Source organism: Oryctolagus cuniculus, chromosome 19 (genome assembly GCF_051225735.1).
Source record: "Oryctolagus cuniculus isolate XC-2025 breed Fujian yellow rabbit chromosome 19, ASM5122573v1, whole genome shotgun sequence".
In the NCBI taxonomy this organism is placed as follows: Eukaryota; Metazoa; Chordata; class Mammalia; order Lagomorpha; family Leporidae; genus Oryctolagus; species Oryctolagus cuniculus.
In genome coordinates this window covers 11,385,857-11,453,399 of record NC_142885.1, presented here as the reverse complement: position 1 = coordinate 11,453,399, position 67,543 = coordinate 11,385,857, and the positions used below count along the sequence as shown (strand labels likewise).

At 61.5% G+C, this 67,543-nt stretch overlaps 3 protein-coding genes and 1 long non-coding RNA gene across 9 annotated transcripts in view; 2 read left to right on the top strand and 2 right to left on the bottom strand.

The window, feature by feature from the left end:
• The window catches only part of RHBDD2 (rhomboid domain containing 2), a 9,259-nt gene extending 8,445 nt beyond the window's left edge, over positions 1-814 (top strand). The window contains exon 4 of the mRNA XM_002711907.6: positions 1-814. This exon is cut by the window's left edge and continues 60 nt beyond it. Coding sequence (XP_002711953.1) covers positions 1-298 — 298 coding nt within the window. The 3' untranslated portion in view covers positions 299-814.
• Positions 815-29,201: 28,387 nt separating this feature from the next.
• On the bottom strand, positions 29,202-31,680 carry LOC138847005 (uncharacterized). Its single transcript, XR_011384571.2, has 3 exons — positions 31,595-31,680; positions 30,342-30,489; positions 29,202-29,389 (listed from the first exon to the last, which is right to left on the bottom strand). It is a non-coding gene; the product is annotated as an uncharacterized LOC138847005 (long non-coding RNA).
• Positions 31,681-49,744: 18,064 nt separating this feature from the next.
• POR (cytochrome p450 oxidoreductase) lies at positions 49,745-63,990 on the top strand (the record flags this gene model as incomplete). Its single annotated transcript, NM_001160290.1, is given in 15 exon segments — positions 49,745-49,936; positions 58,624-58,675; positions 59,971-60,099; positions 60,179-60,328; positions 60,416-60,540; positions 60,753-60,842; positions 60,956-61,054; positions 61,641-61,757; positions 61,841-61,959; positions 62,401-62,582; positions 62,693-62,842; positions 62,924-63,194; positions 63,302-63,447; positions 63,547-63,632; positions 63,721-63,990. Coding segments are annotated over 15 exon segments (2,040 nt in total). The 3' UTR covers positions 63,866-63,990.
• Positions 63,720-67,543, bottom strand: part of TMEM120A (transmembrane protein 120A) — a 5,033-nt gene continuing 1,209 nt past the window's right edge. The window contains exons 2-12 of one of the 6 annotated variants that reach the window (XM_089321105.1): positions 67,236-67,354; positions 67,003-67,119; positions 65,774-65,833; positions 65,553-65,648; positions 65,389-65,478; positions 65,110-65,175; positions 64,954-65,015; positions 64,695-64,842; positions 64,513-64,577; positions 64,312-64,380; positions 63,720-64,172 (exon numbers count right to left, since the gene is read on the bottom strand). In XM_089321105.1, the coding sequence (XP_089177231.1) occupies positions 63,862-64,172; positions 64,312-64,380; positions 64,513-64,577; positions 64,695-64,842; positions 64,954-65,015; positions 65,110-65,175; positions 65,389-65,478; positions 65,553-65,648; positions 65,774-65,833; positions 67,003-67,119; positions 67,236-67,354 (1,203 nt within the window). In that variant the 3' untranslated portion in view covers positions 63,720-63,861. Of the gene's footprint in view, positions 64,248-64,311; positions 64,381-64,512; positions 64,578-64,694; positions 64,843-64,953; positions 65,016-65,109; positions 65,176-65,388; positions 65,479-65,552; positions 65,649-65,773; positions 65,834-66,241; positions 66,496-67,002; positions 67,120-67,235; positions 67,355-67,543 lie in introns of those variants that run through there. The other 5 variants (XM_089321104.1, XM_051847681.3, XM_051847680.3 and 2 more) reach the window with 5 other exon arrangements.

Here is a 67,543-nt window from a genome sequence, read left to right as displayed (position 1 = left end):
CCACCCTGTCACCCAGATGCAGCACGCCGGCAGCCAGAAGCCAGCCTCCTGGCCAGCGTGCGCCCCAGGGCACACACCCAGCCCGCCTCCGTACCAGCCTGCGTCTGGCCTGTGCTATGTGCAGAACCACTTTGGTCCAAGCCCTAGCTCCTCTGCTGTCTACCCGGCCTCCGTGGGTGCCTCCTTGGGGGTCCAGTCCCCTGCCCCCGGCAGCTGCCCCGGCTCAGTGCACTCTGGAGCCCTGGGCACTCCAGGGGCCGCAGGCGCCAAGGAGTCCTCAAGGGTCCCAGTGCCCTGAGGGAGCCTCGGCCGCCCCCAGGAGGCCATGGGGGCAGACATTTCTTTGCGATTATTTATTGAGTGTGTCTGTGCCAGGCTGTGTTGAGTACCTGGATCAGTGTCCCCACCTCGGTCTCCTCTGTGCCCCGACAGCTTTGTGAAGCAGGGTTTATTGTCGCAGTGTACAGAGGCAGAAGGAAGCCTTCTGTGTCGTGTGGCCCTGTGGTGGCAGCACTAGGGTTCCTAGCTGAGGCCCAGGGCCCCCAGGGGACACGTGGGAGATGAGGGAGCAGGCGGTGGCTGCCGGTGGCTCTTCCAGCTCTTCCCTCCCTCCCTCCCTCCCTCCCTGTGGTTCACAGTGCTCTTGGTTCTGTGGTGTCCTTGTCTGTGTCCCTGCCCTGAGGGAGCTCCTGGCAGTGTGCTGGGCAGCCCTGTGTGGTGTGTCGCCCCCGGGGTCACCCCGGCCCACATGAACACAGCCGCTTACTGATGGGTCATGGCGTCGCTTACTTTTGAATAAAGAAACAGCATCTCACCTGCCTGTGGCCTGTGCCTTCTCTCTGATCTGGGAAGACAGAGGAGACTGGCATGCGGGCAGGGGTGCAGGAGATGGGCAGGGTCAGGCCAGGGCCACCAGCCCATGCCCTGTGCATCAAGGCCGGGGAGCGTCTAACACGGGAAGTGAATGGCAGAGGCATGGGGAGGGCTGGGAGGCGAGCCGGAAGTTTGGGCAACCAACCTGGAGGTGGACAGGGGTGCAGGACACCGCTGCCGCTGGGGAGGCGGGGGTGTTGGCAGAGCTCAAGAACCAGGGCTGTGGCCCAGGAAGTGACATAGGCACTGGTGGCAGGAGGTTTCTGGTGACCGTCTGGGGGCTTCTCACAGCGAGCCCCTGCCGTGGGTGCTGCCAGTGGCCTAAGCCTTATGGCCTGCCTTTACGCCAGGAGCTGATGTCCACCCTGGCGGGCTGGCTGGGATGTCCTAGGTGTTCAGGAGTGGATACGACAGAGCTCCAGACCCACCCAGTGTGGCGAGGGTGGGCCAGTGATGCCCACACTCAGGTGGCCTGTGAGACGGGAACAGGAAGGAGCCTGCACTGGGGTAAGGGGTGGGAAGTGCAGTTTGCTGAGGTCACAGAGCAGGTGAGACAGGGCCCCGCCTGGGGCATCTGACTCCAGCCACACCCAGCTGCCCCTTCCCCGGAGTACCCTCCGGGAACGCAAGGGACTGTTGGTAGATGGTTCCCCTTGGCTCCGGTCTCAGGCCTGGGCCGGAAGCAGGTACATGGGGCAGGCACGGACACACTCCTGCTTCCTCTGGCTTTCCTTAGAGGACTATGTGACCAGAGTTGGCAGGGGCCCCAGACCTCCAGGGCGGCCGAAGGGCAGAGGTCATTCAGCCCAACCGTCTCCCACCCCTCCTTGTGCTGGTGGGGCTCCAGGGAGGCAGAGCTGACCCAGCCCTGCTGCACCTGCTGCTCCGAGATGGGCTCACCTTAGGTCTCTTGGTTCCCCTGGACTTTGCCTTACTCTGGCCCCGGCACGTGGGCAGCCTGGAGCCAGGTCTCACCCCCAGCTGCAATTCGGAGGACTTGGAAGGGTTCCCAACCTCCCCCCTACCATTTCCTGTGGTTCTGCCCACCGGCGCATCCCCTGCCCACAAACCTTTGCTGGGCCCCGCCTCAGGCAGGGGCTGGAGATTGGCCATGAAGGTGAGCGCTCTACCACCCAGGAAGTGTTTGTGCAGCGAACCAATGGAGAGGCCATCGCATCCCAAGAGCTGCCGCCCGGCGCACTAGAGAATGGTGACGAGGAGGAGCAACCCACCAGGAGCTCAGAGGAGGCCCCGGCCCTGCGGGAGCTGGGACCCCATAGCACCACCCACTGTGGGGCTGGGGTGGGGGCAGGCAGCGGGGAGAGCCCTCTTCTCCCCGTGGCCCTCCCTGGCTTCCGGTCTTTCTGCCTCCCTGGCCCTCATCCCCCTGCTGCCACTACACCCTGTACACCTGTTGCTCTCGCTCTGTCACCTGTCAGGACGGTGGCGGGTCTGGCTCATGTGCTCGACAGCAAGCCAGAAACCGTCCAGTCAGGTCCCCAGGCAAGGCAGGACGCCCTGATGGCCAGAGCAGCTTTCAGATTTGGTGTTTCCCCGCATCGTCAGCTGGGGGCAGCAGAGATGCAGAGTCGGGCCTGGCTCTCGGATTCCCTGGGGCGGGTGGCTCCGAGGGTCCAGGAGGGAGGAGGCTGGTGGCACTTGGTCCCAGGAGGACAGCCGCCTGTCGGTCCACTCATTCTTTCCATCTGATGAGCACTCTTGAGCGACCCCTGAGTCCCAGGACCGTGCTAGGCCCTGGGGCACTGAAGATAAACAGAACCAGGCCCTGCCTGCCATGGACAGAGAGAAATGTGTGTACAGAGGGGAGTGGAAGGCCTCCGGGAGAATCAGAGGAAGCAGACAGGAAGCCAGGGGCACAGGTGAGGGACCTAGGAGACACGTGCAGCGGCACACCGGGAGCCGTGGAGCTGGGTGGGACGGGCAGGAAGGGAAGCCGTGGATCGCAAGTCCTCTCACTTGCCTGCTCCAAGCTCTGTGAGTAGGACAGAGGGCTCGGAGGGGGGTTGTAGGCAGCACAGTCCCTGGAGGACAAGGCCCTTGCAAGCGAGGAATGCGGAGGAGAGGCCTGGCCTTGGAGCTGGGTGCTGGACCCTCGAGTGGGAAGGGCAGGCAGCTGGAGCGGGAAGCACTTGGAAGCCAGAGGCCCCTCCCCATGTGTGATACAGCCCTCCTGCTTGTCAACCCAAACTCCCTTTCCTGGGATTCGTGTTTCATCCAGGGCCTGGAACTAACACATTAATAATCCGGGGCAGGTGCTGTGGCGTAATGGGTTAAACCTGCACATGGACGCTGGTTTGAGACCCGGCTGCTCCACTTCCAGTCCACTCCCTGCTAATGCACTTGGGAAAGCAGCGGAAGATGGTCCAAGTGCTTGGGCCCCTGAGACCTGGGTGAAGCTCCTGGCTCCTGGCTTCAGTCTGGCCCAGCCCTGGCCAGTCTAGCTCCATTCTGGCTATCTGGGGAGTGAACCAGCAGATGGAAGATATCTCTCTCTCCCTCTTTCTCTCTGAGTTTCAAATGAATAAAATCAGTCTTTTTAAAAAAAGTAATCCACTCGCCCACTTCACTTGGGCCCCCAGGACCCACAGGGGCGCCTCCCCTGGCCTGAACTCTGTCCTACTGCTCTGTGCCTCTCACAGCTTCAGGAGTGGTTCCCCAAGCTGGGCCCAAAACCAGGTTCCTGGGGGACCCTCACACCCCTCCAGGATAGACAGTAGACGCCCTAGGATGCTGCTCCATAGCCCTGCCTCAAGCTCCCTCCTCCCCACCTTGGCCAAGAGCCCCAGGCTGCCTCCTGGACATATGTCCTGCTTCTCCCAGGAACCAGGCTTCCCGCTCCTCCCCTGCCCCCAGTGGCGGGAGCCCAGGTAGGCTTTGGCTTCCTGAGATGGGAAAATCAGAGCCCCCTGCCCCTGGAGGTCACTGGGACAGCTCCAGCCCTCCCAGGGGCCCAGGGCAGGTGACGGACAGCACACAGGGCCCACAAGAGCCCGTGCACACACACAGACATGTGCAGACATGTGACGTGAACATCTGGCCCTTCTCCCACACGTTAGTCCATGCATGTTCAAACAAGAGGCCGCTCACCCATGGCACACAGACGTGCCGTATGTACCTTCATATGCCATCCTGATGTCATCCCTTGTCCCAGGGTGACCCCAGCCTCCTTCCTCGGTCCCCTCTCCCACCAAGTACACTGTGCGGCTGGCGCTGTTCCAGAAATGACCCGACAGCTGGCGGGGGTGGGGCCTTGTGTCGCCTGTAGTGAGCCCAGCAGCCACCTGCCAATCACCTGCCCCTGAAGTTCCCCCACGGCGGGGTGGCTCCCACAAAGCACGCTGCTCAAAACTGAGGCAGGTGTTCAACGCAGTGGCTGAGACGTGGCTTGGCACCTGCATTCCAGTCCCTGCTCCCTGCCGACAGGCACCCTGGGAGGCAGCGAGCGATGGCTCAGGTGTTTGGTCCCTGCCACCCCCGTGGGGGACCAGGATGGAGTTCTTGGCTCCCAGCTTGGGCCTGGCCCAGCGCCAACCGCTGTAGACATTTGGGGGTGGGTGGGAGATCTCTCTGTCTCTGTGTTTCTGCTTTTCAAATTAAATGAACAATTAAAAGGAAAAAAAAAATTGAGGGGGCACTGGAAGAAAATCCTCAGAGCAACCATCCTGAACACACAAACCCGAGTCCCAGGGAGAGGAAGCCACTTGGCTAAGGTCACACAGTGAATCTCAGGTCTCCTGACCCCGGTTGCTGGGCCCAGGACTGTTACGGCTTGGAAAATAATGTGGGTGTCCCCAGAAGTCTGGATCCCTAGAGCTTTATGTTGATAGATTAAGGGAGCTGAGTGTTCCAGGGAGTGGACAGCTTGGATCCCAGGAGACCCAGGCCCTACCTGGTGGCAGGGACCCAAATGACTTGAGCCCTCACCTCTTGCCTCCCCAGCTGTGCACACTTGGCAGGAAGCTGACTCGGAAGCAGAGGAGCTGGGACTTGAACCAGGCACTCACACATATAATGGGGGCTTCGCCGAACGCCCACCCAGGGAGGCGAAGGAGTCCAAGGCCTTGAGCGAGGCAGGAGGAAGGGGCTGGTATATTCTCAGAGCGGCACGGAGCGGTGCACACAGGCAGCCTGGGTGTGGTGCTCTGAGCCCAGATGAACTGTCCACCTGGCCCACAGGGAACTCACAGCCAAGGGCTGCTGAGCCTGGGAGTCTGGGCCATGGCCACACCCTCCCTCCCTCTTTCATTCATTCATTCACTCATTCATTCCCTCATCAAATAATTACTGAGCACCTGCCCCTTCCTGGTCTTACCCCAGGGACTGGGAACGCCAGGATGACCAAGGCCTGCTCCCAGCATCAGCTGAGGGGGAGCAGAAGCCCAAGGAATCCCAAGAGGCACCAGCTCTGGGAGCGGCCGACCCTGCAGGACCCAGGCAAGGTCTCTCGGGAGAGGTGAGCCCTGAACCTGGCTTTGGGGCCTGACCAGGAGAGGGGCGTCCCAGGAGACAGCGTGTGTGCCCACACAGATGTGCCCAGCCTGGCAGGGATGAAGGACACGGAGAGGCCCCCAGGCCAGGGTGGCACCTGGAGCCTGAGGCTGGTGCAGGCCATGGTCGCCGTCTCCGCTTGTTTTCCTGTGCATGGACAGGAGGCTGAGTGCCACGGCTGAGCTTCTGGGGCACGAATGGCGAGGGAGAGCTGGCCCGAGAGGGGAGCTGGGCTTTCTCAGCATCGCCTGGCTGGCCACGTGATGGCCGCTCCTGGGCCCTGCGCCCAGCTGGCGGCATTCCTGTGGCCGGCCGGGATGGGAACAAACCCTCGAACCTCCTGTTTGTTCTCGGGTCAGCCTCCTCTCCCAGGTGGGGCCCATCTTTTGTTAACACCAGAGCTGCAGGTGGTAGGAAAGTTACCAGCCATGCAAAGTGGGGATGGGGGGAGAATGCAGCCCACCAGCCTCACAGCCATCCCCACTCTGCCCTCCTGGGGGCGTGAGCAGACAGAGACTCCCCCAGGGCTGGGCCGGGGGCAGGGAAGCTCTGTGCCCTCCTGGCTACACTGCTGCAGATGGCACCCATGAGCCTGCACCGCTCCGTGCTGGCACTGCACGCTGGCGGGTGTCCACACTGTGAATCAGTGCCCTCTTTCTTTCCTCGGAGCTGAGAGGAGAGGAGGTGGGGAGGACCCCTGTACCCAGGTCACTCCCCCTCCCCATTAGCCTTCCTCCCCTGGGAGACCACAGAAGGCACCAAGGAGCCAGTGGCAGCTGGAACTGTGTGTGTTCTGGGTGGGAGCAGGTGGACGAGCCTGAGGTCATGGGGCACCTGCAGACAGGAAGTGATGTACAGTAGATGACTCCCCTCTGCGGGCTGGCCTGGGCACAGTCACCCCTGGTGCCCTGAGATCCCTCCTGATAACCCCCCTCCCCCCCCCCCCAGGTCTCACCCCGCGCCCTGATGTCCTCCCAGTCCTGTTGAAAGGAGCCTGGCCCCTCCCTTCCCTCCTGGGGGCTTCAGCACCTGGGAGAGGCTTGGCTTTCCTGAGAACCTGAGGCTGGCCAGGTCAGGTTGCAGAGGCGAGGGAGAGGGAGCTGGAGTCAGGTTGCCTCGCCCCGCCCGCCCAGCCTGGGAGGCTCTGGGCCTGTAGCCGGTGTTAGGTAACAGGGGTGACCCTGGCCTGCCCCAGCCCCACCCCTGCCCAGTCCTGGAAGGAAGAGCCTCTGTAGCCAGGCACGTGCGTCCTGAGGCTCAGGGAAGGAGGGGACTAGGTCTTGGCCTTGGCCAGTAAAGGCAGTCTTGCGGAGCGCCCCAGTCTTCAGCCTGCGGCCTCTGCCCTGCTCTTGGCTCCACCCCCTCCACTGGTCCACACACGGGGAAGGGGCTCAGAGAAGCCGAAGGCTCACCCACCAGAGTCTTCTCAGAGCTCTCTGTGTGTGCACAGGTGTGTGTTATGAGCTCACGCATGCGGGTGTGTGTGCAAGGGTTCATGCCACGTGGGTGCCACGGCCGCCATGCTTGTGTGCCTGTGCCTTGTACAGTGTGTCTGTGCACGTGGGTGTGCGTGAATGCGTGCTGTATGTTCAGGTGTGCAGTGTGCGTGTGTGCTGTGTCCCGGGAGGACTGGATTCCTGAGAGCTGACACTGAGAGCCTTCGTCTCTCTCACTCCTCCTCCAGGAGCCCCTTCCCTGCATGGTGCCCCCTCCCCTTCCCTCTCGGGGAGCCGCCCTTCCGGGAGCCCCTCCCCACTTATGTGCACCCTTGAGACCTCTGATCCTGGCCCCCTCCTCCTTCCTCCTCCTCCTCCTCCCAGCCGAAGCCAGGAACCTGAGCCTGGATCTCCATCCAGGTCTCCCCCATGGCTGCAGGGGCCCAAGCACCTGGGCATCGTCCTCTGCCCTCCCAGGCGCATCAGCAGGGAGCTGGATGGGAAGTGGAGCAGCTGGGACTCGAACCGGTGCTGACACGGGATGCCAGCATCTCAAGCAAAGGCCTACCCCGCACTGCACTACGATGCCTGCCCCTGGCCTCTGCTTCTCTGTCCTGGGGCCCAGGCATGGGCCAGGGACCACAGTGACCTCCCCAGGGAACAGCTCCCAGTGCTTCTGAGGATGAACCCCTTGCCAGGGGGCCCACCCACAGGCCCAGGGCAGCTGTTGGCCGAGGGGGTCCCCCGAGTGTGACCGGGACATCCATTTGAGCGGGCAGACAGGCAGTGCTGCAGAATGGGAGAATGGAAACCATGGGGTCTAGGAATGTGACCTTGACCTCCCAGTTTGTCCTAAGAGCCCAGTTGTCTATTGAGCAACCTAGTGTCACGTGTTGTCTCCATTTATAGCTCCTATGGATTTGCTCGTTAGGGGTGAAGGAGTCCACGGGAACTCTTGCCCTGAGCATTGCAAGGGTCAGGGATTGGCCTGCCCGTGAGCACATGTGTGTCTCTGTGTGCATGTGTGTGTGCTTTGTATGCATTGTGTATGCTCACATGTGCGTGTCTCCATGTGCTTGTGTGTGGATGTGTGGACACATGCGTACATGTATGTGCACGTATGTCTGTGTGTATGCCTGTGTGTGCTGTGTATGCTTGTGTATGAATGTGTGCGCATGATGTACGTGTCTAAGCTGTATATGCCTGTTTATGAATGTGTGCGTATGCATTGTGCATGTATGCCTGTGTCTGTATGGACATGCATGAGTGTGAATGTGTGCACATATATGTGCGTTCCTGCATGTGTGCATGCACATTAATGTATTTGGCATGTATACATGTATGTGTCGCGTATGGGAGTGCTTGCGCGTGACTTGCATCTTGTGTGCATGTATGTAGATGTGCATGCATGTGTGTGCGTGTGTGTGCTGTGTGTTTGTGTGTCCCTGTGCATGTGTGTGTGTGCATGTGTGTGCCGTGTGTTTGTGTGTCCCTGTGCATGCGTGTGGGTGTGTTGGTGCACGCGTGTGTCTTTGGCTGAGAGGAGGAGGCAGACGTGAGGAAGGCTGCTGGGGTGCGGTCGTGAGGCCCGGGTGCTCCACTCCGTGGTATCAGCAGGACATCCTCTTCCCCGGGGACCTCCAGCAAGGCCCCCGGGCCCCTGGCCTCAGTTTGCTCAGCTGAGAAGTGGGGCTCGTGCTGCCCACCTGAGGGCTTTCCCTGGGGCCTGACGGGGCTGTCCTGGGGGAGGGCGGGGACCCTCATGAGGAGAGGGGGCAGGGGTGCTGTGGAGGGCTCCCTGTCCTGGCCGGGCTGGCGTCCCTGCCTCTCCTGCACTACTGTCAGAGAGACGCGGGTGGGGCATGGAGATCACTGGGCCACGGCTCCCTGCAGCTCTTCCTCCTTGCCCAGTGCACACAGGGGTCAGGGCCGGTGGGGATGAGGTGGGGCCGTGCTGCTGTCCAGCTCAGGGCTTTGGACTCGGCCCTCACCCCCTTCCCTGCTGGAAGTGCTGGGTGTGGCCCCCTGCCCAGGAGGTGTCCTGGAGTCCCCAGGGGTGCCGGTGACCACGTGAACACTGGCCTCACACCCCTGCCCGGCACACCCCATCCCACCCTTCCCAGCTGTGGCTGCTGGCTGGTGGTTAATCTCATGTGTCACCTATACCCAGATGCTGGGTTGAACGTTGTTCTAGATGTTTCTGTGACAGTGTTTTTCAGTTGAGATCAATGTTTAAATCCAGTTACTGGCCAGCACCACAGCTCACTAGGCTAATCCTCCGCCTGTGGCACCGACACACCGGGTTCTAGTCCCGGTCAGGGTGTCGGATTCTGTCCCGGTTGCCCCTCTTCCAGGCCAGCTCTCTGCTGTGGCCCGGGAGTGCAGTGCAGGATGGCCCAAGTGCTTGGGCCCTGCAGCCCATGGGAGACCAGGAGAAGCACCTGGCTCCTGCCATCGGATCAGCACAGTGCGCCGGCCGTGGCAGCCATTGGAGGGTGAACCAACGGCAAAGGAAGACCTTTCTCTCTGTCTCTCTCTCTCACTGTCTAATTCTACCTGTTTAAAAACAAACAAACAAACAAACAACAACAAGATGTTAGAGCTCATGCCATCCACTGGTTCACTCCCTAAATGTCTGCAACAGCCAGGACTGGGCCAGGCTGCAGCCAGGAGCCCAGAACTGAATCTGGGTCTCCCATGTGGGTGGCAAGAACCCTTGTAACTGAGCCATCACTGCCACCTCCCAGGGTGCGCGTCAGCAGGAAGCCGGAGCCAAGACTCAAACCCAGGGCCTTTGACAGGGGAGGCAGGCAGAGCACCTGCTTCTACCTGGGCTTTGTGTGAGACAGTGTGGGTGGGCTGCATTTGTTTTTCTAAAAAAGATTCATTTTTATTTATTTGAAAGGCAGAGTTAGAGAGAGAGGGAGAGACAGAGAACCATCCACTAGTTCACTCCTCAAAAAGCCACAACAGCCAGGGCTGGGCCAATCTGAAGCCAGGAGCCAGGAGCTTCTTCCAGTCTCCCATGTTGGTGCAGGGATCCAAGCGCTTGGGCCATCTTCTGCTGCTTTCCCAGGCCATAGCAGGGAGCTGGATTGGAAATGGACCAGCCAGGTCTTGAACCAGTGCCCATATGGGATGCCAGTGTTGCAGGTGGCGCCTTAGCCTGCTATGCCACAGTGCCAGCTCCAGGGAGGGGGTGTGTGTAAGTGTATTTAATCAATTAAAGATCCTCACAGGAAAAGGCCATGAGGAAATTCTGCCAGCAGCTGCCTTTGGACTTGAACTTGAACTCTTCCCTAGACCTACCCCCAAGCCTGTGTTTACATGTACAAGGGGTCTTCCAAAAATTCATGGATAATTTGGATGAAAACAGAAGTTCATTTGGGTACAAAAAAATTTGTTTTACATCCACGCCTAGTGTTTTCAAAGCACCCATTTTCCATGAGCTTCTATAAGACCCCTCGTGCACACTCTCCCTATTGGCTGTCTCCCTGGGGAGCCCCGACTGATGCCATGGCCAACGTGGTGGCTGGAGGAGGGGGACACAGCCCACTCCCCTCCCAGGCTCCCACCCCATGCACCTGTCCATCAGTGCACCCAGGGGTGACCAGAGCCGGCTGACAGCCTGGTGTGGACAGAGGCAGTAACCCAACAGCCACACAAATGAATGTCTAAGTGCCAAGCATGGTGAAGGCATTATGGGGGTTGGGGGAGGGCAGAGGGGCAGGAGGCAGGAGAGGAAGCATCTCCAAGGACCCTGGCTGGCCATGCAAGGGAGCCAGCTGTGCAGGGTCACAGACTTCAGAAACCGAGTGCGAGGGGTAGGACAGAAGATCAAGATGTTCCCAGGTGAGAACAGCAACTTCCCAGTGTGGCCCCCCAGGCCCTGCTACCCTCTGAGCACAGCCACCCACGTCGCCGTCCCCGCCATCCTGCCTGCCCTGGCCCCTGCTCCCCCTGGAAAACGCCCAATCACGCATCAAACCTCGGCTCAAAAGCTGCCTCCTCCCTGAAGCCTGCCCTGGCCACTGACTCTCAGAGCCGGCTACTGTGTCTTGACGGCGGACATAGCTGGGCCATGACCCTTGTCCATCTTGATAAAAAGAACTCTGGCCGGCACCGTGGCTCATTAGGCTAATCCTCCACCTCTGGCGCCGGCACACCGGGTTCTAGTCCCGGTTGGGGCGCCGGATTCTGTCCCGGTTGCTCCTCTTCCAGTCCAGCTCTCTGCTGTGGCCCGGGAGGGCAGTGGAGGATGACCCAGGTCCTTGGGCCCTGCACCCACATGGGAGACCAGGAGGAAGCACCTGGCTCCTGGCTTTGGATCGGCCGCAATGCGCTGGCCGTAGCGGCCATTTTGGGGGTGAACCAACGGAAAAAGGAAGACCTTTCTCTCCCTCTCTCTCTCACTGTCTAAATCTGCCTGTCAAAAAAAAAAAAAAAAAAACACTCTAGTTTTCTTTGGATGCCGGCACCCCCGGCTCCAGCTATGGCAATGGCGTAACCCAGTTGTAGCTGTCCTTTGTCCCAGCCTCCCTTGCAGTTAGAGGCGGCCATGGGCCCCGGTTCTTCCCAGCAGGAATCCATGGGAGTGAAGGTAAGATTGGAAAATTTTTCCCTTCCATCCACCCTTCATGATTTAAAAAAATATATATCTAGATATCTAGATATATAGATATAGATAGATATATCTATTTGAAAGGCTGACTTATAGGGGAGAGGAGACAGAGATCTCCATCTACTGGTTCACACCCCAAAACAGCTGGATCCCAAAACTCCACCTGGGTCTCCCATGCGGGTGCGGGGGCCCAAGCACTTGGGCCATCTTCTGCTGCCTTCCCAGGCGCATTAGCAGGGAGCTGGATCGGAAGTTGAGCAGCTGGGACTTGAACTGGCACCCATATATTGCATGCCGGTGTCTCAGTGGTGGTCACAGCGCTGGCCCTGTGGCCTCTCTTTTTATCAAGCCACTAGGATTCAATCATGAGCTCATCCTCCTCACCTCCCAAAGACCCCTCCTCTAAACCCCACCGTGTGTTGAATTCCCAGCCTGTTAATGCCTCCCACCCCCGCGGTGGGGAACGAGACCAGCATGGGCAAACCCTGTCCCAGTCGCAGCAGGCTGTGGGTAACCCCGCCCAGGGGGACCGGCACGCGGCATGAGGACTGGCATCATCCCCATGGAATGAGGTCGCCCGGAGCTCAGGAATGTGCTCTAGAACATTCCGCTCCCTGGCCCTCACTGTGGGCTTGGTTGGCTCCCGTTGTGGCTTCAAGACAGCTGTGCAACCTCAGGGAGTCACATCCGGCCGGATACAGCCGCACGCAGAGACACGGGGGAGGGGAGAGGGGGCGGCCCTCCATTCTCTTGGGAGCTGGCAGCCATTTCTCCGCAGGCACTCAGCAGAACCCCACACCTGTTTCCTGGGCTACAACGGGGCCACGTCGCCATCGAGGAGAAGGGACCTCATCGTCGGGGCCCAGCCAGAGTGACAGCTGACAGTGACAGCACAGGGCGTGAGTGGACGCAGGTGGGAAGGAAATATGGGGCGGTGGGGGCAGGGGGGGGTCTGGAGCTGGCTGGGGAGGGATCAGTGAGAGGCTTTGCACTGACTTTCCTCACCCCGTCCATCCTCGTCACCTTTCTGTTCATTCATTCATTCATCCATCCATTCATTCATTCTCCCGAATAGTTATTAGGCACCTACTGTGTGCTTGGTACTATATCAGATTTATTGATTGTTTGAAAGGCAGAGTGACACAGAGAGATGGAGGGAGAGGGAGAGATCTTCTGTCTGCTGGTTCACTCCCCAGGTGGCCACGACAGCCAGGGCTGGGCCAGGCCAAAGCTAGAAGCTCCATCCAGGTCTCCCACATGGGTGCAGGGGCCCAAGCACTTGGGCCACCTTCTGATGCTTTTCAGGTGCATTAGCAGGGAGCTGGATCGGAAGTGGAGCACCCGGGATTTGAACCAACACCCACACGGAATGCCACAAGAACCCACTGTACCACAACACAGGCCCCATCATTTCTGGGTTTTTTAAAAAATTTATTTTATTATTTATTTTAGAGGTAGAGTTACAGATAGAGAGAGGGAGAGACAGAGGTCTTCCATCTTATGGTTCACCCCCCCCCCAAATGGCCACAATGGCCAGAGCTGGGCCAATCTGAAGCCAGGAGCTTCTTCTGGGTCTCCCATGCAGGTGCAGGGGCCCAAGCACTGGGGCCATCTTCTACTGCTTTCCCAGGTCACAGCAGAGAGCTGGATCGGAAGAGGGGCAGCCAGGGCTCGAACCGGCGCCCATATGGGATGCCGGTGCTTCAGCCACAGCGCCGGCCTCATCATCTCTGTTTTGAAAAGGAAGACGGGCCGGCGCCGCAACTCACTAGGCTAATCCTCCGCCTTGCAGCGCCGGCACACCGGGTTCTAGTCCCGGTCGGGGCGCTGGATTCTGTCCTGGTTGCCCCTCTTCCAGGCCAGCTCTCTGCTGTGGCCAGGGAAGGCAGTGGAGGATGGCCCAGGTGCTTGGGCCCTGCACCCCATGGGAGACCAGAAGCACCTGGCTCCTGGCTTCGGATCAGCACGGTACGCCGGCCGTGGCGGCCATTGGAGGGTGAACCAACGGCAAAGGAAGACCTTTCTCTCTGTCTCTCTCTCACTGTCCACTCTGCCTGTCAAAAAAAAAGATGCAGAGGCTCACAGGTGGCATTGGTTGAGGTCCCTGGGTGGGTGGGATCTTGAGGCAATGGTCCGAGCCCCCGCAAGAGGCCTTGCAGAAGCGAGGAGTTGGGTTCACCGACCCGAGTAGGTCTCAGTCTCTCTGGGCCCTTCCCAGCCCCGTGGCTTCCGTGCTTCTGTGGGAGGAGGGAGGGCCTCGGCCGGAGCAGAGGCTGTTCCAGAACCAGGCCCAGCCTCAGCTGCTGCCTGCGGCGCCGCACAAGGACACTCAGGTGTGGACATTTCCCAGGCACACTGAAGCTCCCCTCCCCCATCCGTCCCATCATGCCTCTCTGGCCCAAAGAGAGCCAACCCTGGGCCTCAAGGCCTGGGAAGCCAAGACAGCCCTGGGCACGGCACCTGCCCGGCTGGTCGGCCCTGCCTGGGGACAACCACACCCCCGGCGGCCCGGGTAAGTCTCTCCGCAGCAAAGGGTCAGGGCAGGACCACGGGGTCCCTGGGAGCTGGCAGCCCTCCTCCGCTGCCTCTCCCAGGGAAGCCTGGTTGGGGTCAAGGAGGGTGAGGAGCAGGTCAGATGGAGCTGACGGTGAGCCTGGGGCTGGGGTGCAGCAGCTCTGAGCCTGAGCAACTGGCTGGGCTCTGTCAAGCCCCCAACCCCTGTCCCAGCCCTGGGGTGGGGGGTGGGGGGCAGAGAAAGCCTTGCCCAGGTGTGCTGAGCCAAGGGCTCTCGTCCCAGCCTCGCCTTTGATTTTCTGTGCGACCTTGAGCTGGGTTTTCTCGTCCGTAAAGCGAGGGGGAGGCTGGGAGGACCTGTCAGCTTCTGCCGTGTGGGAGATCTGTGCTTGCAGTCTGTAGTGGGACCAGGTGCTGGTGCCCCTGCCTCCGCCCCCTTCCACGGCACCTGCAGCCATCGGCCATTTCCAGCCCAGGGCTGGTGACTTGGGATCGACTTCCGGGGTGCTGTGGCCACCCCGTGTCTGACCTGTGGGGGCCCCAGGGGGCATCAGCAGCTGACAGGAAGTGGGGCAGAAGGGCTGAGGCCACATAGCTGGGAGGCCTGCGCTTGCTACACAACTGTACTGGACCAGGGGGGTCTTAGCCAGCTGCAGGGGATGGGGAGAGAGAGCCTGGTCTCATCTCCCCAGCTCTGCTCCCAGGACTACCTGTGGGGTGACAATGCAGATTCCCAAGCCCTGACCCTCTCTGCTGCTCCGGACAAGCTGGGAGGGGGTGAGGGAGACCTGGTTCTGGTGCTTTCCACAGGGACGGGGCGGGGTGGGGGGCACTCTTAGCTACTTCGACCTCAAAGGCACCTGGGCCAGGCCCAGAGTTGAGGGTGGGAGCGATGGTCACACTCTGGAGACCCAGGGTGTGGACGGCCTCGCGCCTGCATCCAGAGGCCAGGCGGGGACACACCGGGCGCCTGCGTTCTCACGCGAAACACTGATCCCGCTTGAAAAACACGTTTTGGGGAAGGAGGCCAGGGCTCCCTCTCTCCTGAATTTCAACATCGCCTTTTCCTGTTGGCAAGCCTGGCAGGGGCCACGCTGCCAAAAACATGACAGTAATCTCCTAAAGGTCCCCTGGGATCGGCAGGGGGGCCGATCGGGTTTCCTTCCTTGAGGGAGGCTGATCCCGCCCCCAGCCCCGCCCCCGCTCCAAAAGCCTCTTTGAGCCTAAAGGTGGGCAAAGCTCCCACTCCCACCCCCAAGAAATGCGCTGAGAGCCACTTGGGAGAGAGACTCATGAAAAAGTTTTGTTGTTAATTTTTTTCATTTACTTTTTTTTTCAATGATGATGATGATTTTTTAATGTATGTATTTGAGAAGTAGAGAGAGCTCTCCCACTTGCTGGTTCATTCCCTAAACGCCCACAACAGCCCCTGGCTGGGGCCAAAGCCGGAAGCCAGGAACCCAATCCAGGTCTCCCAGCCATCACTACTGCCCCCACCCTGACACCCACCCCCCTGCAGTGTTAGCAGGAAGCTGGAGTCGGGAACCCAGGCCCTCTGATGGGAGATTCAGCCATCTTAACCACTAGCCCAATGCCCCCACCCTAAGAGGGACAGAGAAGACACACACAGACAGCAGGATTTTCCACCTGCCTGATCACCCCCCATATGTCTGCAACAGCCAGAGCCGGGTGACGGCCAAAGCCCCAGAGCCCAGGACTTGGTCCGGGTCTCCCACATGGGTGGCAGGGACCCAGGCACTTGAACCATCACCTGCTGCTTCCCAGGGTGTGTGTTAGCAAGGAGGCCGGGAGCCTTGGCTCGGACCCAGGCGCTGTGACATGCGATGCGGTGTCCCAAGCAGTGTGGTGACCACTGTGCCAAACGCTCACCCCTCCACTGCCTCCTGATGGAGTGCGAGTCCCCTGCGTGGCTGAGCTCTCTGGCTCTCCCAGCTTTGGCTGAGACGTTCCTACACACAGACTCATAAGCCAGAAGGTTCCTTGTGTCCCTTGCCTTGGGGATAACTGGTCGACCTACTTCTTCTCTCGCACCCAAACCCCAAGAATTCATGTTTAGAGATTGCAATGCAATCTTGGCTGACATTTCCCTCTCCTCCACTCAGCGGCAGGGGGAGGAGGGTGCTCGAGTCACCCCCATTGCCCAAGTGAGAACGGCTTGTCCAGCCAGGGGCAGGGCCAGACTTCCATGAGGTTGCGTAAGCTGCAAGATCCCCAAGCTTCTGGAAGGAAGACCACACCCTGCCTCCTATATCCCGGTCTCCACGTCCCATGGAGTCGCCTTCTGGCAAGTCCAAAGTATTTGGGTGGAAAAAATTGCATCCGTATCAAACGCATACAGAGGCTCTTCCCCCGCCCCGCTCCCACCAAAACCATTCCATCACAACCCGGTGCTGGTGGGACAATGACTGACACAGGCTCATGTCATGTCAGGCGTGCTCCGTCAACACGCGTGGGTTCCAGGTGGACTGTTCTCTAAGGGTCTCGAGCGCCTAAGGATTTTGGGGGTCCCTGGGGAAGGTCCCAGGTCCACCCTCCCACAGAGCCCAGGAGATGGGGAACAGGCTGGGTGAGTGTTTATGTCGCTGTCACCACAAGCCACCCACCTCTGGCTGTGTCTGCAACTTCTTTTTCTTTATTTTTTAAAATTTATTTATTTGTTTGAAAGAGTTACAGAGAGACAGAGAGAGAGAGGTCTTCCGTCTGCTGGTTCATTCCTTGGATGGCTACAATGGCCAGAGCTGAGCTGGTCAGGAGCCAGGAGCTTCTTCCAGGTCTCCAATGCAGGTGCAGGGGCCCAAGGACTTGGGCCATCTTCTACTGCTTTCCCAGGCCATAAAGAGAGCTGAATTGAAAGTGGAGCAGCCAGGACTCGAACCGGCGCCCATATGGGATGCCCGCAGGCAGCGGCTCCATCATCTACGCCATAGCGCTGGCCCCCATCTTCTTTTTCTTGAAGGAGCACCCAGGATGCTTCAGGCCTGCCAGGGCCTCTTGGAGGGGTCCATGGCATGAATGGGAAGCCGGGGCGGGGGGGACCAGACAGCTGTGCCTCCCTCCGTCTCTCCCTGTCCTGCTCCCACCTGGGCAGGTCGTCCCTCCTGGCCTAGAGTGAAAGTTGGAGTGGGTAGGTTTATCTTTATCTGCAGAGGTGGGTGGCAGGCAGGCCTAGGAGCTCACCTGGTCATCTCTGCCAGAAGGGATTAGACGCTCACATTCTAGAAGGTGGGCGTTCCCCGAGGATGCATTTCAGCTCAACAGAAAACCTAAACCAGTCTGAGATCTCGTAGCCAGTGAGCTTCCCCCACGAGGCACCAAGCTGCAGTCACGGGGGTATGTGTGCGTGTGCGTGTGTGTGTGAGTCTGGAAGCTTCCAGAGGCTGAAGAAGAGATGTTGGCCCCTGGCAGGGGCAGGGCTGTTGCGGCAACTATTGCATAAGATGGGAGCCTGAGAGTGGCAGAGGGGTAAGGCACGTGCAGAGACCAACCTCACACGGGGGTTTGGGCACCAGGGAGCCTGGTGACCCGGTATGACCCAGGGGAGCATCTTGTCAGGTCAAGTCCTTGTGTTTGGGCCAGGTCGACCTCACTGATGTATGCAGGGACCAGCGCTGTGGCATAGCAGGTAAAACCACTGCCTGCTGTGCTGGCATCCCATATGGACACCGGTTCAAGTCCCAGCTGCTCCAATTCCGATCCAGCTCTCTGCTGTGGCCTGGGATAGCAATAGGAGATGGTCCAAGTCCTTGGGCCCCTGTACCCACGCGGGAGACCCAGAAGAAGCTCCTGGCTTCGGATCGGCGCAGCTCTGGCCGTTGCAGACATCTGGGAAGTGAACCAGCAAGTGGAAGACCTCTCTCTCTCTCTCCCTCCCTCTCTCTGCCTCTCTCCCTCTCCCTGCCTCTCTCCCTCTCCCCCTCTCCGTCTCCCCCTCTTCCCCCCTCCCCCTCTCCCCTTCCCTCCCCCCTCAGTCTCCCTCTCCCTCTCCTTCTGCTTCTAGAAAGAGAAAGAGAAGGAGAGACAGAGATCTTCCTCCATCTTCCAGTTCACTCCTCAAATGCCTGCAACAGCCAGGTGCTGGGACAGACCGGAGCCAGGAGCCTAGAACTCTGTCTGGGAGACCCATGTAGGTAACAGGGACTCAAGTACTCGAACCATCATCTTTTGCCTCCCCGAGAGTGCATTCTAACCCAGGAAGCTGGATTGGAAGCGGAGGAGCTGAGACTCCAATGAGGCTCCTCCAGTATGGAATGCAAGGAGCCAGGAACTCCATCTGGGTCTCGTATGTGGGCAGCAGGGGCCCAAGTAGTTGCATTAACAGGGAGTGGACTGGAAGCAGAGTAGTCAGGGCCCGAACTGGCCCTCCCACAGGGGAGGCAGTCATGCCAAGCTGTCACTGTTTGTCTTCAGCTTGGATCCATGGCTTGTTAAAACACAGAGGGCAAGCCCCACGCCCCGAGGTGGGAGATTTGGGAAGAAGCCTGAGATCTGGCATCGCCAACAAATGCCTAGGTGGCACCGATGCTTGGATAACCACTGACCTAGAGTAGCCCCTGGACACCAGGGGAGCAGCTCTAGTGGGCTTTATTCCTGCTGGATGACTGCTCACTGGCACACAGCAGGTGCCGTCTGGGTGCCAGGCAGGCTCCTGTTCAGATGGCCAATCACAACAGGTGCAGGTTGCCGTGGCAACAGGCAGCAGCAGGCAGGTGATGGGGGGGCGGATCTTAGGCTGTGGGTTGCACGTGGATGAGATTGTGGGGGACAGAGGGAGAAGAAGGTGTGTCTTTTCCGTCTCCCCTCACCCAGAGGACACCCTCCCATTTCCTCCGGAGCTTGCCTTGGCTCCCCACACTCTGTGCAGAAACCCAGGGAGGGTGTAATCTCTGGTTGCATAACAGAGAGAGGAACAAAGGGAGGGGGTGGGGGCGAAGAGGGAAGAAGGGATCCTGAGCCCTGGGAACCACGGGCACGAGGCCACTCCACATGCATCGACCCCTAGCGGATCCTGGTCCCGCACCCCCCGGGTCCAATTCCCAGCACCGCCAGGATCCACCCAAGGTCACACAGCTGGCTGTGCCTTGGCCTCAGCAGCTGGGATCAGAAAACCTGATCCGCTGTTGCTAAAGGCCCTGTTTGTTCTCTGAGCCACCTCGGGAGAACTTTGGACGAGGTAGAGAGGACCCAGACCTGTGCGGGAGACAGGAATGAAGGTGTGGGGTGGTGTTGCAACATTACAGCAGCTGCCCCCTCCTCACAGATTTGGAGCCAGCTGAGCCACAGGGCTCCCCACGAAGCTTGTTTAAAACACCAGCTTTCATGGGCAGAGATCCCAGCCCAGCGGCTGGGGGGTGGGGTGTCCTGGGTACCCCCAGGTTGAACAACCCCATGATGGTTCTATTGTGGGTAGCCAGCTGATTTGCCCTTTGACACATCCAGGGTCTCCGCTTTCTGCCTGTTCAAGGGTACTTGCTTCCAGAAGTTTCTGGAAAAAAATGGAATTCCAAGATAATTATCTTTTTTGTACAAAAGAATTTTGAAATCCACGCTTAGATTTCGTTTCATAAAATGCATTTTTCAAGAACTTTTTGAAGACCTCTTGTGGGCACAGCTTTCTTTAAAAAAAAAAAAGATTTATTGTATTTATTTGAAAGGCAGTGTTAGAGAGAGAGGGAGAAACACAGAGAGAGAGAGAGAGATATCTTCTATTTGCTGGTTCACTCCCCAAATGGCCACAATGGCCAGGGCTGGGGCAGGCCCAAGTCAGAAGCCAGGAGCTTCTTCCGGGTCTCCCACATGGGTGGCAGGGGCCCAAGCACTTGGGCCATCTTCTGCTGCTTTCCCAGGAGCATTAGCAGGGAGCTGGACCAGAAGTGGAGCAACCAGGACTCCCACGGCGCCCACATGGGGTGCCGGCACAGCAGGCTGCAGCTTTAACCCGATGAGCCACGGCGTTGGCGCCTTGCCCCAAGCTCTGTTCAAAGGGCCTCAGATGTCATCCTAGGTCCTATCTTGATATTGGGCAGCTGGCTCAGCCTCCGGGCTGATCAGGAGCTGGGTGCTTAGAAAACAGAGCAAAGGCCTTTTACCAAGCCATGGCGTGGCCCTGCCAGCTGCAGGGTGAGCCGGCACCTGGTCACCACCACGGAGGATGTGCTGTCTGGGACAGAGCTTTGGGCACCAACGAGAAACCACGAGGGGCTTTGGCCTGGCCCAGCTCCTGCTGTTGTAGCCATTTGGGGAGTGAACCAACCATTGGATGGAAGACCTTTCTCTCTCTCTCTGTAACTCTGCCTCCCAGATAAATAAATCTTAAAAGAGGTTGGGGCAGAGAAACGTTCTGTTTGTGGAGCTGTCACAGACACTGGGGTACACTCATCCAACAGGCTCAGGAGGTCCAGGGTCCCCTTAGGCATGAAGGCACACCTGAGGTTTGGCCAGCAGGGGTGGGGGTTCAAGACCAGGGCTCCTCCCTTCTCCCCATTCCACAGTACGGTTCCTCGTGATTAGCCCCCTCCTGACCTACAGAAGTCTCAGGACAAGGACACGGTCAGGGATAGGATTTCTCTCTCATTTTGCTGATAAGAAAAACGGACTTCTCCAGGGAGGGGAACAAAGACTTCCGGTCAAGGTCATGGTTGCTCTCCTTGGAATGTGGCTGCTGGGAGAGTCTGTGCTTCTGGGCTTCCGTGGCCACCTCACCCTGGGTGATTGCAGGAACCCTGCAGGCTGGCTCACCGCACACCCTCCCGGGACGCTCTCACGGGCGTCACACACCGCAGCGCTTCATTGAAAAGGCACAGGGAGCCGCCGGTGCCACCGCCGACTCTGCCGAGCTGGCCTAACAGCGGCCCTCTCTGAGAAGTAGGGAGGCGACTCAACGGTGTGGCATCTGTGTGTGAGCTGGGGGAGGGGGGAGGTGATACCGGGCCAACCTCCCTGCATGCCGAGTTGATCTGGGGTCCTCTCCTAAGAGGACAGCTCTCCCCCAATTCAGCCAGGCCGGAACTCAGCTCCTGCGTAAGCCGGAGGGCTGCCAAGTGTGACCTTGGTGCTTCTGTGGCCTCCATGTGTGCCTGGGTCTCAGGGAAGCAGAGCAGGGGCAGGTGACTGGACAGGGCCCTGAGGCTCCCAGCCAGACGGGCTGCCTGGCTGTGGGGCATGAGGGTTGCACCAGCGTGGTAAACAGCACCTTTGCAGAATGAACAGTTACTGCCCAGGGGCTGGGCCGGATGCCCTGGAGAAAGAGGCTCTCCAAGGCCGCAGAGAAGTGGGCTGGCTTTGGACACACTGGACAAGCCTGCTGCTGATGGGAACGTGGCCTGGTCACGGGGTCAGCACGGAGCTGGGGGATCCTGGGCCCAGTCTCTTCACCTCCCTGGGTCCCTGCTTACTCTGAAGCAGAGTTCTCGGGGCAGCCATGGGACGACTGGTGCGGTGCGTGGGGCCAGGTTGGTGCTCGGGGTCAGCTCCTCCCATCCCTGTCGCAAGCAGGAGGGAACATTCCAGGAAAGGCTTTGGAGGTTGGGGGAGGGGGCTGTGGCCATCAGAAGAGACTGGGTCAGCGTAAGCTGGCATCGCGGGGTGCTCCCTGTCTATGAGCTTCTCCCAGGACAAGCGCTCGCTGGGCCAGTCCCTGAGCTTGGTGCCTGTTGTGGGTTTCCCCCAACTTGGCCAGAGGGGAATCTGCACTGTCCCTGCCTAAGGCGTCTTTAGGGCAGCCAGTCCTGCACTGATGCCCGGCCCCACCTCTTCGTCCATTCTGTTCTATGGGGACAAACACACAAACCAACAGAGCCCTGGGCAGGACACCTGTAAACTTCCTCTCCTCCCACTGCGCCGCCATGATCAGCATCCAGGCCCCTAGCTAGGTGCGCACCCAAACCCAAGTTCTTAGCTCCAGCCCATTTTCCCTGAATCCTCCGTGGCTTCACTCAGCAAACGCCTGCATTCGGCAGGACATGGGGTATGGTAGGGAGACAGCCAGAGGTTGCTAACTCGGACCTCCTGTCCCTAAAGGACTGTGGATCAACAGGGGGGCCCATATGCTGGAAAAGCGATCTAAAGTAGGACATGCAGGGGGTAGGCATTTGGCACAGAGGTTAAGACATCAAATCCCAGCTCTGCTTCTGACTCCAGCTTCCTGTTAATACACCCGGGGGGCAGCAAGTAATGGCTCAAGTACTTGGGTCCCTGCTACCCCCACGGGGGACCAGAATGAGCTTTGTTTTCTTAGCTTTGGCCTGGCCCTCAGCCCTGCTGCTGCAGGCATTTGAGGAATGAACCAGATGGGATGATGTCCGTGCCCTTCTTTCTGCATTTCGAACAAATAAACATTAAAAAAAAAAAAAAAGTGGGAATTACTCTGCGCAGGCAGCACTTTGGAGCATCTCTCCCGCAGGAACATCAGAGTGACCTTCCAGAGACACAAAACACGGGAAAGAAAAACACCCCCACCAGCTCCGAGGAATTCAAGTGCCCGGCACCTGCGAGGGTTTGGCCGGATGAGTCAGAGATCAAGCTGGAAAGGTGGGCTGGTGCCTGCTCAGACTGCCCGTGTGTTCCAGGCCAAGTTCCACTCATTCCACAGCCGCCGTCTCCCCACTGCTGCTTCGAGGACTGAAGAATTCGGCCTTCGCCCCTGCCGACGCAGCCAGCCCAGCCAGTCTAGCGAAAGCTGGGTGGCACTAAAGCCATGGCGAAATGGAAAGTCCACTGCTCCTCCCACTAAAAAAGACTCAAAGGAGACAGCTGCTGCCCCAGGAGCCCAGGTAATCTTACCGATGGGTGGCTTTTGCCCTGGATACCAGGCATAACCTCAGAAACTATGGCAACCTGGCTTGTTGACTTAACTTTTAAGCCCAAGCTACAGATAAGGCAGAGAAAACACTCAGAATGTAAGCTTTATCAAGCCCGGTGATGAACATGTCGAGGTTCAGGTTGCTGAAGGGAGGCAGAGCCAAGGACAGGGTGAGGCAAGGTGATGGTGGCTCCATTGCACAATGTCCAAGAGACAGCGGTCCAGGGGTCACAGAATGAGGGTCCAAGGCCACCACGGAAACGATGGATGACTCACAGAGCAGCTCCATTAGCTGTGTAAATAATTACGTCGGAAAGGTGTGGGCACGGGAGGTGAACTGGATTTGAATGACCGAGGTCATCATTAGCCTGACTCAACAGGCAGGGCCTGAGTTACCAGACACCGGACAAGGCCAGCCCCATCAAAACACGCATTGATTCCCCCAGAATGGCGATTCCCCCAGTTCACCTTTCTGGGCGGCCACAGTAAAGCAGAGACTGGGGAGATGGCAGGGAAGCCTTCTGTCGCCCTGCACAGGCACAGTTTTGAGAAAAATGACTTGGTAGTCACTACTCAGGGATTCCCTCACCAGCAGGAGCCTCGGTTCTGTGGTCAGCACAAGGTTGGTGGGGCATTTTAAGAGCATTTGTGGATGGATTTGATGGACAAGGAAAACATTCCTAAGGTGCATAACTCACAGGACATAAAGAATAGCGCAAAGCCCCTCGTCTCCAAATGCAAGCAACTCTACGACTGTGTTTCTCGGGAGATTTCAAGCACACACAGGCAAATACGTATACACAGGGTGTGCACGTCTTCCAACACGGCCCATCACAACTCTTCCTCTCTGCCAAATAAAAACCTCCCAGACATCAGCGGTAGCACTGTCTCCTGCTACATTTCTCTGTTATCGGTTTATCTCAGAGAGAGCTCTGTGTCGGCAATGAGCTTCCTAGTTTGCCTATCTTATAGTTGGATGGCGTCCAGCTGGGGATGGAGCAATCCTAAATGGCAGGTCTATTTCCACATGGCTCTGACACATGTGTCACAAACTTTCAAATTTATCCCAGTGGTAGGTGAAAAGCGGTCTCTTCTTTGTCAGGCTTTAATTTGCATGAGGTTGAGAAACGTCACTGAGAGCCATTTGTGTTTCCTTTTCTGTGACTGGTTCATACCTTTTGCCCATTTATATCAATTAGCCTTTTTTTTTTTTCTAAATCATCAGGTGTTTTCTCTTGGTCTGTCCTGAGTCTTCTGACTCTGCTGGTGGGGCTTCCTCACACACCCAAGCCTTGATGACCAAGCACACAGATTTCTCAATTTTTTTTTTTTTTATGGCTTTGGGGATTTCTGTCATAACTCAGAAAGGCCTTTTGGAGATGGTTACCACAAATTCTCCCATGGACCTTTGGTTGTTTTTTTTTCTTTTTAAAAATAATGATTGGACTATTTTTTTTTCTTTTTAAAAATACTGATTGGACTATGTTAAATGATTCAGAATTTCTGTTTGTAATGCGCGGTGCCCGTGTCCAGCAGCACGAGGTGTCGAGTGTGGGAGACACAGGTGAGTTCGGGTGGACCTGAATTAGGGCAGGGGTAGCAGGGAAGGCCAGAAGAGGCCATCCCGGAGAGCACAGGTCTTAGTTCAACAGGAAAAAAGCATAAAATAAACGCCCATTTCCCGTGTTTCCTCCGGGATGCTATCAGCAGAGAGCAGGGGACGCGGCGTTCTCAAGGTTGGAAGCCTGCGAGCGTCATCCGGGGACGGCACTGCTGGGTCCCCCAGGGCTCCTGCGGTCAGCACACCCGTGGAGCCGGGTGGCCTGGGTCCTAGACGGAGGCCGCCTAACGCTGGGGGTGGCCTGGGTCCCAGACAGCTGGGGCCACAATGATGCTATCCTCACGGAGGTCCCGGCCACCCTCAGGTCTCTGCGGTTGGCACCGTCTTTAAAGATGGAAGGAGAGCTCTGGGCAATTAACAGTGACACCGGCCACTGCCTCGGGGACCGAACCCGTGTCCCCCGAGGAGGGGCAGGTGGCTGGGGTCGATGCCGGACACTCCCGCCCCCGCCCCCGCGCCGAGCACCCCCGTCCTCCACAACACCCCGGCGCCCACATCCGAGCGCCATCTCGCCCGCGCTCAGGTGGGGACACGCGGTGGCGTTCCGGAGCCACAGCCCCAGGCTGGAGAGAAGCCGCCGCGCCGCCGCCGCCGCCGCCCCCACGACCGCCGGCTGCCCCGGAACCCAGCGCCGGCTCGGAGGCGGCCTCGCCCGCCCGGGAAGCGAGGGGGCGTGGCCAGGCTGCGCCGTACCACAGCCTCGGTTTTCTGGGGGGGGAAAGCCGGCGGAGAGGCCCGGATGGGCGGAGCGGCGGCCCCGGAGGCCACGCCCCCACCCCCGCGGCCGCGCGGAAGGTGGTAGCGCCTCAGTGGTGCGGGCCTGCGTACTGCCCCGGCGCCCCAGAGAGCGGCAGGCCGCCCGCGGTGAGTGCGCGCGACCCCGGGCGCGCGGTGGGCGAGGGCTGGGCCCCGGGGGTTCTGGGGTGTGCGGGGTGCGTGTCCCTGGCGCGGCCGCCGGGCCCTGAGGGCCGGGTGGCGGCCGCGTCTCTCCGGACGCCCGCTCGGAAGGCGTGACTCCCACCGGGCCCTTCCCTGGGTGGTCTTTCCTTCCACCTGGCCACTCCGGCCGCTCCTAGGAGTCGACCTGTCCGCGGCCTGCGGCCGGAGCGCCGCCTTCGAGCGCTTCCCCCGAGGAGCGTCTGAGGGCCCCGGGCCCCAGTGCTCGCGCCTCCTAGCCTCAGTTTCCCCATCTGTGCAGGGGGGCCTCGGGAGGCAGCGATCCCGCTGGGGCGGAAATCCCGTGGGTGAAGGGGCCCCGACCCTGACCCTGACCCTGACCCTGAGGGGGAGCCCGCAGCGAGCATCCCGGGGGCAGGTGCCCGTCGTCGACAGGTGTCTCGGGGCCGCCCCGACACCCTTGGGCCGAGTCTTGGCGGCAGCCAAGCAATTGGGTGAGAGGTCGAGGTTCCCTTTGGGCAGCAGTCGGGGGGAGGGGGGCCGCGGGGGAACTTGACCTCGACCTTTGCTTTTCATTGTGCGAGCTGGTGACCCCGCGGTGCAGCGTCTGGGGCCTCCCCAGTGGAAGTGGCAGCTCCCTGCGCTGGGGGGCTGGATGGGGGCCTGGCAGGCCTCTGTGGTCCCGGGCTGGGAACCTGGCTTCCTTGGGGCTGTGGACTCCTGTGCGGTGGCAGAGGGAGGCAGGATCCAGAGTGCAGAATGGAGAACCGTGGGGGCCTTTGTAGGCCCCGCCCCCCGGCTAGTTGTGGGACCCCCGCCCTGGGGTCCAGTGCCCTCCCTGGCCTAGGCCCTGTCGGTGGAGGTGACATCAAGTTCAGCCTCGCAGATCCCCTGGGAGTGGCCGTGGGGTTGGCTGGGTTAGGAGAACGCTCCAGAAAGTCCCAGTTGATAAACCGGTGAACCCAGAAGCTGAGTGTGCGTGTGTGTGTGTGCGTGTGCACGCGTGTGTGTGCCTGTCTCGATTCCCTGTCGAGAGAGTGGCCTGGGACTTCCATGCCCGTCCGATTGGGGAACCTGTTTCATGGAGGACACGGCTTCCCCGTTGCTAGGAGCGCCCAGAAAACAGGTCTGGGTTTCGGAGGGGGCAATGTTCTCATCCAGTTGTGTGGTGGTGCCGAGTGAGCTGCGCTCTCGTCTGGGGCTTGGAAAGCTGTTGGGTGGGGGTGAGGGTGCTGCAGCCACCATGAGTCCTCCCGGGTAGCAGGAGGTTAGAGCCGGCCAAGGGGGAAGTCTCTCGCTCAGGGTTGGTTCCCCCTCCACCCGGTGAAAACCGGGTCAGCTGAGTCCAACGTGGATCCTCAGAACCGCTTTGACCCGTTCAGAATGGTGCGTTGAAAGCCGGCGACGCGGCTCAATAGGCTAATCCTCCACCTTGCGGCGCCGGCACACCGGGTTCTAGTCCCGGTCGGGGCGCCGGATTCTGTCCCGGTTGCCCCTCTTCCAGGCCAGCTCTCTGCTATGGCCAGGGAGTGCAGTGGAGGATGGCCCAGGTGCTTGGGCCCTGCACCCCATGGGAGACCAGGAAAAAGCACCTGGATCCTGGCTCCTGCCATCGGAGCAGCGCGGTGCGCCGGCTGCAGCAGCGGCCATTGGAGGGTGAACCAACGGCAAAGGAAGACCTTTCTCTCTCTGTCTGTCTCTCACTGTCCACTCTGCCTGTCAAAAAAAAAAAAAAAGAATGGTGCGTTGAAAACCCAAGGGGCTGGCGCCGCAGCTCACTAGGCTAGTCCTCCACCTGCGGCACCGGCACCCCGGGTTCTAGTCCCGGTCGGGGCGCCAGATTCTGTCCCGGTTGCCCCTCTTCCAGTCCAGCTCTCTGCTGTGGCCCAGGAAGGCAGTGGAGGATGGCCCAAGTCCTTAGGCCCTGCACCCGCATGGGAGACCAGGTGAAGCACGTGGCTCCTGGCTTCGGATCAGCGCGGTGCGCCGGCCGTAGCGGCCATTGAGGGGTGAACCAAAGGAAAAGGAAGACCTTTCTCTGTCTTTCTCTCTCACTGTCCACTCTGCCTATCAAAAAAAAAAAAAAAAAAAAAAAAAAACCCAAGGAAGATTTCAAGGGACAAAGAATTTACCTCTTAGCTGCCGCCTGCCTTCTGCGCGTGGGGAAGTGTCCGTAGGCTTCTCTGACACCACTGGAGAGGCCGCTGCTCCCCTTGCTCCCTCACCCTCTCGTGCTTAGGGGCTGGGAACAGTGCAGGCCCAGACGCTCACACAGCCCGGGGCGGCGGGGGGAGGGGGCTTCTGCAGACCGCCCAGGCCCCCCCTGGGCTTCAATCCAGTGCTTTGAGATGCAACTGTTTATTATATGCTCAGAAGTTGGACAAAAGTGAAATGGATTCATTCATTCATTCATTCAAAAAGCAGAGTGACTAGAGAGAGAGATCTTCCATCCACTTCCATCCATGCCTGCAACAGCCGGGGCTGAGCCAGGAGCCCGGAGCTCCATCCAACGGGGTCTGCCACCTGCGTATCAGGGGCCCAAGCACTCGGGCCATCTGCTGCTGCCTCCCCGGCACATTAGCAGGGAGCTGGCTTGGAAGCAGAGCAGCTGGGACTCGAACCCGTGCTCTGACAGGGATGCCAGTGTTGGAAGCAGCGGCTTAACCTGCTGTGCCACAACGACCAGAAACGACTGCATTTTATAAAGATGTATATTTTGTTTTACAAAAGTAGTGAGTTTATTATTAACAAAGACTGTTTATAGAAACATGCAATAAAGATAGTATAGTGGGTGTCCTTGAGAGTTTTACACCAAGACAGATGGGCATGGCTAGCAGTGTAGGTTATGTCCTGTGGGTGTTTTTCTTCACACATGAAAACATTATTTTTATTGGCTGGCACCGTGGTATAGCAGGTTAAGCATCTGTGGCGCTGGCATCTCATGTTGGTGCCCGTTCGGGTCCCGGCTGCTCCTCTTCCAATCCAGCTGTCTGCCAATGCACCTGGAAAAACAGCAGAAGACGGCCCAAGTGCTAGGGACCCTGCACCCACGTGGGAGACCTGGAGAAAGCTCCTGGCTCCAGCCTGGCCTAGCTCCAGCTGCTGTAGCCATTTGGGCAGGAAGAATTCTCTCTCTCTCTTTCTCCTTCTCCCTCTCTCCTCCTCTCTCTGTAACTCTGCCTTTCAAATAAATTAAAAAAAAAATCTTTAAGAAAAGCTTTTTTAATGAAAATCTGTCTCTCTATAAAACAATAGGGATGTCTTGTGCTTAATTTTGTAGTACAAAATGAAAATGGCGCCGGTGCCCCTGGTCCGAGGCTGGCCTTTCGGTATCAGGGGTCTGTGTGTTGCCGTGTCGCGGTACGGCCAGCGTCGCCAGGGGATGGCTGTGGCACTGGCCACTTTTTCCTGTCGTGCGAGCCCTGCTGCCCTGAGTGTTCGCCGTCTGTGTGTGCTTGGGCAAATATTTTTGCATCATGGACTCTGAGAAGGAGTAGAGCTAGAGCAGTGTGTGTGAACTTTTAAATGGACATGGGTGCTTCCGAAATCCACGGAAGATGGAATTCAAAGATGAACTCCATTTGGCGGGGGGGGGGGGGGGGCGGGGGGGGGGGCGGGAATTGGTCTTCAAACAGTCCACAGAATACAGCAAACATTCTGCACGTGGCTTTAAACTTTTTTTTTTTTTTTTTTTTTTAGAAATCTTTTTTGTACCAAAATAAACTGATGTCTTAATTCCATCTTCCATGAACTTTCCGAAGCACCCCATGTTTGTTTAACAAATATTGGCTCAGTAGCGTGCGCCAGGGGACTAGAGCAAACGAGAAAGACACGGTCCCTCCTGGACCCAATCTTCACCGCAGAGGGACACGGCGCCACACGTGGCTCACCAGAAGGCGACAGCTGCCAGGTCGGGGTGTCTGGGCAAAGGTTAGGAATCCGAACATCAGCGGAGAGCCGCCGTCGTAGCGCTCCCACGCCAGCGCCGCCATTGTTCGTCCCGGAATCCCGAGACCACTTGCGAAGGGCGCCCAGGAGGCCTCAGAAAACCCAGGGGAAGTGGGAGTGAAAGTTACTCTTGGTGCAGCAGATCCAGACACCTGCGGGACATTGTTTCATAGTAACTCATTTTCCCTTTTCATTATTTTTAAAGATTTATTTGTTAGAGTGATTTTCTACCCACTGATTCTCTCCCCAGATGGCTGCAACAGCCAGGCCTGGGCCAGGTGGAAGCCAGGAGCCCAGAACTCTATCTGGGTCTCCCGTGTGAGTGGCAGGGGCCCAGGCACATTTGCAGGGAGCTGGATCAGAAGCGGAGCAGCTGGGTCTTGGACCTGTGGTCCCCTATGGGATGCCAGCGTCACAAAGGGCGGCTTAACCCACCGCGGCACACCACCAGCCCCTCCGTGAACTTTTTGAAGACCCCCTGTATTTTGGGGAATGTTACGCTGAGCTCTGTGCTAAGGCTGGGTTATGTGTGTTGCACACGTGTGCGTGCCCGGTATCAGAATTTTAGGTTCCCTGATGACACCCTAACGTTGTTGTTTCCTGTGCACGCTCCTGCCGGGCGGTGCTCTTGGGTGGGGGACCCCCTTGCTGACGGCTGTGGGTGTTGGTTCCTCTGCTGCCAGAGCCCCTGGCCATTTTCTTGCTGCATAAGATTGGTCTCTGGGGGGCCGGCACCGTGGCTCACTTGGTTAATCCTCCGCCTGTGGCGCCAGCATCCCAAATGGGCACAGGCTCTAGTCCTGGTTGCCCCTCTTCCAGGCCAGCTCTCTGCTGTGGCCAGGGAGTGCAGTGGAGGATGGCCCAAGTGCTTGGGCCCTGCACCCCATGGGAGACCAGGAAGAAGCTCCTGGCTCCTGGCTTTGGATCAGTGCAGTGTGTTGGCCGTAGCGGCCATTTGGGGAGTGAACCAACGGAAGGAAGACCTTTCTCTCTGTCTGTCTGTCTCTCTCTCTCTCTCTCTCACTGTCTAATTCTATCTGTAGAAAAAAAAAAAAGATTGCTCTCTGGTGAAGCGGGCATCTCCTGATTGGGATGATTGCTTACCAACAGAACGGCTCCTCACTCGCAGCCACACGAAGCGTGAGTGGGCGCCGCCATCTTCTGTGTCCATGTTCTGACCGTGTCTGACGCATGAACGGTGAATATCCTCGGGAGACTGTAAGTGCCAGTCCACGTTGCGTTGTTAGCGCTTCTGTGGGGGTGACAGAGCAAGACCGAGTTTCCCGTGCGGGTCTGCTCTCTGGCGCTTGACAGAACTCCCGTCCCCCTGGGCAGGAGGGGAGAAGCTTTTGGCCAGGGTGGCCTACCTGCCTGCACAGGCCTGATCTCAGGGCAGGGTCCCTGCTGCACTGCCCCCCACCCCCAAGAGCTCGCAAGGTGCGGCCTTTCCAGCCACTGCTTCTGCTGGTTCCTGGCAGGGTTGAGGTTCAGCCCTCAGGCTGTGAGGTTCTGGGGGGCCTGGGATTGCTGCTGGCAGGGCAGAGCCAGCATGCAGGCGGACAGGTATGGCCGGGTGCACCCAGCTCCTTCTGGAGGTGAGGGGCTCGCGTAGAAGGGGCTGCCTCGGGGCACAGGGGTTGTGCAGCCCTCCCCAGAAAAGGCGCTGTTTATTTAGGATTTACTTACTTATTTGAAAGGCAGAGCGAGAGAGAGGGAGAGAAAGATCTTACATCTCTGGTTTACTCCCCAAACGGTAGCAGCCGCCAGGGCCAGGCCAGGCTACAGCCCGGAACCCTGAACTCCACCTGGGTCTCCCATGGGAGTGGCAGGGGCCCAAGCACGCAGGCCATGTTCTGCTGCTTTCCCAGGTGCAGCTGCAGGCAGCTGGGTTGGAAGCAGTGCAGCCGGGACTTGAACCGGTACTGAGAGGGGATGCCGGCGTGGCGGGCCGCCGTGCAGGGCCGTGCTGTGAGAGCGGCAGTGTGGTCGCTGGCACCAGTAGCATTTCCTGCCCCGGAGCCTTCGGACCTGCTGTGGTTGGTCACACCGACGGGGAGTGGCTGCCGGTCCCAACCCCCTGGAGGTGCTGGGGTCTGCAGTGGGAGGTCTCAGCCTTTGTGATAGTGTTGCAGGAGGGAGGGCCGTCCTCCTGGGCGGGGGCCTGCCCGGTGCTGTCCAGAAATCGGTTCCTTTCGAGGCTAAACTGGAATCTCCTATTGGGCCTGAGTGTGCGGTGGGCGGCGGGCGGCGGGCTGGTCTCAGAGGGAGACCACCTGCGGCCGGGAGGTGGGATGGGAGGCGCTGGCCTCTGTCCCCTGGGTGCTCTGGGCTGTGCCTGCTATTCGGACGTTACTAACCTGCTTCCAGGCGAGCGGCGCTGCCTTTGGGCCTGTCTTCCTTCCCTCTCCCCGGTTTACCTTAGCCAGCCCACGCCACCCCTCCCCTGGGGGTTGTGTGCCCGTGCCGGGAACGCCGTGATCCTGTTTTCCTCTCACCTCCAGGGGCACACCTCGTCACCGCGTGGGCAGGCTGAGTCTGGGCAAAGGTTGCCAGGGCTGGGTTAGGAACACACCAACTCCGGTCACCCTTGAACTTGGGCGCCCCAGCTGCGTGTCTCCTGGGGTGAACTTTTGATACCGCACACAGTGGCCACGACAGCTCTCAAAGCCACAGGGCAGCGGATCAGCCAATGGCGGCCGGGCTCGTCTGGGGGTGGGACTTTGCTCAGTGCACGGGCCAGGTGTCGGGGCGGGGTCCGTCCCGTGAAGGGGGCTGTTTGTTGGTTTTGGGTAAGGGTTTCAGAGCCTTTGTTTATGAAATCACAGGGAATGACACGGACGTGTTGGTCACGGTCCCTTATGTAACTGATCTGCAAACTCTGTGAGGTCCTTCAGTGCCACCAGCCGCCCGCTGTCCACCTGAGCCTCTGCAGCGAGGCGCCCGTCCCAGACAGCGGCCTCGCCGCCCTCCTGGTCCCTGCACCTCCCCCACCCGTCCTGCGTCTTCTGCCACCAACGCCTGTGAGATTTTGGCCTTTGGATTTCTTTCTACTGCTGAGGTCTTGGGGGTGCCCTTGCTGTGCTGGCCCCCCAGATCGACTCTGTCGGGTCTGAAGTTGTCGCACTCTGTGCCTCCCCAGCGCCCACGCACCTGGTGCCAGGTTCACGTTCCGGCCTGCGTTGCTCAGGAGCTTACAGTGACCGACAGTAAGAGGAGCCTGCTGCCCCTTGCTGTGCTCAGCCGGGGTGGAAGCTGGTTGACTGTCGGGTCCTGTGCTCTCCCCAGCAACACCAAAAATTAAGACCCAGGGGCCTCGTGCCTGCAGGTGGGTGACCACCCGCACCGAACAATGGTTGAGGGAAGCCGCCTCCCGGCGGCGCGGAACTCGGCTCAGGGCGTCCAGGAGAGATGGGTGGGGTGGCCCAGCAAGTGTTCTGGGAGAGGCGACACAGGGGCCTTGTCACAGGAGGAACGCTTCCCCGAGCCTTCCTGCGAGTGTCGCCGAGGAGAGCCACGTGTCGCGGCCCCTGTGCTCAGCAGGTGTCTGGAACGCTTGTGAGTGCCAGCCCCCCCCCCGCCCCCACGAGAGTGAGGTGCTGGACGCAGGGGCGCGGCAGGGGGAGCAGGAGTGCTTCCCACGGGCTGGGCCTCGGGCTGCAGGCACAGTTGTAGCACTGCGAGGGACGCATCGTGGCAGGGTGGGAGTGCGTGCCAGGCCCTCCCCCAACAAGAGCGAGGTGCTGGAGGCAGGGGCAGGGCGGGGGGAGCTGGGATGCTTCCCATGGGCTGGGGCCCCAGGCCTCGGGCTGCAGGCGCAGTTGTAGCACTGCGAGGGACGCATCGTGGCAGGGTGGGGGTGAAGGTTGAGGACCTGGGGGCGTGAGCGGGAGGCAGCTTAGGAAGCCCCCGCCCCCGTGAAGGGAGCAGAGAGCAGTGGGTGTGTCCCGTGGGGTGTGGGGCAGTGACAGGTCCAGGTGATCTCACCCACTCAGTCACGGAGCGCGTGGTGCACATCGAGTCCCCAGCTTGGGCCAAGCCCGGTAAACACGTGGGGCGCAGAGATGCAGGGCTTACGTAATCATCCGGGGGGTGCACCCTGGGTCGTTTAAGGAAGCTGTCTGTCTCCGGCCCTGCCTTGTTCTCGGAAGGGGTTGCAGTGGGTAGAGTGGAGTGGCCCCGGGTTCGAATCTTGTTCTGCCATCTGTCAGTCCCCCGGCATCACTGGGAAGGTCTGAACCCCTGTGGCAAGTGCAGCCGCTGTGCCCCAGAGCCGCTGCGAGGATGCAGTGCCCCGTGGTAAGCGCTTAGTCCGTGCCGCTGCTACAGTTCCTGTTCATTTAGAGAAGGACGTCCACAGCCGAGGCGACTGAGGCAGGTGGACGGGGACAGCGGGAGGAGGAGCTGCAGCTGCTTGGAGACGCCGGGGTCAGGCAGGGGTGGCCGCTGGTGGGGACCTGGCTCCTCCTGCGCTGATGTCTGGCATGGACGGTGCTCATGGCCGCACGGTGCATCGGGGTACTGAACGCTGCGAGTTAACACCCTGGAGTGGTGGAGCTCACGGGGTGCGAGTTCTGTCTCGGTCTTGAAAAGTCACGTCTACAGGTCATGCGCTTTTTTTTTTTTTTTTTTTTTTTTTTTAAGGCCGTACTTATTTATTTGAAAGGCAGAGATCTTCCATCATCTACTGACTCGTTCCCCAAGTGGCCGCAACAGCCAGGGCTGGGCCAGGCCAAAGCCAAGAGCCTGCAGCTCCGTCTGGGTCTCCCGTGGGGGCTGCAGGGCCCCAAGCACTTGGGCCATCCTCCCCTGCTTTCCCAAGTGCATTAGCAGGGAGCTGGATGGGACGTGGAGCAGCCGGGACTCAAACCAGCCCTCGTGTGGGATGCCAGCGTCACCGGTGGTGGCTGCGCCCGCTGGGCCACAGTGCCGGCCTGGTCACAAATTCTGGAGCGACTGTACTCCCACAGGTTCTGCCAGCAGCCCCGAGAGCCCTTGAGCAGGCCCTGTACCCCTGCAGCAGACGTGTGTGTCATGCTGCTCTTTTAAAAAAATTTTTCAAAATTTGTTACTTTGACAGGCAGAGAGGGACAGAGGGCATCCACTTGTGGGTCCATCCCCCAAATGCCCACAATGGCCAGGGCTGGGCCAAGCCGAAGCCAGGAGCCTGGAACTCCATCCGGGTATCTCACCTGGGTGGCAGGGGCTCAAATACCTGAGCCACGGTGTGCCGCGCCCCAGGCTGCACGTGAGCAGGGAGCTGGAATCGGAAGCAGAGCTGGGCTCTGCACAGGCTCTCTTGTACGGGGCAGGGTGGGCCTCCCGGGGCCTCTTAACCTCTGTTCCAAACACCCGCCCCCACATCCCTCTAGAAGTGGGCGTGGGCTGCTAGCCCGGGAGGGGAAGTGACAGGTGTCGCTTAAAGAGGCCTGAGGAGCTGGAGTGGGCCCCCCACCGTCTCCCCCACATCGCAGCAGCCCTGGAGGTCACACGCGGGGGGGGGGGGGGCAGCAGAAGCTCTCAGAACCTCTGCAGGAGTCACCTGGTGGGGGCCTGGTGGGGCCCTGCCTGCACGGGGCGTGCTGTGCGTGCCCACGAGGACCCCTGCTCTTGATAGTGAGCCTGGGGGTGTCTTCCTGCATGGGGAGGGGTCTTCCACCTGGAAGCCACAGCATAAGCAGCAGAGCGCTGTTCTGTTAACCCAGGCACATCCCCATAGCTCACTGCCCCTAGCACCAGCTCTTGACCACGTCTCTGGGGCGGAGGTGGAGCCCAGTGCACCTGTCCCAAGCAGCAGGTGTGGTCGGGAGTCAGGGCCATCGGAAGCTCTCTCCCAACAGTGGGCGGTCTCATAAATGGGGTGGTAATTGTGGCTGTTTTTTTTTTAAGATTTATTTATTTATTTGAAGGGCAGAGTTACAGAGAGAGGAGAGGCAGAGAGAGGTCTCCATCTGCTGGTTCACTTCCCAAATGGCCACAAGGCTTGCCACACGAAGTGCCCTGGAGGGTCTCACAGGGTCCTTAGCTCTCCCCTGGGGGCGGGCGTTTGGTGCCAATCAGAGTGCCTGGATTTGAGTCCCAGCTCCGTTTCCGACTCCAGCTCCCTGTAGCGTGCACCCTGGGAGGCAGCCTCTGACGAGTGACCAAGCACCTGGGCTCCTGTCACCCACATGGGAGACCGGATTGAGTTCCGGCTTCTAGCTGTTGCAGTGAGCTAGCAGGTGGCAGATCTGTGGTGTGTGTGTGTGTGTGTGTGTGTGTGTGTGTGTGTGTCTGCGTGTCTGCCAAGTGCTTGGGTCCTGCACCCGCGTGGGAGACCAGGAAGAAGCACCTGGCTCCTGGCTTCGGATCAGCACAGCACCAGCCATGGTGGCCATTTGGGGGGTGAACCTATGGAAAAAGGAAGACCTTTCTCTCTGTCTGTCTCTCTCTCACTGTCTAACTGTGCCTGTCAAAAAAGAAAAATTAATAAATTTTAAAATGAAAAAAGCTCCCTCTGTAAGTCGATGGCCGTGAGACTTTGAGTCACTTGTTTGGCTCCCGGGTCTTTGAATCCGTCTACACATGGCTGAGATAACCTCTCTCTAACCAAGTTTGTCACGCTGAGCAGAGGAGGGTGCTGGCAGTGCCCAGCGTGCCGCCGGCTGTGCCGTGGCGCCAGTGTTGGCTCCCTCGCCCAGCCCCTGCTTGTTGAGGTTGCGGTGAACACAGGGCCGCCAAGAGCCAGGCCTTGCCTCTGTGGTCCCGAGTGCTTTGTTTTGTTTTAAGAGCCCTTGTTTCTTGGAGGCTGTGAGGAATTCAGATCACCAAACATTGATTCAGCACTCGCTGGATCAGTGACGCAGAGCCAGGCTGGAATGTGGGAATGTGGGAGCTGCCAGAAGCTGCCAGAAGCCTCGCGGTGAGGCCGCTGCCGGCCTGGTTTTGTTTTGCTTGGTAGCTTTATGTTTTTAACCAATGTTATACCTGCAGAACCTGGCACAGAGAGTGTCCTTTGTGTTTCTCACCCAGCCTTCCCTGGCGCTAACCCCTTACATCAGAACAGAATGATCAAGAAAGGGAAGTGACCCCGTACGACGCCACGTACCACATCAAGCCTTGGCCAGCTTCTTTGTTTATTCTAAGAGAATGCACGTTGCAGTCCAAGTGGGCATCTCCACAAAGGACTCAGAGCCTAGTGTGCATTTTATTATTATCTTTTAAAGCTTTATTTTTATTTACTTGAAAGAGTTACAGAGAGACGGAGAAGCAAAAACAGAGATCTTCATCCACTGGTTCACTCCCCAAATGGCCATCAGGGCCAGGGCTGGGCCAGGCTGAAGCCAGGAGCCAGGAGCTTCTTCCGGACCTCCCAGAAATACCAGGGCCCAAGCACGTGAGTCAGCTTCTGCTGCTTTCCCAGGTGCATCAGCAGGGAGCTGGATGGGAAGTGGAGCAGCCAGGACTAGAACCGGCACCCACGCAGGAGGCTGGAGTTGCAGGCTGTGGCTCCACCCCCTAGGCCACGGCACCAGCATCAGCCTCTTTATTAAGGGCCAGATGGGTCCACGCTTCCAGCTTTGTGAGCTCAAAAGATCTCTGGAACAACCACTCACTCAGTGAGGATGTGAAAAGTTGGAATCCTCCCAAGCTGCTGATGGAGACCTCAAGTAGGGCATCTGCTGTGGGAGACGATGCCTCTCCTCGGGGCATGGGACAGAGGACCCCACCCAGCAGCTCCACCTGTGTTGTCTTAGCAAGAAAGCAGCCCCAGGGCCGCCTGCAGCACCAGCATCCCATATGGGCGCAGGTTCAAGTCCCGGTTGCTCCACTCCCAGTCTCTCTCCCTACTGATGTTCTAGGGAAAGCAGCAGAAGATGGTCCAAGTGCTTGGGCACCTGCACCCATGCGGAGACCCAGAGGAAGCTTCTGGCTGGGGTCTTTGCAGCCATGTGGGGACTGTAACTGCCTTTCAAATAAATAAATCTAAAAAAAAAAAAAAAAAAGGCACTCCAGACCAACGTTGGTATGGAACTTCATTCCCCAAAGTGGGCTGTGCAGGGCCTGCCGGTTTTGACGTCAGCCGCAGGCCTGTGAATTTCACCCATTTTCCCAGCATGTCCTCCTCTTCCCGGCTCCTGTCCAGGACCTTACCTTGCCATTACTTATGGCGTCTCCCTAGTTTCTCCCAATCTGGGCCAGCTCCTTAGCCATTCATAACCTTGAAGCTTCTGAAAATCATGGATCGGTCACTCTAGAATTGCCCTCAGTTTGGGTTTGTCTCCTGTTTTCCCACGATTTGTAGCAACAATATCACAAAAACAGGATTGCGTCCTTCTCCGCTCATCACATGGCCAGTGACGGTCACCTGGACCTCTTGCTAGATCTTTATTCTGTGGTTAAGGAGCTACTAATCCCTCCACCTGCAATGAACAGTCTAAAAAAGGAAATTAAGAAAAACAATTCCATCTGCAATAGAATAAAAAAGATAGCATACTCGGGAATAAATTTAAACAAGGAGGTATAAAACTTTTGCCCTGAAAACCACAGAACATTCTGAAAGCAGAGAAGACCTGCATAGACAGAAAGATATCCCATGTTCATGGATAGGAAGGAAGACAATACTGTTGCAATAGATAGCGTGTTCCCATCCCAAAGCAATGTACAGGTCCACCCCTGCTAGAATCCCAGTGGCTTCTTAGGCAGCAGTGGAAAAGCGAATCCTAAATTCAAGTGGAATCGCAAGGGACTCCAGATTGCTGGCACACTGTTGAGTAGGAAGCACCAGGTTGGAGGACACATACTTCCTCATTTCTAAACTTACACCAGAGCTACAGAAAGCAAGAGGGAGACAGAGAGAAAGGTCTTCTATCTGCTGGTTCACTCCCCAGGTGGCCAATCTGAAGCCAGGATCCAGGAAGCTTCCTCAGGGTCTGCCATGCAGTTGCAGGGCCCTAGGTACTTGGGCCATCTTCTACTGCTTTCCCAGGCCACAGCAGAGAGCTGGATCGGAAGAGGAGCAGCTGGGACATGAACCAGTGCCCATATGGGATGCCGGCACTGCAGACAGGGGCCTACTACGCCGCAGCGCTGGCCCCTAGCTTACTGATTTTCAGCCCAGGTGCCCAGACCCCTCAGTGGGGAAGGACTGCTCTCATTAACAATTCCTGTGAGGTCAACTGGATGTCCACACAAAAGGATGAAGCTGGCTCCTCTCCTTGTACCGTATTCAGGTCAGCTCCTGTTGGATCAAATTTCTAAATGTAAGAGCTGAAACCATAAAACTTCTAAAGCAACCACAGAGGGTAAATTGGGTAGATTTTCATGACCTGGGGCTCAGCAGTGATTTCTTAGATGGGATCTCAGATGCACAAGCAACGCCGGCAAAGAAATTGGGCCTCATGAAAATTAAAAATGTGCGTGCATCGAAGGATGCCACCAAGACAGTCCCCACCATGGGAAAAAGTACTTGCAAGTTGTTTGGGGAGGATGTAGTTTCTGGAATGTCTGAAGGACTCCCACCCGGGGCTGCGGTTGTGATGCAGAGGGTTAAGCTGCTTCATGCGGACATCCCGCATTGGAGTTGCTGGTTCAAGTCCCGGCTGCTCCGCCCCAGTTCCAGCTCCGTGCTGGCGCATCCTGGGAAGGCAGTGTATGATGGCCCAAGTACCTGGGTCCTCGCCACCACATGGGAGACCCTCATGGAGTTCCCAGATCCTGGCTTTGGCCCGGCCCAGCCCTGGCTGTTGTATGCATTTGGGGAGTGAGCTAGTGAATGGAAGATTTTTGTCTGTCTCTGTGTCTTTGCCACAGAAAAAAATACACACTTACATTTAAAAAAATTTTAAAAGCTAGTAAATGAAAAATGATGGATGTTATACTTACTATGTGCGATATGTTATCTTGAAATATGTGTACATTGTGGAATGGTTGAATCAAGGTATTTAACATACGCATTATCTCATATACTTACCAGGTTTTGTAGTGAAAACACTTAAAACCTACTGTTTAAGAGTTATTCATGGCCAGCACCGCGGCTCACTTGGCTAATCCTCTGCCTGCAGCGCCGGCACACCGGGTTCTAGTCCCGGTCGGGGCGCCGGATTCTGTCCCGGTTGCCCCTCTTCCAGGCCAGCTCTCTGCTGTGGCCAGGGAGTGCAGTGGAGGATGGCCCAAGTGCTTGGGCCCTGCACCCCATGGGAGACCAGGAGGAAGCACCTGGCTCCTGGCTTCAGATCGGCACAGCGGCAGTGGCGGCCACTTGGGGGGTGAACCAACGGCAAAGGAAGACCTTTCTCTCTGTCTCTCTCTCTCACACTGTCTAAACTCTGCCTGTCAAAAAAAAAAAAAAAAAGTTATTCATTAATTTACTTGAAAGGCAGAGCATCAGAGACAGAGAAAGATCTTCCGTCAACTGGCTCACTCCCAAATAGCCCCAACCCCATCGGAGCCAGGAGCCCGGAGCCAGGATCGCCATCCGGTCTCCCAGGTGGGCAGCAGGGGCCAAGCACTTGGGCCGTCCTCTGCTGCTTTTCCAGGCGCGTTAGCAGGGAGCTGGATCGGACGTGGAGCAGCTGGGACCCAGCCGGGATTTGAACCGTCCGTCACACGGGATGCTGGCATCTCAGGGGTAGCCCAGCCTGCTTCACGAATCCTGTGAATTCTTTTCCTGAATTACTTGAGAGTAATTTGCAGACACAGCGCTTGCTTGCTTCTAAGTCCATCCACTTGCATTTCCTGGAAGTCAAGGACATGGCCAGGTCACGGGTCAGCGCCAGGGAATGCGCCCTGCGTTGTCTGTTCCGTCGCTCGCGTCTTCCCGTGTCTTCCAGCAGCAGCAAAGCCTCTTCCTGGCGCAGGCGCACAGCCGCCTCAGCCCGAGCCTCTGGTCGGGGACAGCACTCCCGGGGTTGTCTCACGTGACCTTGACATTTCCCGGGAAGTCGGCGCTTTGCTCTGCGGGGCGTCTGACTTTTCCTCGCGTGAGAGTCTCGCGTGTGTGTTTCGGCAGAGCGTCATGGACACGGCGTTGTGCACGTGGGCACCCTGTCCGGCCCATGATGTCAGTTCCTGCCCCCGCCGGCGGCCCCAACCGCCCCTCACCCTCTGTGTTCCATCGGTGGGTTTCTCATCAGACCATGTTCACGCCCTGAGGCTGCTCGTGTGGGACGGCGTCGGCTGCGGTGGCTGCCCAGGGGCTCCAGTCCTCCCGCGTGGGCTGCGGGCGGCCTGCAGAGCTCGGCTCTCCCTGCCACCCACCCTGTGCTTGTTGATTTCTGTCAGAGTCCTGCACGGCTCAGATGCCCTGCAGGGGCTTCCACACACACACACACACACCCGCCCCCGTCTCCCAGCACAGCGAGGGGACCCAGGCCCACGCACCAGGCGTCCTGCCCCAGTCTGGCCGAGGCCACGGCCGGACGTGGAGAGGCCCAGGCCCAGGCATCGGGCGGCTCAGCCGCTGCTTCCGGGCCTTCGAAGTCCAGGACACTGGGAAGCACCTTGGGCACTTGCGCCCCTGCCTGTCGGCTCGGGAAACACGGGTGCGGCGCCAGCCCCCATGGCCTCCGTCATCCCTCCTCTCTGTCCGTGACTTCCTCCTGTGGCTGCTTCTGCATTTTTATTTCTGGTTTTACAAGCACGGCCCGCACCGGAGGGCTCATTATTGCCGCCAGGCCGAGCGCAGGTGCTGTCTGGTGGAAGCCACCGTCCCGTCGCCCGCGTGCCCCGGTCGTTTTTCCACAGAGATACCCATTTTTCTAACGTCTCATTAATGAAAGCACAGCTTGTCTTTTTTTAAATTTAATACGTTTGCGCAGTCTTCTGACCGGAGTACTGTAGCCCTGTAACTTTGTTTTTCTTTTTTTTTTTTTTCTTTTTTTTTTATTTAAGAGGCAGAAACACAGCGTTCCTCTCATGGGTTCATTCCCTAAATACCTGCAACAGGTGGGGCTGGGCCAGGCCCGGAGCGCGGAGCCAGGATGGCAGTGCTGGCTCCCCTGTGGATGGCGGGGGCCCAGCAGCCTGCAGCTGCCACGGGTGCCTCCCGGGAGTCCAGCGCGGACCCTCCTGCGTGGGTCAGGGCGTCTTAGCTTCCCATGGGGCTGTTCACCTGCTGGCTGCCTGGCGTCCCGTGCTCTGGAGTTGGGAGGCGTGAGCCCCAGTTTGGGCTGCGAGAGGCAGGGCTGCTGGGAAGGTGCTGCAGGGCCCGGCTGGGCAGGTCTGGGAGAAGAACCGTGGGCCCAAGAGCCCGCACACTCCGTTTCCCCTGAAGAAAGGAGCTTTGGGGGCCGGCGCTGTGGCGACACCAGCATCCCACACGGGTACCTGTTGGTGTCCCGGTCACTCCATTTCCAATCCAGAACCTTCCCGTATGCACGACGGCCTGGTCTCCCACGTGGGTGCAGGGGCCCGTGCACTCGGGCCCTTTCCGCTGCCTTCCCAGGCCATCAGCGGGGGGCTGCACTGGAAGCAGAGCAGTCGGGCCTGGAGCTCTTTCCCCGACCTGGGACGCCAGCGTCACCAGTGCCAGCCTTTGGGTTTACAACTTTTCTTCCTGTGTCCAAACCAACACCCTAACCTGTGTTTAGGTGATTTTGATAAGGGAAGAATATAAGGAAATAAATAAGTAGCGCTACTATAAATACCACGGGGCCGTGTAACTGTGACCCCTGCAAAGCCCTGCTGTAAATACTACTGCAATAGTACAGCTGCACCATCCCTAGACCCCCGTGCAGCCCAAGGAGGGTCACTTGGCAGCCAGAAAGCATGCCTTAAACAGAGGAATCCAGCGGACCCGCTTCCCTTAGGCTGACGAATGAGAAGAGTGCAGGAAAGTTCCAGAGAGAAAATAGAAAACAGACAGGCAGGCGGCCGGATGCCGATCCAGAGTTCCGCCCGAAACCGTGACGCTTAAGCAGCCGAGACTCGGCCGGGAGGCGGCGAGGTCCCCGTCACAGAGGAGGCTGGAGGTGGCACAGCGGGCGTGGGTGCAGAGGCGCCCGGGAGGGCGGGCCCCGGAGTCTGGCTCCTTTCTCTGCCTGCCATGGTTTAGGGTCCTGGGCCCTCCTGCTCCAGCCGGAGGAGCGGCGAGCCCCCGTGGGGAACAGCTGCTTTGGCCGGTGCGGACTCGATGGGTTTGAAGAGACTTCACGCAGGAGTTATGCAGGCGAGCCGGTGGAGCCGGGAGCCGGGGCGTGTTTGCTCAGCCCTGAAACATTTGGGTGAAGCCGACAGAACTGGCGCTTCCTGCCTGCCTCTGTCAGGGGACCGCCCCAGACCCCCCTGTCGCGGGGGCCTGCCGTGGGCTGGTCACCGCGTCCATCGTCTGCGCTCTCTGTGACGCGCGCGTGTGCACGTATGCAGGGCAAGGTGCATACACGTGTGTGGGGTGGGGTGGGAGAAGATCCAGGAACCTGCCACTGCGCGTTAACCCAGGGCGGGGACCGGAGCCGTTCCAGCACATCCTGGGCGCTCAGCCAGTTCCTGGTGCCCACGGTACCTGGTCTGCGTGCAGGAGCCGGGGCGGCACCTTCTCCGTCGTTCCCGCCTGTCACCCGGCCTCTGTGGCCACACCTCCTGCAGGGACCACACCCCCAGCGGCTCCTGGTTCCTGACGCCCTGGGCCCCTCCAGTTCCTTCCCTGTGTCACCAGCCTCGTGTTTCCGTCCCTCCCCCACCTCCTGGAACCCTGTCTGGTCCTGTCCATTTACCTTAATGCGAGGCACGGGCACCCTCGCTCTCCGCTTCATGGGTTGCAAGCCAGATGGCCGTGGCCCCAGAGTTGCAGCCGTCAGCCCCGGGGGGGGGGGGGGGGCTCGGTCAGCAGGGGTGGGGCTGAGTGACACCGCCCCAGCCTGCGGGCTGCCCAGTCCTGCTCCCACAGGTCCCCACCCCCGGGGCCGCCTCCCACTTTCGAGATGTTGCGTTAGACACATGCCAGTCATGCGTGTCCAAGTTAAGCTCTGTCATGTGGGGGAGAGGGTGTCCGTCATGCGCCCTGTTCTCTCTGGCACCCTGGCCGGGGCCGCGTGGCACCGTGGGGGCAGGCACTGCCCAGTAGTAGTGTCCTGTTCCCGTGACCACGTGCTGTGAGCCCAGGGGCCTCAGCCCTGGGCTGGGCCCAGGTCCCACAGAGAGTGCCCCGCCCTGGCTCAGCAGGCAGCACTGGCGGCTCAGGTGATTGGGTGCCTTGCCACCCGCCTGGGAGCTCCTGGCCCAGCCCAGGGCTGCTGTGGGCACTGACGGAGCAAAACAGTAGATGGGCGATGGGTCTGCTCCTCTCTCTCTGCTGTCAAATAAGTGATTTTTTTTTAAGCCTCAGGCACACTAAAAATAAAGTGTGAAGTTACCTTCTGGCTGTGTGGATGAGGGATAACAAGTGACCTTGTGTTTGAACTTGAGTCCCACACCCTAGACATCTCATGACGGATGTCCTGGCCCCAGGCACTGGGGGAGAGCTCCTGGAGAAGTTTTTATTGTTATTAATATTTTTTTTTTTTGCCGGCGCCGCGGCTCACTAGGCTAATCCTCCTCCTAGCGGCGCCGGCACACCGGGTTCTAGTCCCGGTCGGGGCACCGGATTCTGTCCCGGTTGCCCCTCTTCCAGGCCAGCTCTCTGCTGTGGCCAGGGAGTGCAGTGGAGGATGGCCCAGGTGCTTGGGCCCTGCACCCCATGGGAGACCAGGAAAAGCACCTGGCTCCTGGCTCCTGCCATCGGATCAGCGCGGTGCGCCAGCCGCAGCGCGCCGGCCGCGGCGGCCATTGGAGGGTGAACCAACGGCAAAAGGAAGACCTTTCTCTCTGTCTCTCTCTCTCACTGTCCACTCTGCCTGTCAAAAAATAAAAAAAAAAATAAAAATAAAAATATTTTTTTTTTGACAGGCAGAGTGGACAAAGAGAGAGACAGAGAGAAAGGTCTTCCTTTTTTTGCCGTTGGTTCACCCTCCAATGGCCGCCGCGGCCGGCGCACCGCGCTGATCCGATGGCAGGAGCCAGGTACTTATCCTGGTCTCCCATAGGGTGCAGGGCCCAAGCACTTGGGCCATCCTCCACTGCACTCCTGGCCACAGCAGAGAGCTGGCCTGGAAGAGGGGCAACCGGGACAGAATCCGGTGCCCTGACCAGGACTAGAACCCAGTGTGCCGGCGCCGCAAGGCGGAGGATTAGCCTAGTGAGCCGCGGCGCCAGCCTTTATTAACTTATTTGACAGGGTTCCCACCACCGGTCCTCTCCCCAGAGACCCACAGTGGCAGGGACCTGCGTGCTTGGGCCCTCACCTGCTGCCTCCCAGGGTGCGCATTAGCAGGGAGCCGGAGCTGAGATGTGGGAGGCAGGTGTCGACCGTGAGGCTAAGCACTCGCTCCTGCACCTGCTGCAGACACGGTTCCAACAGCGGCTTCCTGGTTCACGCAGGTTGAGAACAGCTTAATGAGAAGTGAGGGGCCTCGGAAGGAAGCGGGCACTGTCGTAACAGGAACAGCTGCCCTGCCCCCGAACAGGGACGCAGACCCCGGCCCACCCCAGCCTCTCCCCTGCTCGCGAGGCCCAGAGCACAGTGATGCATGGCTGAGTGACCTGGAAAAGGCAGGCGTGGACTTTGGGAAGACAGCAAAGCTCGCTCTTTAACATTTTTGTTAATTTGAGAGGCAGGGAAGGAGAAAGAAAGAGAGCGCTCCTGTCTGTTGGTTCACTCCCCAAGTGCCTGCAGTGGCCAGGTCTGGGCTGGGGCCAGAGCCAAGAGCTGGGAATGCAATCCAGGTCTCCCACATGGGTGGCAGGCACTCAGTCACTCGAACCACCCCCACTGTCCGCCAGGCTGTGCACAGGCAGGAAGCTGGAGTCCGGAGCTGAGACAGAGAGAGTCATCCACTGGTTCACTCCCCAGATGGCTGCAATGGCTGGAGCTGTACCCGTCTGAAGCCAGGAGCCAGGAGCTTCTTCCGGGTCTCCCACACAGATGCAGGGGCTCAAGGACTTGGGCCACCTTCCACTGCTTTCCCAGGCCACAATAGGGAGCTGGATTGGAAGTGGAGCAGCCGGGACTTGAACCGGCGCCCACATGGGATGCCGGCACTGCAGGTGGCAGCTTTACCCGCTACACCACAGCGCCAGCCCCCAGTAAGAGCGCCTTAACTACTAGGGTAAACGCTCACTCCCTGAGGAGTTCCAGATTTGACCAAAGATGTCTACAGATAGGAGAAGCTGAGTGAGCTCCAGATAAGATTAGCCACAGATGTCCGCGCTGACCGCGCCTCAGTTCTCACGGGAGGAATCAGCCCAGCTTCCCCCCAGCCTCACTCGGGCCCTGCAGGGGAAGCCGTTGGGCAGCTGTGGGGTCTTCCCTCTCCTTGAAGCCACCAAACCTTGGAAGGGGTTCCTGAACCTGGGTAGGCCCTGCCCCCAACACGCCCGGGCCCTGTCTTGGAGCTGCAGTGTGACAGCACCCCCTGCTGGCGGGACCGCAGGGTGGCTGAACCGCTCCCGCCGTGACTTGCCCTGATGCCTGCGCCGGGGCGCTGCCCGGTCCCGTGCACTGACCACAAGTTGCCTCACTGAATGCAGTCACAGGCACTTCCCGGACGGTGACCCCGTGCTCTACCATGAGCCTCACCCCCCACCCCAGCCTGCATGGCCAGCGATCTGTGAGGGAACGTGGGGGATTCCTGGAAAACACTGCAGATTTCAATTTTGGGGTTTTTGCATCAAAATAAATCTTATCTCTTAATTGCCGCAGACTTTTACGAAACACCCTCATGTTAGTCCACCCCGCTCTGCCGTGTGCTGGCCGAGCTGCAGTTCTGCACCCAGCCGGCTGCTGGGACTCGTGTGCGCCAGCCCTCCGCACCCACAGTCAGCCTGACAGCCCACCTCAGGGTGCTGCATCCAGTCCCAGCTGCCCTACTGCTCACCCAGCTCCCTCCTAATGTGCCTGGGAGGGCAGCATGCGATGGCCCAAGTGCTTGGGCCCCTGCCTCCTGTGCGGGAGGCCCAGATGGAGCTCCTGGCTCCTGGCTCCTGGCTTCTGCGTGGTCCAGCACGGCTGTTGTGTTCATCCGGGGAGTGCAGCATCCGATGGAGGATCTCTCTCTGCCTCTCCCTGTCACCCTGCCTTCCAAATAAATGAATAGTTCTTGAAAAAAACAACGATGCGGCAATGATAACACAGAAGACTGCAGTATGACAGCATCCGTGCTGTGTTGGGTGCCCTAAGTCCCCTGGAGAGAGCGCAGGACCCCGGAGCGGGTGTGTGGGCCAAGTGAGAACGCTTTGAGACATCAGGAAAAACAGGATCAAAGGATAAGGATTTTGGTGCAAAATAATATTGAAATCCATGCAGATTTTTCTGTAATACATGTTTTTTACAACCATTTTAAAGACCCGTCACGAGCAAAGGCCGTGTCATTGTATAGAAGGGACTTGAGTGTCCGTGGATTTTGGCGTCCACGGGGGTCCTGAGACCAGTGTGTGGACCCCGAGGGGGCAGCCTCCCCCAGATGTCCACGGCATCTTGTAAGAATCGTGGAAACACACGTGTGGGCTGTGTCCCTGCTGCTGGCCTGGGGAGACCGTAAGGGGGTTGGGGACCCCAATCCTAGAGGGTGGCCGCGTCCCACTGTGGGTTTCCGATCTCTGTCCATTTTCCGTTCAACACTTGCAGTGCATTCATCCATCCCCTGCTTGCGGGGCAGGCAGAGGGGGTGAGGCCCGCGGGTCCCCCGGGGAGGGGCTGGAGAGCTGCAGCGCACAAGGTCAGGCCAAGGGCATCGTGTGGCTCCCACACGGGACCGTGGGGTGACTTGGCCGGGGGGCTGGTTCACATGCGTGAGGACTTCCCCGGAGCTCACCTGCAGGTCCTCACCCCCCAGAGACTGTCCCGAGCTCACCCCCAGGGGATGCAGACGCGGGGCACGAGGCCTTCCTGGGTGGACAGGCGGCGAGCTCGGCCTGCCCCCGGGGACCCTGAGGTCCTCTGCTGTCTCTCCGCCCCTCCCCACTCTGTAGATCCGAGGCCTTGGGGAAGGTGACCGCAGGTTCCTTTTCTCTGCTGATGACCCTGCGGGAAGCTTGGGGTCACAGCTGCGGGGAACGTCCCCTGTCCTGAGCCCTGCGTGGGTGCTGGCCGGGGGCCTCAGGGCCGGGTCCTACTTCTGGGCGCAGCCGGGGTCTCGCGTGTTCACTGGCGGTGAGCAGGGCCTGTCCGCGTCCTCTGAGTCCCCCTAACGGTGAGTCTGTGACCCTGGTGAGTCTGTGACCCTGGTGAGTCTGTGACCCTGGTGAGCCTGTGACCCTGGCCCTTGAGGGAGGGCAGGTGCTAGAAGGGTGGCCGTGTCGTGCTGATGGGGCTGGAGATAAAAACTGTCGCAGAGCCCAGGTGCCACGGCGCCAGGGGCCTCCCGCCTGGGATCTTGGCGCTGGTATAGTCAGCCAGTTCACAGCAGGTGCCCCAGTGCACCAGAGTCGCCGGGCCTGCGGGCCTGACCCTCCTGTCCGGGAGCCACGTGGGGGGCAGTGTGCCGTGTGGTGCCATGTGGTGCGTAGCTGCTGCTGGCAGGGCCAGGAAACTGCTCTCCGCACTGGTGACGTCTGCGCAGAATGGAGGGAGGAAGCCAACCCCGCCGACGGCTGCAGGAAGAGGAGCCGGGCACTCAGCAGCTCTTGTGCAAGGGCCCTGGGGCGGCAGCGGCCAGTGGAGCCCGCGCTGGGGGGAGGGAGAGAATCGGAGGGGTGTGGGCAGGGGGGTGGGGCCCAGGCAGCTGTAACGCACTGTATGGTGGGGGAAGGACTTCTGGTTCTGTGGTGAGCGTGACGTGAGGATTTCCGTCAGGGAGGTGGCACGCGCAGAGTTTTCTAAACGTCCCCTGACTGTGTTGCCACGGCCTGTCCCGGAACCCTGCAGTGGAACAAGGCTGTGGGGGTGCAGATGTCCCCGGCGTCCCTGGTCGAAGGCCCCCGTGAGCATCTTCCAAGGGGACTGGGATGGTGACCCAGGGTCCCCAAGACCGCCCCAGGGCTCGCAGAGCTCAGAAAACATACGGCTCCTGCCAGCAAAAGGCGGCAGACTGACGCCGGCCGAGAGACGGGGCGCACGCGGCAGGGTCGGTAGAGCCGGGGGCAGGGTGAGAGTCGCACCCAGCACCCGAGGGACACCCCCTGTGGAGAACAGGCCGTCCCCACGTCCTCACCAGTGCTGGCTCATTGGAGGGGTTTTAGACTTTACGATGGCGCAAAAGCAGTACCCACACAAGCATTCCGTTCCTCACTTCGGGCGCGCTGGTCAGTGAATTGCAGGAGCCGGCCAGCACGTGGGAATACAGCAGGTGTGGGGGGACGCTGTGCTCGGCTGTAGGCTCCCGGGAGCGTCCTGAGCACGTGTAAGCTTGTCTCGCTGAGCTGGGATGTGGGGGTAGCTTATAGAGGTTTAAATTGACGTTTTCAAAAAAACTTTTCAAATTGTATTTGAAAGGCACAGAGACAGATCTTCCACCTGCTGGTTCACTGCCCAAGTGCCTGCAACAGCCGGGGCTGCCCCAGGCCGCAGCCAGGAGCCTGGAGCTCTGACCCGTCTCTCACGTGCTCAGCCACAGGCACTGCCTCCCCGCGTGTGGGTCAGCAGGAAGCTAGAATGGGGCGTGGGGCCGGGACGCAAGCTGAGCCGGTCTGGTGGGGCAGGCAGGCATCCCGGGTCATGTCTTTCACAATGTGTAAGACCACGTGCTCACCCCTGAAGACAGATCTGACTTACAATGGTGTCGACTTTTTTTTTTCTTAAGATTTATTCATTTATTTGAAAGAGTTACAGGAAAGACAGATTTTTCCATCTGCTGTTTCATTCCTTGGATGGCCACATCAGCTGGGGCTGAGCCAGGTCAAAGCCAGGAGCTCCATCCGGGTCTCCCACGTGGGTGCAGGGGCCCAAGCACTTGGGCCATCTTCTGCTGCTTTCCCAGGCCATTAGCAGGGAGCTGGATCGGAAATGGAGCAGCCGGGATTTGAACCGGCGCCCATATGGGATGCTGGCACTGCAGGCGCCGGCTTTACTTGCTACACCACAGCACCGACCCCAACAGTGTCAACTTGAACGATGAGGTTATGGGGCCCTGAGCCCTCTCTCAGCCAGGGATTGCCAAGCAGGGAAGCGGCCTGGGCCCTGGCGTCCAGCGTGTTTGTTGAGGGTCAGTCACGCGGGCCTGGGCACCCAAGGCACCCAGGCCTCTGATCTGAGGTCACCTCCTGGGTCTCCTGCCCTGTGACATCATGGAGCCGGGCGCCGACACTGACTGCGAGACCCGGGGTCTGGGGCACACAGACCCCACCCTCGCTGCGCAGGGCGCCCCACACTCTGGCCCTGGTGACCTGTGGACCTTTGCCATGTGTGGAGGCAGCACCTGTGCCCTGCACCTGTGTGCTCGGCAGAGCCTGTGGCTTCTCGCCATGCTTCCTGGGCTGCTGCTGGTTCCTTGGGGGCCGTGAGCGAGCACCTCCTGTCCAGGGCCCTGCCCACTGACGCCCACCTCCCTTTCTCCCGACAGCTTCCTGATCAACATGGCGGACTCCCACGGGGACACCGGCGCCACCATGCCTGAAGCGGCGGCCCAGGAGGCGTCGGTCTTCAGCATGACGGACGTGGTTCTGTTCTCGCTCATCGTGGGGCTGATCACCTACTGGTTCCTCTTCAGAAAGAAAAAGGAGGAAGTGCCCGAGTTCACCAAGATCCAGGCCCCGTAAGTGGCACCGCGGCGGGCACGTCCCCTGAGGCAGGGCGGGCGTGCCCCAGGCCAGCAGCGGGGCGGGGGTTCTGCGAGTGCCTCTGCACAGGGGCGCAGGCACGCCACGTCCCCTTCCTGGAGGTGCTTTAGAGAGGGGAGGGTCCCGGTGTGTGGCCGCCTGCAGCCCTGGGGAGTGGTGGTGTCAGGCTCCACTTCGTGTTGTTTGAAAGGCAGGAGTTAGCGAGAGCTCTCGTGTGCGGGGTCATGCCCGAGACGCCCACAACGGCCAGGGCTCCATCCAGGTCTCCCACGTGGGCGGCAGGGCCCCCGCACTCGAGCCGTCACCTGCTGCCCCCACCCCCCAGAGTGTGAATTAGCAGGGAGCTGGCCGGGAAGTGGGCCTGAACCTGAACCAGGATTCAGGGCCATGCGGCCGCCCCAAGCCCTGGCCCAGCCAGGCGCCAGGCTCCTGCCTCTGTCACTGGGTTTTGTTGTTGACCCTTCCATAGGGCCTCCTTGAGGAATAAGTGAAGAGGTGAATTGATCTAAAGGCGCACATCCAGGATGCTAGATGGACACGGACAAATGCTGTGGGGACTTGGCCCTGTGACTGCATCGCTGTCCCCAGCGTGGACCCCAGGAGCCCCACTCGGGGGCCTGCGGTCACTGCTGGCCGGGTTTTAGCCCCGGCTCGGACTCAGGGGCGGGGAGGGGGGGGTGTCTGCCGGCCTGACCTGTGCTGAGCCAGGCCTGCCCGTGGGCTCCCAGCCTCAGCCAGGGTCAGTGTCAGGTGCGGCAGACGGGACGGGGTTCTCAGGCAGGAGCCCCTGGCCGGGCAGGTGCAGTCCCAGTCCAGCTCGCTGTCCTCACACGCTGAAGCAGACCCTCAGCCTGGCCCCAGGAGGCCCCCGCGGCGCTGCGTGCCCGGACCGTGCACCTGCCAGGAGACTTTGCCCTGCACTCCTGGACGAATTCCAGCTGCGGAGCCCCCGCTCCCCGTGCAGCTGGGACTTGGACACAGGGAGCGCGTGCAGGCTCTCCCCAGCCTCTGGTCAGAAGCGGCGTTGCCGGGGGAGATGAGTGAAAGTCCAGGTTCCACCAGGTCCATGCTGATGTCCCTGTGACAGGAACCGGTCCCTTCCGCGCAGTCTCACGGCAGGCGGCTGAGGGAGGGAACCGTCTGGGGGTGCTGGGCTGGGCTTCAGCTGTGTGCAAAGAGTCGGGGAGACCCAGCAGGCACTGCTGGATTCTGACCGGGGCTGGGCCAGGCTGGCGCAAGGGAGGGGCAGGTGGTGGGGCGAGGGGGATTTGTGCAGGTGCAGTCAGGCCGGGCCTGGCTGGGATTAAGGTGGGGGGGTGGGCAGCAGGCATGGCTGAGCTGAGTGTCCCAGCAGGGAGCTGGAGGACCCCCCTGGGGTGTCGGGGCAGGAGCAGCCACACTGGGCAAGGCAGTTGAGCCAAAGCTGAATTTCAGAGATTCTTACTCCTGTGAAATCAGAGGGGCGGAGAGCAGACAGTGAGGCTGGGGGAGGGGACGCGGAACGCAGCGGGAGACCTCCGTGGCCGTTGTTGAAGACTGGAGCATGGCCGGTGGCCTGCTGGGGGAGGCTGCTTTACCCTGCTCTGTTCCCCGGGCCGGGCTGCCCTGGGAGATGAGGGAGCCAGGGACCAGGGAAGGAGCTGAGAGCCGGGTGAGGCCCCAGAAGGCTCCGCAGTGTGCATGGCGCACAAAACCCACCAGCGCAAGCTGTGTAACAGCACCCAGGTCTGCACACGGCCCCTTCCCACACCCCGGGAGCCCCCACGGCCACAGTGCCCGCCCCTCCCCCCCAGTCCGGCTCTCACAGCCAAGCCCCCTTGGCCATGGTGCCCGCTCCCCCACACACACTGGCTCTCAAAGTTGTGCCCCCGCGGCCATGGTGCCCTCCCCCCCCCCCCGACGCTGGCTCTCACAGCCGAGCCCCTGCGGCCACGGTGCCCCCCCCCACTCCGGCTCTCACAGCCAAGCCCCGTCTGGGTCATGGAACAGGTCTTCCTTGGCCTCGTGCTCCATGCTGTCAGGAGACGGATCCGTGTGTGTCTGTCGTCCACTGCCCACATGGCTGCGATGGCCAGGGCTGGCCCAGCTGAAGCCGGGAACCCAGGGTCTCCCATGATCTCCCACGTGGGTAGCAGGGGCCCAGGCACTTGGGCCAGCGTCCACTACCTTCTCAGCCACATTAGCAGGAAGCGGACCAGCAGCCAGGACTGGAACCAGCACCGTGGTATGGGACGGCTGAACCCACTGCACCATGTGCAGGCCCCACCTTAGCTTCTCACGTGGCCACGCGGCCCTGCCAGAGCTGGCCTTGGCAGATGGGGTGAAGGGGTTCCCAACGTCACTCCCCGTAGACGTCCACTTGCCCCACTGCCGGTTGGTGTCACCGTTGACCCCCAGTGGGCCCTGTCAGGCGATTTGTAGGCTGCTTAGTCCCATTGATCCCTTTCCTTTCCTTAGCTTTTTTTTTTTATTATTATTATTTTTTAAGGTTTCATTTATGTATTTGAAAGGTGCAGTTACAGAGAGGGACAGAGCTTACATCCGCTGGTTCACTCCCCAAATGGCCGCAATGGCCGGAGCTGGGCCAGGTCAGAGCCAGGAGCCAGGAGCTTCTTCTGGGTCTCCCACATGGATGCAGGGGCCCAAACACTTGGGCCATCTTCTTCTGCTTTCTCAGGCGCATTAGCAGGCAGCTGGTTTGGAAATGGAGCAGCCAGGACTCGAACCAGCGCCTGTATGGGATGCCAGCACTGCAGGCCGTGGCTTAACCTGCTGCACCCAGCGCCGGCCCTGTCTGTGACAGGTGGTGCTTGGAGTCCTCCAACGCGGCCCTTTAACATTCCCCGTGTAAACTTCAGAAGCAGCTTGTCCGTGTCTGTTCAGCGTGGATTGGACAGAATTTGTAAATGAATTTGGGAAGCGTGAACACAGTCCACAGACAGCCTTGCTCAGCTCCTGCCCGGCTCTGCGGCCCTGGGGCCAGGCTCCCACCCCTGGGCGGCCTTCCCCGTGTAGAGGGAGCGCCCCCCTCCTGTCCGACCCCCTGACTTAGCTCAGGACCACCTGTTGGGGGTGGGGGGAGCCCAGACCTGCTGTGGGATCCCTAAATGCCAGGCCAGACTGTGGCCGCTGGCTGCGTTTGGCCAGCCCAGTTTTTTTGTTTTGTTTGTTTTTTAGGGGACTTTAATTAGAAGGTTAAAAAGTCTGGCATTTAAGCATAAGAACCTACTACCGCAGGATCTGACCTGGCCCGTCGCGAGGGGTGCTGAGGCCCGCTCTCCGTGGCGGGGGAGCCAGCTTAGGCTGCTGCGCCCCTGTCCTCAGTCCCCACCCGCAGCGGGGTAGGCAGGGTGTGGACACGACACAAACACTGCAGCAGAGCGGCCTCTGGGGGTCAGGTGCAGTGAGGGCCGGGCACAGGTCGCCCCTGTCTGGAGTGACAGATGCACGCGGTCTCCTCGCGGAACATTCCACGGCCCTGAAAAGCCCCCAGGGCCCCTTTGCCCGTCAGCCTCTGCCTCTGGCCGCTCCTGGTCTTACCTGTCCCCCACCCCACCCCACCCCGTCCCAGTAGCCACAGCCCCCGTGCCCAGGGCCGCTCCTCCTGCACCTGCGTGAAGACCTCCTGACCACTGTCATCCCGACCCTGGCTCCTCCAGGGGCGGCCCCCGGAGCCCCAGGTGCCCGGCACTAGGGCGGCTCTGCACACAAAGCTCAGGCATGCAGGCTGCCGGCCTCGCTCGCGTCTGTTCCCACCGGCTGAGCCCAGTGGGCAGCGCATGAGCGGCAGGGTCCCTCCTGACAGAGTTCTACGAAGAGAGAGGCCCCGCCGAGGCCGTGGGGAGGGGGCAGGGCTCGGAGGGAGTGGCTGGAAGGCCGGCCTGGGGTGTCTGGCCGCTGAGGGGCCTCTGCTTGCCTTGCCCGGTCCTTGGTGAGAGCCGTTCTGCCCGTGTGGGAGCAGCCGCCCTTGGACCTCACCTGGCGCGGTCAGGGCGCAGGTGCGCTGGTGACTGCCGCTGTAGGCCGGCTGTGAGGATGCAGAGGACGAAGCAAGGATCCCGGGGGCTCACGGGCAGGCGGGAGGCGCCCCCTGGGTGGACTGAGGGGCTGAGGGTAGCTGGGGAAGGGGGTGAGGGGCCTGAGCTCAGGCGAGGGGAGACAGGGCTGCCTTTGGCAAACGCGCGCCCTGGCCGAGGTCACCAGAGCAGATGGGGGTCGTGGAGGGAGGTGAGGGGTCATCCAGGGAGTCGGGGTCACAGAGGGAGCGGAGGAGGGGCGGGGCCTAGAGGGAGGCTGCTGCAGCCTTCCTGAGGTCGGATGGGCAAAGACTGTGTCCACCAGAAGTGTTTACCGTGGTGTTTGCACACCCCTGACGCTGTCGGGGAGCCCGCTGGGACCTGAGCAGGGCAGGGTCTTGGGGCCACCTCGCGGCCCAGGAATCAGCGGTTGGGGTTCAGTTGGAGGGAACTGGTCCACGAGTTGGAGGCTGTAGGGCTGGACGTGGTGGGCACTGGCCCCACTGTGTGCTGTGGTCAGAGACAGGACCAGGGCCATCTGGCAGCGAGAGAGGAACTGGCCCGAGGCCCGTCTGCTGGTTCACTCCCCTAGATGGCCACGACGGCCAGGGCTGGGCCAGGCCAAAGCCAGGAGCCAGGAGCTCCATCTGGGTCTCCCACGTGGGTGCAGGGGCCCAGGCACTTGGACCGTCCGTCTTCTGCTGCTTTCCCAGGTGGGTTGGCAGGGAGCTGGATTGGACGTGGGCAGCTGGAACTTGAACCCGAGGACACACGAGATGCCGGCACTGGGGGTGGGGGGTGGGGTGTAGGCCAGGTGCTTTCCTGGGCAGCCCAGAGCCACCGCCTTCCTGCACGAGGGCCTGGAAGCTGCACTCCGCCTGTCCCTGCTCTAGCACCCTGGGGAGCTTGGGCGCCAGACACTGGAGGAGGAGTCGGTTCTGCTGGGCAGATGACGAGGTTTGGGTTGGTTTTCAGAACGGCTTCGCGCATTGCCTGGGATGGGAACCGAATGAATCAGGCGGGGGCATGTGGGTCCATCCAAGTGACTCAGTCCCGTCCCCACCACCCCGCACTGCCGTTGGCTCCCGAGGCCCGGGGGGGGAGAGGGGCCTGGCGTTTGCCCCATGCGAGGCCGGAGGGGCAGGGCCGTCTGTCCCACGGCCCCCAGGACACCCTCCCCTCCTCCCCCGCTATCTCGGGCCCCACGGGAGCCGGGTCGAGTTGAATAGGCTCCCAGGCCGGGCAGTAGCCGCCCTGCACTGCTGAGCTTGGCCCCCAGCACTTCCTTCCTTCTTTTTTTAAATGGCGGGGGGGAGGTGTGGGGAGAAGGGCTCTGATGCACAGTTTCCAAGGAGACCGAGTGGGGTTGCAGAGGTCCCCTCCTTCCCTGGGTCCACACTGAGGAGGGGGAGGGGTGTGCCCCACCGCAGGGGATCATGGGAGGCTCAGTCTCCCTTCCCAGTCGCTCCCGGCTGGAACTGCCAGATGTTGCCGAGTTCTCCGGCTTCCGGGGCCGGAGACAGGCAGGGGCGCGGGGAGATTCGGAGAGCCGTCCATGGGCCCGGGCGGACAGAGGCGGCTTCCTGCCTGGGGGACCGTCCCTCGTCCTGCAGCCCTGAGCTCCCAGGGAGCGGGAAGCCATGGGGTGCACGTACTCATCTCGGCAGGACGAGCCGGCCCGGAGGTCAGTCCAGATGGCGTTGCGGACGGCAGGGGGCGTGGCTACCCTGGGGGCGGGGCCTGGAGGCCCTGGCCCCTGCATGCAGGAGCTGCTTCCCAGGCAGAGCCTGCAGAGTTGGCCAACAGAGGCAGCGAGCAGTCCCGGGGGCTGTCCCCCCAGGGTCTGGTGGGGGTGGGGGTGCTCATTTGGGCCCTTGGGCGCTGGACTTGCAGGTCCTGGCTCCCAAAGAAAGGGTTTGGGCCTCCCAGAAGGACCGGGTTCCAGGGCAGACCCAGGCATGAAGCTGTCGGGTAGGACAGAGCCAGTTCACGGCAGCCGGAGGCATGGACCCCGCGGCTAAGCCCGGGGCCTCTGCCGCCTTGAGCCCTGCCCATGGTTTGGGATGGGGAGGGCTCAGCCAGCAGGTGGCTCAGGGGCTCAGGGCCTTCCAGCCTCCTGGGTTGCCCGCCTTCCCCCTTGCAGGTGGGCCCTGGAGCTGGTGGGGGTGGGGTTCCTCCTGTCCCCCCAGGACTGAAGCCAAAGCATTAGAAGAGCCCAGCTCTGGGGCAGGTGGCGGGAGCCTGTCAGCAGCCAGTCCTGCCTGAGGGCTTCCCCTGTGTCCTGTGTTCCCCCCCCCCCAGGGGGCACCTGGCAGCCTGGCCCTGCCTGGGAGCCATTGTCTCCTCCGAGAACAGAGCCCCGTATTCTGGGAGGCCGGGGGCCCAGAGCACCTGCTCCTCTTAGTGTTCATGGTGTGTGCCGTCTGTTCCACCCCCGGGGTCCTGCTGTGTGCCGCCGTGGGCCACTGAGTGTCTGTGACAGACCCAGCAGGTGCAGGGCAAGGGGAGGCCATGGCCCTGGGAGGGGCAGGACCGGGACCTGCGGCCACGCCTGCTGCTGAGCCGGGGCTCCTCGCTCTGCTGTGACCGTCCCCAGAGCCAGGATTGGCCCTCTGCAGGCTGCTCCCATGGCCACAGCCACAGCACCAGGCACGGCCGTTCCGCGTCCCTGTGCCCCGAGCGGAAACGGAGTGGTTCTTCAGGGGACGGCAGACCCTCTCGGGGGAGGGCACGGGGAGTGGGCTGTGCCCCCGGCACCATCTCAATCCCCCGGGCGGCTGCCCACAGCTTCCTCACTGCCCCATTCCAGGGGTGGGCACAGCTGGCTCAGAGGTGCAGAAGGGAGAGGCCAGGGGGCCCGCCAGGTGCAGGGAGGGGGCAGCCCACGCAGGCAGTGCCGCAGACCCCAGCCCGCTTCCTGAAACAGAAAGCCTCTCTCATTCCCCCACAGAGCCACTAGTGTTTATTGTAAGGGAAAAAGGGCCGAGAGATCGGACACAAAAATTGGCCCCCAGAATCCAAAAAGGCTCCCAGGGACAGGTGTTTGGTCCAGCGGCTGGTCCCAGCTCCAGCTTCCTGCTCTGCGCACCCGGGAGTCTGCTGCCGCTCCTGCGGGAGCCCTGGGTCGAGTTCCTGGCTCCCGGCCCGGCGCAGCCCTGGCCGTGCCAGGTGTTTGGGCAGTGAACCTGCGCATGGGAGGCGTCCCTCTTAAAGAAACAAAGTTTCACAGCCGCTTCTCGTGTGGACCCCCGAGACGTAGGGGATGCAATCTGGAGCGGCAGTCGCATCTCCCAACGCTCCCTGACAGGAGCGCCAGGCCGGGCAGGCCCTGAGGTCTGGGGAGCCCTTTCCCACCTCCAGACAGCCGCAGTGGGTGCCCACTCTGATGCCATCCATGGCCTGTCCGGGTGTCCTGGAACTTGGCTGGAACATCATCTTGGCCACTGTCCGGGGAGCTCAGGAACCCTCGCCAGGGGCTCACAGGACACGCGGGCACCCGCCATCTCTCCCCTGCACTGCGGGGACCCCGGCCTCCTTGCGGCCACCCGGGAACCCTCAGAACCGCCTCGTGGCTGTGGCCTGGCTGCCGGGTCAGCTCCTTCCCTGTGTGACCGTGACGGCCAACGGCCAGACGGAGCCTGCCATGTGCCACGCACCCTTTATCTGATCCCTGCCGGCCCTTGGACGTAGTTTGCTGGCTGAGAAGCAGGAATCCGGGTTCTGGCTCGCTCAGCTGGGTGTCAGCAGGCAGGCAGGTGGGGAGCTGTGCCCGTCCGCCTGACCTCGAGCCGCTCTCTGGCTCCGCCGCCTCTTCCAGAGCCCGGGAGGGGGGAGGAGGTTTTTGGGTTTTTTTGTTTTTTGTTTTTTTTTTTTTAATTTATTTAAAAGTCAGAATTACACAGAGAAGGAGAGGCGGGGGGGGGGGGTGGCCTTCCATCTGCTGGTTCGCTCCCCAATTGGCCGTGATGGCCGGAGCTGTGCTGATCTGGAGCCAGGAGCTTTTTCCGGGTCTCCCACACGGGTGCAGGGACCCAAGGACTTGGGCCATCTTCTACTGCCTTCCCAGGCCACAGCAGAGAGCAGGATTGGAAGTGAAGCATCCGGGACTCGAACCAGTGCCCATATGGGATGCCAGCACTGCAGGCGGCAGCTTTACCTGCTATGCCACAGTGCCAGCCCCAAGAGAGGAGGTTTTTGAAGCCAGCCTACAGGCCCGCCCCTGCAGCCTGGCGTGGGGTGGCTCTGGCCCTGTGACCACCCGGGAGCCCCCTCCTGTGTACCAAGGAGACAGTCGCTGGGCCTCACAGTGTCCCACACAGTGGTACAGGGAACAGGAACCCCAGGGGAGCTGTGGTGGAGGGGTGGGTTCCCAGGGGCTGTGAGCCTGCTGTGGGTCACGAAGGCGGTGCAGGTGGTGACGGAGGAGGAGGAGGGACCCCGGGGGCCTTGGGCTGAGGTGGGGGAGGGGAGCGGGAACAGTTCCGGTCTGTGAGGGTGGGAGGCCCGACTGCAGGACGCTGGCGTCACAGTGCCTCTGCATTTACCGTAGGGATGGGGGGGGCCCTGGGCCTGCCTGTTGCAGCCCCAGGACGGAGCCCAGGGCACAGCCGTAGGCCTCCCGGGACTCACTGGGCCTTCTGTTTCAGGACGTCGTCGTCAGTGAAGGAGAGCAGCTTCGTGGAGAAGATGAAGAAGACGGTGAGTCCCGGGCCGCCCCTCGGCCAGCCTCGGCCGCCCCCTCAGCGCCGCAGGCATCGGCCGCCCCCGCCACGCTCGGCTTCCAGGTCTGCTGGCTTTTACTGGATGTGCATTTAGTTTTGGGGGCAGCTTTGTTGAGAGAGAATTTATCTACCGTACAGTATGCCCATTTTTTTAAAAAGATTTATTTGAAAGTCAGAGTTACACTGAAGAGAGAGAGAGAGGTCTTCCGTCTGCTGGTTCTCTCCCCAATTGGCTGCAATGGCTGGAGCTGCACCGATCCGGAGCCAGGAGCCTCCTCCGGGTCTCCCACATGGGTGCAGGGGCCCAAGGACTTGGGCCATCTTCTACTGCTTTCCCAGGCCACAGCAGAGAGCTGGATGGGAAGTGGAGTAGCCAGGTTCTCGAACTGGCGCCCACATGGGATGCCGGTGCTGCAGGCCAGGGTGTTAACCCCGCTGCACCACAGCACCAGCCCCATACAATTTGCCCATTTCTAAGCGTTTTAAAAGATTTATTTGAAAGGCAGAGTTATGGGGGGAGGGAAAGAAAAAAGGCGAGGGGGAAAGAGAGAGGTCTTCCATCTGCTGGTTCATCCCCAAATGCCGCCAACGGCTGGAGCTGGGCAGACCAGGAGCCAGGAGCCTCTTCCAGTCTCCCACGCGGTGCAGGGCCCAAGCACTGGGGCCGCCTTTGCTGCTGTCCCAGGCCACAGCAGGGAGCTGGAGCGGAAGTGGAGCAGCCGGGACCCAAACCAGCACCCATGTGGGATGCCGGCACCAGAGGTGGCAGCTGCACCTGCTGCGCCACTGAAACACTGTTCTCCCAGAACAGAAACCCCGCCCGTTCCCAGCCCATGCAGCCCGTCACCCCCGGTGGCAGATTGCCCGTTCTGGCCACATGCTGCACGTGGGCCACGTGGCCTGTGGCCTCTGGGTCTGGCCCCCATGCTGGGCACTCCGTCCTGCTCATCACCAGACCCTATTTCAGGGGCTGAGGTGTGTGATCTTCCACCCGAGCTCAGGCTCCGCCCCGTGTCGCCCTGGGGAGCGCCACCCAGTGGTGTCTCGCGGGCTTGCTCTTCTCTGCCGCTGCTGCCACGTGCAGCTGGAGTCGCACGTCCCTTCTGGCTCTGAGCCTGCGCTGGCGACGGCTGCACCCCCGATCCAGCCTGGAGCTGGCAGATTCGGGCTGCACCGCGGGCGGCTGTGGCCCAGGCACAAGGAAACCAGGCCCTGGAGCTCAGAGCCCAGCTGCCAAAGCCACGCTGACGCTGTGTGCCCTGCTTCCCCCAGGGCCGGAACATCGTGGTCTTCTACGGCTCCCAGACGGGCACCGCCGAGGAGTTTGCCAACCGCCTGTCCAAGGATGCCCACCGCTACGGGATGCGGGGCATGGCCGCCGACCCCGAGGAGTACGACCTGGTGAGCACCCGCCACACGCGGCCCTCCCTCCGTCCCCTCCTGCAGGGCCTGACGCATGGGCCCCCGCCCCGCCCCGCAGGCCGACCTGAGCAGCCTGCCCGAGATCAACAACGCCCTGGCCGTCTTCTGCATGGCCACCTACGGTGAGGGGGACCCCACCGACAACGCCCAGGACTTCTACGACTGGCTGCAGGAGACCGACGTGGACCTCTCGGGGGTCAAGTACGCGGTGAGTCACGCGGGGGCCGCCGGGCTCTGAGGCAGAGCCGGTGCGGGGCCGGAGGCCAGGCCTCAGAGCCGCCCAATGTCCACGCAGGTGTTTGGCCTCGGGAACAAGACCTACGAGCACTTCAACGCCATGGGCAAGTACGTGGACCAGCGGCTGGAGCAGCTTGGCGCCCAGCGCATCTTCGAGCTGGGCATGGGCGACGATGATGCAAAGTGAGTGCCGCCCCGGCCCGCCCTCCGCTGGCCACGGGGGGCTGGACCCTGGGGCTGTGGGGCTGGCTGTGCCTTCCTGTTGTACGTGCCCACCCCAGCGGGGAGGGGACTGCTGCAGCCTTGGGCTGCTGCGTGGAGGCGAGGGGGGCAGAGAACTGGGCGGGGCGGGGTGGGGCGGGGCCGGCCCTTCCGCTCACCAGCCCTTCCTGCAGCCTGGAGGAGGACTTCATCACGTGGCGGGAGCAGTTCTGGCCGGCGGTGTGCGAGCACTTCGGTGTGGAGGCCACAGGAGAGGAGTCCAGGTGAGCGCGGGGGGCGGTGGCGGGGACGCCGTGGGGAGGTGGCCCAAGCCCCCCGCGGGTCCCGGGGGGCTGCAGTGGCCCCTGCAGCTCTGACCCCGGTCTCCCCTGGCCAGCATTCGGCAGTACGAGCTCGTGTTGCACACAGACATCGACGTGGCCAAGGTGTACCAGGGCGAGATGGGCCGCCTCAAGAGCTACGAGAACCAGAAACCGTGAGTGCGGCCGTGACCCTCGGTGGGCGCGGGGGAGGCGCGGCCGTCGGCGGTGCCCGCTGGTCCTCCTCAGAGCCATCGGCCAGGCCCATCCCCTGAGCGGGTACCAAGACGGGGGGTGGCCGCGTCTTCCTGGCCAGCGCACAGGAGGGCGTGAGGCCCGGAGCAGAGAGAAGGGGCCCGGAGGCAGCGGCTGCTCCCACCCTGCACAGGACCCGGGGTCAGCGCTGAGCTCGAGCCCCGGCCCTAGAACCCCTCTGCTTCCAGTCCTCCTAACACAGCGGCCTCTTGTCCAGAAGCTGACCTGCTCTGGGTGCCGCCCCAGAGGCCCTGGTCCCGGTCCCGCTGGGCTGGGAAGCCCCAGAGCCCTGTGCACGTTGTGGCCCTGCCCACACGGCCTGCCACGGGCACGTGGGAGCGTGGAGAGCCCCGCGTGTTTAGGGCTCAGCCTCAGTTTCCAGATTTGAACGGGGACGCCCTCGCGGAGCGGGCTGGGAGCCTCACAGGAGCGGTGTCTCTCACGCCCCACCTCCATGGGGCTGCAGATCAAATCCCACCAATCACCCAGCTTCTCTTCTCCCCCCAGCCCCTTCGATGCCAAGAATCCCTTCCTGGCCACGGTCACCACCAACCGGAAGCTGAACCAGGGCACCGAGCGCCACCTCATGCACCTGGAGCTGGACATCTCGGACTCCAAGATCAGGTACCACCCCACCCCCAGCCGGCCCGGATGCCGCCCCAGCTGGCCCTGCGCCCCAGGCTGAGCCTCCGTTTCCCTCTCCCCAGGTATGAGTCTGGGGACCACGTGGCTGTGTATCCGGCCAACGACTCTGCCCTCGTCAACCAGCTGGGGGAGATCCTGGGTGCCGACCTGGACGTCGTCATGTCCCTGAACAACCTCGATGGTGAGGCCTGGCTGCTGGCGTGGGCCCCCGGGGGGCAGAGCCCAGCTTCCCAAGGGAGCAGGTGCCCACCCAGCAGCCCCTGAGTGTTGCTGGGGTCGAGGCAGGGGTCCCGGCCCATGCTGGCGGAACACTGGGTTGAGCCAGCAACCTGAGGGCTCCACAGGGGCCTGGTGGGGCTGACCAGAGGCCTTTCCCTGCCCACGCGTGTCCTCCGTGACCCCGCCCAGGATGTCCCTTCGGCAGGGCAGCGCACAAAGGGCCAGTTTCTGCCAAACCCTGTCAGTCCCCAGGGGCGGCACAGGGGCCGGGCTGGCTAGATCCCTCCTCTTGGCTTCCTGTCCGGGGCCAGGGAGGCAGCCGGCAGGCCAGGTGCCCGCTTCCCGCAGGGCAGGCCCGAGGCGCCCCGGCCGGGCCCACGCACCTGCCTCACTGTCCCCACAGAGGAGTCCAACAAGAAGCACCCATTCCCCTGCCCCACTTCCTACCGCACGGCCCTCACCTACTACCTGGACATCACCAACCCGCCGCGCACCAACGTGCTCTACGAGCTGGCCCAGTACGCCGCCGACCCCGCTGAGCAGGAGCAGCTGCGCAAGATGGCCTCATCCTCGGGCGAGGGCAAGGTGCGCCCCCGGCCCCCTGCCGCGCGCCGCCGCCGCCTCACGCCCCCAGCCCCCGCCACGCCCCGGCGTGCGCACCGCCGCCTCACGCCCGCGCCGCCTGCCCCCCGCAGGAGCTGTACCTGAGCTGGGTGGTAGAGGCGCGGAGGCACATCCTGGCCATCCTCCAAGACTACCCGTCCCTGCGGCCGCCCATCGACCACCTGTGTGAGCTGCTGCCCCGGCTGCAGGCGCGCTACTACTCCATCGCCTCCTCCTCCAAGGTGAGGCCCCGCCCCCGTCCCGCCCCGCCCGGCCCCGGGCCCGCGGGAGCCACCGGCCTCACCCCACCCGCCCGCCTGCAGGTCCACCCCAACTCCGTGCACATCTGCGCCGTGGCCGTGGAGTACGAGACCAAGGCCGGCCGCCTCAACAAAGGCGTGGCCACCAGCTGGCTGCGGGCCAAGGAGCCGGCCGGGGAGAATGGCGGCCGTGCCCTGGTGCCCATGTTCGTGCGCAAGTCCCAGTTCCGCCTGCCCTTCAAGGCCACCACGCCGGTCATCATGGTGGGCCCCGGCACCGGCGTGGCCCCCTTCATCGGCTTTATCCAGGAGCGGGCCTGGCTGCGGCAGCAGGGTGAGCGCGCGCCGGCTGGGTGGGCGGGCGGGCACGGGTGGGTGAGCACGCTCCCGGCTGGGTGGGAGCCCCCGCTCGCTCACCCCCGCCCCGCACCACCCCCGCAGGCAAGGAAGTGGGCGAGACGCTGCTGTACTACGGCTGCCGGCGCGCGGCCGAGGACTACCTGTACCGCGAGGAGCTCGCCGGCTTCCAAAAGGACGGCACGCTCAGCCAGCTCAACGTGGCCTTCTCCCGCGAGCAGGCCCAGAAGGTGGGCGGGGCGGGCAGGTGGGCGGGGCCTGGCAGGGCGGGGCCAGGTCCGTGCCCTGCCCACCCTCACGGCCCCGCCCCCCCCCCCGTGCGCCCCCAGGTCTACGTGCAGCACTTGCTGAGGAGGGACAAGGAGCACCTGTGGCGGCTCATCCACGAGGGGGGCGCCCACATCTACGTGTGCGGGTGAGGGGGCCGTCCTGCGGGGGCGGGGGGAGGAACCCTGCCCCAGCCCCGCCCTCACCCCGCCCCCATTCCCTCCCTCCGCCCCCAGGGACGCTCGGAACATGGCCAGGGACGTGCAGAACACCTTCTACGACATCGTGGCCGAGCTGGGGGCCATGGAGCACGCGCAGGCCGTGGACTACGTGAAGAAGCTCATGACCAAGGGCCGCTACTCCCTGGACGTGTGGAGCTAGGGCCCCGGGGCGGCCGCGGACGGACTCCTGCGGGCCGGGCTGGGGCCTGGCCCCGCCAGTGATTGCCGGTGAATGTAAATAATTTTAAATACCCTGTGCCCTTGGAATAAAGTCCTGTTTTCTGTAGTGGCCTGGCGTGGCCTGGGCGGCACGGGGCCCCGGGGACACACAGCGCAGCCGCCTCCGTGCCTCTCTGCCTTTATTGGGGCCCAGGGGAGCCCCCCCCCCCGCCCACAGCCACGGGACAGAGGCCCCGCTGGGGCCGGCCTCAGTGCTCCTTGCGCCCGCGCCGCTGGCTGTGGAACTTCTGGTGTACGACCCGCAGCGTGGTGAAGAAGTTGCCCAGGAAGAGCAGGAGGAAGGGGAAGCCGCACATGAGCACCTGCGGAGGGGGCGGGGTCAGGCGGGGCGGGGCCTCCCGGCCACGCCCCCGGGGCCAGGCTCACCTGCCACTCCTTGCACTGAGGGTCCTGCGCCAGGTGGAACAAGGTCAGGGCGTTGAAAAGCTGCCAGAACTGAGGGAGAGGGCTGCGCTCAGTGAGCCTCCGGGGCGCGGGGCGCGGGGCGCGGGGCGCGGGGCGCGGGGCGCGGGGCGCGGGGCGCGGGGCGCGGGGCGGGGCAGGCCCAGGCGGGAGCGACTGACTCACGTGTCCAAAGAAGAGGAAAGGCAGCAGGAAGGTGAGGCCCCGCCACATCCAGGACTGGAAGCCCTCTGCAGGGAGAGAGGCCCGGGCGCGGTGGGCGCGGTGAGCCCGCCCGCGGGGGCGCAGGGCGCGGCCCCGCCCACTCACCCAGGGTCAGGTCCATGCTGGGCCTCCCACCCACTCACCCGCGATCAGGTCCACGCTGGGTCTCTCGCCCAGGGCACGGCCCCGCCCACTCACCCACGGTCAGGTCCATGGTGTGCCTCTCGCCCAGGGCGCGCAGGCGGTACAGGCAGCCGCTCTGGTAGTAGTACTGCAGGAACTGCACGAAGCCTGCAGGGCGGGAGGGGACAGCTGGGGCCGGGCCCGGGGGCGGGGCCTGGAACCGCCCTGCACTCGCCCGCCCCGCCCCACCCCGACCCTGCAGGGACCCCAGACACTCACTCTGGTACATGGAGAAAGACAGGAACTGGTTCCGGAACTTCTGGTACATGAGACCATCGGGCCTGAGGGAGACAGCGGGAGGGGGGAGGCAGGGAGGGGCTTGGGGACGGCCTCCCGCCCGGCGCCCCGCCCCCAGCGCGAGGTCCTGCCACTCACCACGTGAGCATGACTCCGGACAGGAAGGTGGACACGTAGTGATGGAAGACCCACCAGCCTTTGATCCTGCATCAGGAAGCCACTGTCAGCCTCGGGTCCCCGCGGCAGGGGTGGGGCCAGGGGCAGGGGGAGGGCTGGTGGCTGGAGGAGGGTCCCGGCCGGGGGCGGGGCCAGGGCGGGGGAAGGCTGGGGGCGGGAGGAGGGTCCCGGCCAGGGGCGGGGCCAGGGCGGGGGAAGGCTGGGGGCGGGAGGAGGGTCCCGGCCGGGGGCGGGGCGCACCGCGAGCCATTGCTGATGAGGATGTTCTCGCGGATGGTCAGCGTGCAGTAGTACCAGACCAGCAGGAAGTTGAAGGCGGCGTCGGTCACCCTGGGCGGGAGGACACGGTGGGTGCTCCGAGCCGGGGACGGCTGGGCGCCGGCCCCCCGCCGCCAGACACCCACCTGGAGTTGAACAGGAAGCGGCAGGTGAACGAGATGAGGATGAGGATGATGGTGAGGTAGAGCTTGAACTTCTCGTACTCATCTTTGTAGGCAAACCTGGGGGCGCACACGCTGCTGGGGGGGCTTGCGGAGCGGGGGGGAGGGCGGCAGAGGGGGCGGCAGAGGGGGCAGCCCCCAGCCCCAGGGCAGAGCCCCCCCCCCCGCCCCGGGGCAGCAGTTACTTGGCCTGCTTGCTCAGGAGGGTCACGTTGACATTTCCCAGGACCAGGCTCAGGTACAACCTAGGGGAGGCCTGGAGTCACACGCGGGCCCGAGGGCACCGTCCCCAGCGTGCCGGGTCCCTCTCAGCCCCGCCACCCGCTGCCCTCCCCACGACCACGGCCTCACTTAGGGTCTGCACCGTGCACACCAACCCCAGGCGACCCCAGCCTTCCTCCCTGCCTGCTCCCGGGGCGCCGACCAGGGATAAGGCGGAGCTCCCCCCGACCTCGGGGCTTCAAGCAAAGCCTGCGCCCCAGACGCTGTCCCCGCTTCCCAGACGGCCCACGGGCCAGGGCAGTGGACTTGGCCTGACTCCAGGAGCCGCCGGGCTGTGTCACTCAAGTGTCCACAGCCACCCCGGGAGACTCGGGGCTCGGGTTCTGGCCTCGCACCCTGGCCGAGTCCTTGTGGACAGGCCCCAGGCTCACATCACAGACGCCGGCACGGCTGTCCCGCCCTCCTCTGCTCACGGCAAGGTCACCGTCACTCAGTCACGCAGCTGCCACGGCACCTAGGCTCGCTTTCACACCGAGCTGCTGCGTGGGCAGAGACCCGGGGACGGGACCCCCGACCCAGGCTGCTCCCAGCCCAGCCCACCCTGCAGGCCCCCTGTCCTGTTCCCAGCAGGGGCCGCCCCCCCCACCCCAGCTCAGCCAAGCTGCCGCTGCCTCCCTGCCTGCCTGCCTGCCTGGGCACCTCGCCCATCAGGCCTCCTGGCCGCTTTCCTGGGTCCTTCCCCTCGGCCAGCGCCCTCCTCTCACAGGGAGAGTGCTCGAGCCCTCCACAGGCGCTGGGTGACAGCCACACCTGCGCCTGCACCCACGCCTGCGCTCCACTCTCCTTCCCACGGGAGTCAGCTAAGCGGGCTGCTCCCCACCCCCACTGCTCCAGCACAGCCTCTCTCCCAGGCCTCTTCCCTTCCTACTCCCGGGGAAGCCGGGCTAGGGGCTCCTGCCCAGCCAAGGGTCCCGCCCGGGCCCGGCAGGCAGCCGATACCTCCTCCGGGCTCCCCTCCCCTGGCTCTGGGGTCCCCTGCTCCTGCCACCCTCCCGGGTCTGCCTCGGTCTCATTCTGGAAGACAACCCCAGCCCTGAAGCCCTCTGCGATGCCTGGGCCGGCACCGGGCCAGGGTGGGGGGAGGGGGCGGGGCCAGGGTGGGGGAGGGGGCGGGGCCTGGGCGGGGCCTCACCCGTTCTTCTTGGGCAGGTAGGCCTCCATGTCGAAGAAGAGGCCCTGGCGCTCCTTTATCTGGCCCTCGAGCTCCAGCGCGGCGCGCCCGGCCTCTGATGGGAGGGAGGGTTTGCATCTGCAGGGGGGCCAGAGTCAGAGCAGGCTCCCAGTGCCCCACCCGGCACCCCGGGGAGCCTGCCGGGGCTGCACCCCCGGCCCCAGCCCGAGGGGGGCCTCGCGGGTGCCCCCGACCTCTTGAGGACGAGGGCCAGCTCCTGGAGCCGTTTCTTCTGCCGAGATATGGAGCTGGTGCAGTTGTCCTGCAGCTTGGTCAGCTCCTCCAGCTGCAGGCGGTACAGCCGGTGGGTCTCCTGGGGACGGGGCGGGGTGGGGGCGGCGGGTGACCAGGCTGGCTGGGCCACAGCCGCTGGGCGCCTCGGGACTGTGCCAGCTCTCTCCCCAACACCCCCTGCATGCCGCCCCGGCAACAGGCCAGGTCCCTGGCATCTCCTCCATCTCCGAGCTGCCCCTGTCCCGGCCGCGGGCTCGGTGTGGAGCCC